We start from the raw sequence: 71,870 nt of genomic DNA, 5'->3' as shown, positions 1-71,870 counted from the left end.
CAGAGAATTACAGACATTATCTTTCTTTGCTTAGGCAGACAGCTCGAAAGTAACTTTTAAAAGGTCAAAGTCTGGCAATGAAACATGAAGAGAGAGAGAAAGCTAATCTTCAGCTAAACTCGAACTCAAAGTCAAAAGTGGACTAACATCACTGACACAGACTGTTAGACTGACAGAACCTCCAAAAGACATCTCTAAAATGGAGACTATAAAGGACAAAACTGACTAAACTAACAGAAAGACAACACAAAGACATCTTCGCACAACACCCCCCCCAAAGACAATACACTAAAATGGCAGGAGGAAACTTTTCAGTTATACACTTTCATATCTGTCTTAAGTCATCTAATCACACCCCAATTTAATCCTAATTGGTTTGGGTTAGACTCAAACACATTTGATTTGATGGCAAGCCGTCCATCTTCAATGTGCAACATTAGCTTTTCTGACCCAGCTGTTATCTGCATTGTGGACAATGGTGCCTTCATGTTGCTGTGGTATTCAGCCCTTGGCCTTGACAATTAGCACAAGCAGTGTCAAATTGTTTTGCAACTGTGCTGTTTTAATGTCACACTGTCTTTGAAAATATGCATTTGCCAGAACAACGGACCTCAGTAAAAGTGAATTATGCTGTATAAATGGGTATTTAAAACTGGGGCCTAATATTTATGCTTAAACAGCTATCTTTTACCTATACTAGTTGTATTCGAAATACCTGGCTTCTACAGTCGGCCCTTTGATAAATCGAAAAATTAAGTGAGATATATCAGGAAAGATTAAAATACATCATTAATGCGATAGGGTAGGTAAAAGCGAACTTCTGGGTGCGGCGATGACCAGCTGAGTCGCACGTTTCGGCAGCTCCCGGTGAAACGGACTTTTGGGCTCTTGATAGGAGCCCCAACGGCAATTTTGACGGCTAAAAACACTGTGCGGTAAACCAGAAGGGAATCCCCCCTGGATACGGATGAAAAAAGGAGGAGAAAGTGGCCGGATTGCAGTGGATCCTTTAGAACAGCGGCAAGGAAGGCAAGCAAAAACCAAGATGGCGTCGGAAGGTGGCAGTTTAACATGGGGCCCTGAACAACAAGATTCTTGAAATGCTGTGTGGAAGAGCTCAAAAAGGAAATGAAGAAAGAGCTGTTGGCCCCGATACTACAGGCGATCGAAGGGCTAAAGGAGGAACAAAAGACCCAGGAGCGGGAGCTTCGGGTCGTGAAGGCAAAGGCAGCCGAGAATGAGGATGACATACAGGGCCTGGTGGTGAAGACGGAGACGCATGAGGCACATCAGAAACGATGTGTGGAAAGGTTGGAGGCACTGGAGAACAACGCAAGGAGGAACAACCTGAGGATTCTTGGTCTTCCTGAAGGTGCGGAGGGAGCGGACGTCGGGGCATATGTGAGCACGATGCTGCACTCGTTAATGGGAGCGGAGGCCCTGGCGGGTCCGTTGGAGGTGGAGGGAGCATACCGAGTGATGGCGCGAGGACCGAGAGCAGGAGAAATTCCCAGAGCCATAGTGGTGAGATTCCTCCGTTTTAAGGATAGAGACATGGTCCTTAGATGGGCAAAGAAAACTCGGAGCAGTAAATGGGAGAACGCGGTGATCCGCGTTTATCAAGACTGGAGTGCGGAGGTGGCGAGAAGGAGGGCGAGCTTTAATCGGGCCAAGGCGGTGCTTCATAAAAAGAAGATAAAATTTGGAATGCTGCAACCGGCAAGACTGTGGGTCACATATCGAGGGAGGCACCACTACTTTGAGACGGCGGATGAAGCGTGGACTTTTATTGTGGAAGAAAAACTGGAATGAGCGGGTTATTAAAAAGAACGTTTGAATAAAGTGGTGGGGCGAATGTGGGGGGCGAAGAGGGGGGTTAAAAACTGGGGGAAAGAGGAGTTTTATGTACTAATCCTGCGATGTGGTAACTTTTCTCTCTTCCACAGGTGGTGATGGGGGGAGGAGGGGAGGTGGAGGAGATGGGGCGTTGGTCATTGGGGGCGGGGCCAAGGGAGAATCGCGGGCTTGGTTCCCGCGCTATGATAATCATGGCGGGAATAGAGAAGCAGGAAGGAGGGGGCGTCGCACGGTGCGAGCCGAGGTCACGGGGGGAAGCCGAGGTAGGCCAGAGTTTGCTGACTTCTGGGAGCAACATGGGGGGAGTAATTACGCTAGCGGGGGATCTAGCGGGGGGGGGGGTTGGTGGGAGGGGGGAATTACTGGGTTGCTGCTGCTGGGGAGAGGGGGGAGCTGGTATGGGAGGGGATGGGCGGGGGGGGGGCACCGCCTGGGGGAGATACAGCTGCGTGGGAACCGGGTGAGGAGCTGGAAAAAGGGGATGGCTAATCGACAAGGGGGGGGGGGGGGGTAGGAAGCCCCCCAACCCGGCTGATCACGTGGAACGTGAGAGGGCTGAACGGGCCGATAAAGAGGGCACGGGTACTCGCACACCTTAAGAAACTTAAGGCAGATGTGGTTATGTTACAGGAAACGCACCTGAAACTGATAGACCAGGTTAGGCTACGCAAAGGATGGGTGGGGCAGGTGTTCCATTCGGGGCTAGATGCGAAAAACAGGGGGGTGGCTATATTAGTGGGGAAGCGGGTAATGTTCGAGGCAAAGACTATAGTGGCGGATAACGGGGGCAGATACGTGATGGTGAGTGGCAAACTACAGGGGGAGACGGTGGTTTTGGTAAACGTATATGCCCCGAACTGGGATGATGCCAATTTTATGAGGCGGATGCTAGGACGCATTCCGGACCTAGAGATGGGAAAGCTGATAATGGGGGAGATTTTAATACGGTGTTGGAACCAGGGCTGGATAGGTCGAAGTCCAGGACTGGAAGGAGGCCAGCAGCAGCCAAGGTACTTAAAGATTTTATGGAGCAGATGGGAGGTGTAGACCCGTGGAGATTTAGCAGACCTAGGAGTAAGGAGTTCTCGTTTTTCTCCTATGTCCATAAAGTCTACTCGCGAATAGACTTTTTTGTGCTGGGAAGGGCGTTGATCCCGAAGGTGAGGGGAACGGAGTATACGGCTATAGCCATTTTGGATCACGCTCCACACTGGGTAGACTTGGAGATAGGGGAGGAAACAGGAGGGCGCCCACCCTGGAGAATGGACATGGGACTAATGGCAGATGAGGGGGGGTGTCTAAGGGTGAGGGGGTGCATTGAAAAGTACTTGGAACTCAATGATAATGGGGAGGTCCAGGTGGGAGTGGTCTGGGAGGCGTTGAAGGCGGTGGTTAGAGGGGAGCTGATATCAATAAGGGCACATAAAGGGAAGCAGGAGAGTAAGGAACGGGAGTGGTTGCTGCAAGAACTTTTGAGGGTGGACAGACAATATGCGGAAGCACCGGAGGAGGGACTGTACAGGGAAAGGCAAAGGCTACATGTAGAATTTGACTTGCTGACTACGGGCACTGCAGAGGCACAATGGAGGAAGGCACATGGTGTACAGTACGAATATGGGGAGAAGGCGAGCAGGTTGCTGGCGCACCAATTGAGGAAAAGGGGAGCAGCGAGGGAAATAGGGGGAGTGAGGGATGAGGAAGGAGAGATGGAGCGGAGAGAGTGAATGGAGTGTTCAAGACATTTTATAAAAAATTATATGAAGCTCAACCCCTGGATGGGAGGGAGAGAATGATGGGCTTCTTGGATCGGCTGGAATTTCCCAAGGTGGAAGAGCAGGAAAGGGTGGGACTGGGAGCACAGATCGAGGTAGAAGAAGTGGTGAAAGGAATTAGGAGCATGCAGGCGGGAAAGGCCCCGAGACCGGATTGATTCCCAGTCGAATTCTATAGAAAATATGTGGACTTTCTCGCCCCGGTATTGACGAGGACCTTTAATGAGGCAAAGGAAAGGGGACAACTGCCCCCGACTATGTCTGAAGCAACGATATCGCTTCTCTTAAAGAAGGAAAAGGACCTGCTACAATGCGGGTCCTATAGACCTATTTCCCTCCTAAATGTAGATGCCAAGATCCTGGCCAAGGTAATGGCAATGAGAATAGAGGAATGTGTCCCGGGGGTGGTCCACGAGGACCAAACTGGGTTTGTGAAGGGGAGACAGCTGAACACGAATATATGGAGGCTGTTAGGGGTAATGATGATGGCCCCGCCAGAGGGGGAAACGGAGATAGTAGTGGCGATGGATGCCGAGAAAGCATTTGATAGAGTGGAGTGGGATTATTTGTGGGAGGTGTTGAGGAGATTTGGTTTTGGAAAGGGGTATGTTAGATGGGTGCAGCTGTTGTATAGGGCCCCGATGGCGAGCGTGGTCACGAATGGACGGGGATCTGCATAGTTTCGGCTCCATAGAGGGACAAGGCAGGGATGCCCTCTGTCCCCATTATTGTTTGCACTGGCGATTGAGCCCCTGGCGATAGCGTTGAGGGGTTCCAAGAAGTGGAGGGGAGTACTTAGAAGAGGAGAAGAACACCGGGTATCTTTGTATGCGGACGATTTGCTACTATACGTGGCAGTCCCGGCGGAGGGGATGCCAGAAATAATGCGGATACTTGGGGAGTTTGGGGATTTTTCAGGGTATAAATTGAACATGGGGAAAAGTGAGTTGTTTGTGGTGCATCCAGGGGAGCAGAGTAGAGAAATAGAGGACCTACCGTTGAGGAAGGTAACAAGGGACTTTCGTTACCTGGGGATCCAGATAGCCAAGAATTGGGGCACATTGCATAGGTTAAATTTAACGCGGTTGGTGGAACAAATGGAGGAGGATTTCAAGAGATGGGATATGGTAGCATTGTCAATGGCAGGGAGGGTGCAGGCGGTTAAGATGGTGGTCCTCCCGAGATTCCTCTTTGTGTTTCAGTGCCTCCCAGTGGTGATCACGAAGGCTTTTTTAAAAAGGATTGAAAAGAGCATCATGGGTTTTGCGTGGGCTGGGAAGACCCCGAGAGTGAGGAAGGGATTCTTACAGCGTAGCAGGGATAGGGGGGGGCTGGCACTACCGAGCCTAAGTGAGTATTATTGGGCCGCTAATATTTCAATGGTGAGTAAGTGGATGGGAGAGGAGGATGGAGCGGCGTGGAAGAGATTAGAGAGGGCATCCTGTAGGGGGACTAGCCTACAGGCTATGGTGACAGCCCCATTGCCGTTCTCACCGAGGAACTACACCACAAGACCGGTGGTGGTGGCTACACTGAAGATTTGGGGACAGTGGAGACGGCATAGGGGAAAGACTGGAGCCTTGGGGGGGTCCCCGATAAGAAACAACCATAGGTTTGCCCCGGGGGGAATGGATGGGGGATATGGAATGTGGCAAAGAGCAGGAATAACGCAACTGAAAGATCTGTTTGTGGATGGGAAGTTCGCGAGTCTGGGAGCGCTGACCGAGAAATATGGGTTGCCCCAAGGGAATGCATTCAGGTATATGCAACTGAGGACTTTTGCGAGGTAACAGGTGAGGGAATTCCCGCAGCTCCCGACACAAGAGGTGCAGGACAGAGTGATCTCAAAGACATGGGTGGGGGATGGTAAGGTGTCAGATATATATAGGGAAATGAGGGACGAAGGGGAGACTATGGTAGATGAACTAAAAGGGAAATGGGAAGAAGAGCTGGGGGAGGAGATCGAGGAGGGGCTGTGGGCAGATGCCCTAAGCAGGGTAAACACGTCGTCCTCGTGTGCCAGGCTAAGCCTGATTCAGTTTAAGGTATTACACAGGGTGCATATGACTGGAGCACGGCTCAGTAAATTTTTTGGGGTGGAGGATAGGTGTGCGAGGTGCTCGAGAAGCCCAGCGAATCATACCCATATGTTTTGGTCATGCCCGGCACTACAGGGGTTTTGGATGGGGGTGACAAAGGTGCTTTCAAAAGTAGTGGGGGTCCGGGTCGAACCAAGCTGGGGGTTGGCTATATTTGGGGTTGCACAAGAGCCGGGAGTGCAGGAGGCGAGAGAGGCCGATGTTTTGGCCTTTGCGTCCCTAGTAGCCCGGCGCAGGATATTGTTAATGTGGAAAGAAGCCAAGCCCCCGGGGGTGGAGACCTGGATAAATGACATGGCAGGGTTTATAAAGCAAGAGCGGATTAAGTTTGTTCTAAGGGGGTCGGCTCAAGGGTTCACCAGGCGGTGGCAACCGTTCGTCGAATACCTCGCAGAAAGATAGATGGAATGGAAAAAAGGTGGCAGCAGCAGCAGCCCAGGATCGGGGGCGGGGTGGTGGGGGGGGGGGGGGGTGAGGTGGGGGGGAGGAGGAACCAGAAGGACTCTCAGGGTTGTTAATATATACTGTATAATATGTATAGGTCGTTGCTACAGATAATTATATATTGGACTGTTAAATTATATTTTTGGAGAGTGTTACTTGTGATAAGGCAGTTGCCAATTAGGGTTAGTTTTCATTTTTATTATTTATTCATTTTCTGTTTATAAAATAGGTCATTGTTATTTGTGTTGTTATAATATTGTGTAAAGGATGCACAATGTACTGTGTTGGTTGACCAAAAATTTTCAATAAAATATTTATTTAAAAAAAAGGATAGGTAAAAGCGCAAATAATCATTGCAGTTTTAAACAATAATTATTATAATTAATAAATTAATCAAATTTGGTCACATTGGTATGTTCTGTAAATGATGAATACAGCTACACAGGAGAATAGGATTATTCTTATTGTGGACATTCCAGTGTGTCCAAACCACCCACAAATCTTATCCCAGAGAGAGATAAATTGGGGTGGATCAAGTTTTTTGATTTCGTTTTGGATATGTAATGCCAAATCTTTAACTTCTTTAGAGTTATCGGGAATGAAAGTGCAACACTCTGCACCAATCAGGGCACAGGTGCCACCTTTTTCAGCTAGCACATCGTCAAGTACGATTCGATTTTGTAATACTACGGTTAACATTTTACAGATCTTAACATTGATATACTGATTGAAAATTGATATTATGATTACATAATTCAGCAATAAACAATTAATAATAACTTCTTGTATACAAATAAAATGATTATACAATAAAAGTTGAACATATGATCCAGTAATAAATGGTAAAATGATTATCAAAATTGATGTCACGTCTTTGATATCTTCTGGATTATACACAAAAGCTTGTTGAAAGGGTTAATTTTCTTGCAGAGACAAAAAGAGGCGTATAGCTTGGAATGATGCCATTCGCATCGTTAAACTTTTTTTTTTGTCACTCAAATGGACTGGGAGTAAAAGTTGGATTGCTGCAAATTCCCATTATCAAATTTCTTTGAACGACCTGTTCTTTTGGCTTTTAATCAAAGATTGTTGGGTTTTTTTTTTAAAACCAACTTCCACATTGTTTGAAGTTTTAATTTCCAGGCTAATTTTAAACATTTATTTTAAAATATCAAATACAATAACTTATTAAATATATAACTGAACCAATCTTGTGCTGTATCTTGATTTTCTGTAGATGAATTTGTCGATTCTGTTAAAGGAAACACAGCTAACAAGATATGTTAATTTCTTTAAATTAATAAAGCAATGTTCAGAATAATGACAGTTTTCTTAAGTTGACAGTTCTTGGCAACTTTTTAGCAATACATTGAGGTTTCTTTAGCTGCTTTGATGGCAGCCGTTCTGTTCTGAGTAAGTTCCCTTTTTCGTTTGGAAATTTTCTGTCCCAAGTAAACACCTTTCTGGGCAATTTGTGCTTTGTGAAAGCTAGCTTTGTGACTATTAGTACTGAGGTGGTTCAAGACCACCCGTAAGTCTTTGTCATGATCATCTTTATTGATGGAGGTTATCAGAACATCATCTTCATATTGGATAATGGTGGAAGGCTGAACAGGCAGTTGCCTGAGATGATTCTGTAAAGCCATGTGGTAAACAGTTGGGCTATTATGATACTGTTGTTGATTAACTGTAAAAGCAAACCATGGTTGTAGTTGCTTAGCCAGTGTTGCTGACCAGAAGCCAAACTGGGTGTGTCTTGTTGGTCCGTGTTACATGGTTGACCACGAGGTGGAGATGTATTGTAGTGAACATTGTCTACTTCATTATCATCTCTTGAATCCATCCGTTGTTTTTTGATAGCATTTTGCCATCCAGTGTCCTACTCTACCACAGAAAAGACATTGTGGTATTTTCTTACATGATTTTAATGGAGCAAGGGTACATGTTTGTTCTGGCGCTGGTGGTGAAATTGTAGTTACTGCTGATATTCCTGCAGGTGCTGCAACAGCCGCCACTGGAGCAGCAGGTAACATGCGTTGGATTTGAGCAATAGGCTGCATTTCAGCAGCTGCAGTGTTAAAAGTTGCCTGATTGTGCAAACCACGATCTATCTGAATGCATCGGTCAACTATGTCTCGGTATGTGCCAGCTGTGGCCCAAGCTGGTAAAACCAAATTCAAGGCAGCAGAAACATCAGGTTTAACACCGGCTATAAAAGCCGTTTTTAATGGACTTAAAGTGCTTGCATCCCATGTGTCATTTTCCTGGTCGAGTGTCATCCCTGAATATTCCATCCAAGTATGTAAAAATCTTTCCTCAAAATCCTGAATATCTTCATCATTTTTTTGAAAGCAAGCTGTGATCTTAGATCAATTGGCCCTCGGGGGGCGAAATTTTAATCGCCAATTCTTGATTGCTAGCCAACCAGCTTCTAAATTTTGCAAATCGTCTCCAAGGGCAACTTCTACTTCATTTCTAAAGGTTGAAATTATTCGAGTACCTAGCATGATAGTCAGAATTTGTGCTCCATCAAATGGGTGGAGACTGTAAATGGCTTTTAATCTGTGAATTCCATCCCATGTGGTCATCCCACCCTTTTTAGGGTGTGGAAGACCCTTGGACCATTTGTCAATTTTAGAAGGATCAATTTGTTCATGAACCCATTGGTGGTCAAATATGTTTCTAGTGATAGTTTCACCATCTTCTTCTATTTTTTTGCTTCCAACTCTAACCCGTTTGCGTTTTAAAGGGGCTAGTCGAATTGCTTTAGTATTTTGTATTGTAGGAACACTACCTTTGTCTGATTCATCCGACAGAGAAAATGATTTATGTTTAACAATTGATCTTGGCTGTACAATTGCCGATTGTGCCACTAGGTGGGGTGCTTGGGCTGCTTTCTGAGTTTGTTCAATCTTTTGTACAGAAAGCCCTAGTCTAGCCGTGGGTTCCGGCTGTCTTCTGGGCCTCCTCCGACTATCTCCGAAGCTTCCCGAAGGTTCCGGACCTCCTCCGATTATCTTCGAAGCTTTCCGTCGTCACCTGGGCCTCCGAATGTCGTCCTCAGTACTCCCCCGTCCTGGCTGGCTCGCCAAAATGAAGGAATCTTTAATTTATGGGATCTTAACCTGTCGAACTACGCCAAGTTTGGGGGAAATGTAGTAGATGAATCAAGTCCTGGCGCAATACGACAAGTTGTAAGATTTGTAATATTTCTGGACTTTGCCAAGTTGTTCGATTCCTTGTATTATTCGACTGTGTATAGTTAAAGGAATTTATATCATCTCTGCTATTCGGTTATCAGTAGCACTTTGCAAATACTGGAACTCAGCAGAAATTTGCAGTATAAACTTCTCAGGTGCCAAAAAGAATTGTTTTATTTGTAGTCGCTTGATTACAATTTGAAAGTAATTTAAAAGGCAATTCGTAGACAATTCGAAGCTTTCAGAGACTTACAGACATTATATTTCTTTGCTGAGGCAGACAGCTCGAAAGTAACTTTTAAAAGGTCAAAGTCTGGCAATGAAACATGAAGAGAGAGAAAAAGCTAATCTTCAGTTAAACTCAAAGTCAAAAGTGGACGAACATCACTGACACAGACTGTTAGACTGACAGAACCCCCAAAATAAATTCTTTTAGTTCTGAGACAAATCAGGATTTCACAAAAATCATCACTGTCAGTACAGACAGAAATTCAGAACGGACAATTCTAGTTTCTATGGACCATTTCTTCCTCGCTTGTTGCACCGAAGTTTTAAATCCTCATCCTGCATTTTTTGCTCCTTCCTGCGCTGAAATCATAGAGTTTTATAGCACAAAAAGACGCCCATTGTGACTGCGCTGACCATCAAACACCCATCTATTCTAATGCCAGTTTTAGGACTTGGTCCAAAGTCATGCATGCTATTCCATATCAAGACCACAAGGCATAGGAGCAGGATTAGGCTACTCGACCCATCAAGTCTGCTCTACCATTCAATCATGGCTGATATTTTTCTCACCCCCATTCTCCTGTCTTCTCCCCATAACCCAAGAGCCCCTTATTAATCAAGAACCGATCTATCTCTGTCTTAAAGACACTCAATGATTTGGCCTCCACGGCCTTCTGCGGCAAAGAGTTCCACAGTTTCACCACCTTCTGGCTGAAGACATTTCTCCTTATCTCTGTTTTAAAGGATTGTCCCTTTGGTCTGAGATTGTACCCTTTGGTTCTAGTTTTTCCTACAAGTAGAAACATCCTCTCCATGTCCACTCTATCAAGTGCTCAGCTAAACGATTCTTAAATATTGTGGGTGTTCCTGCCTCGAGCACCCTTTCAGGTAGTGAGTTCCAGATTCCCACCAGCCTGTGGGTGAAAAAACATTCCCTCAAATCCCCTAACCTAAATCTACATCCCCTGGCAATTGATCTCTCTACTATGGGGACAAGTACCTCCCTATCTATGTCCCTCATAATATTGTACACCTCGATTATGCCCATCTCAGCTTTCTCGCCTCTGGGGAAAATAACCCCAGTTTAGCCAGACTCTCTTCATAACTGAAACACTCCAGCTCAGGCCACATCCTGGTGAATTTTCTCTGTACCCTTTCTGGTACAATCACATTCTTCCTACAGTGTGGCGACCAGAACTGCACACAATATTCCAGCTGTGGCAGAACAAGTGTTTCAAATAGATCGATCAGAACCTCCCTGCTCTTACATTCTATGCTTCGTAAGAAGTCTTACAACACCAGGTTAAAGTCCCAACAGGTTTGTTAAAAACACTAGCTTTAGGAGCACTGCTCCTTCCTCAGGTGAATGAAGAGGTATGTTCCAGAAACATATATGTAGACAAATTCAAAGATGCAAGACAATGCTCAGAATGCGAGCATTTGCAGTTAAGTGTTTACAGATCCAGAGATAGGGGTAACCCCAGGTTAAAGAGGTGTGAATTGTCTCAAGCCAGGACAGTTGGTAGGATTTTGCAAGCCCAGGCCAGATGGTGGGGGGTGAATGTAATGCAACATGAATCCAGGTGCTCTGGTTTCCTCCCACAATCCAAAGATGTGCAGGTTAGATGGATTAGCCATACTAAATTGCCTTTAGTGTCCAAAAAGGATAGGTGGGCTTATGGGGATAGGGTGGAGGTGTGGGCTTATGTAGGGTACTCTTTCCGAGGGCCGGTGAAGACTCGATGGGCCGAATGGCCTCCTTCTGCATTGTAAATTCTATGTTTATGCTACAAAAATGATAAAAGGACAACAGTTAAGGCTGTCTAAATGGACGTAGCATTCAAACCAAAATGAATGAACTGATACTAAATCCTATTTGCAGTAATTGTGATCTGATAGCTCTTACAGAGACATGGCTACAGGATCACATAGCTTGGGACCTGAATATTGAAGGGTAGGTGAGATTTAGGAAGGATAAGAAGCTAAGAACAGATGGAAGGGTGGCTCTGTTTATTAATGATGCTATTAGCACATTAGAGAGGGATTACCTAAATTCAGAAACCCAGGATGTAGAAGCAGTTTGGGCCAAGGTGAGAAATTATAACGGTAGATGTTACTTGTGGGAGTGATGCTTCCAAATTGTAGCTACACAATAGGACAGGGTATAAAAGAAGAGATAATGTGAGCTTGTCAGAAAGGCACAGCAATAATCAAGGGAGATTTTAATCCAAATATAGATTGGAAAAATCAGATGGTAAAAGTAGCTTAGATGAGGCGATTATACAATGTTTTCTGGATAGTTTCCTAGAACAGAACGTTCTGGAACCAACCAGAGGACAGGCTATACTAGACCTGATATTGTGCAATGAGATAGGATTAATTGATACCCTCATGGTGAAGGCACCCGTGGTAGCAGCAATCATAATAGGATTGAATTTTACTTTAAAAAAAATAAATTTAGAGTATCCAATTCTTTTTTTTTCAATTAAGGAGCAATTTAGCGTATCGGATTCACCTCTCCTGCACATCTTTTTGGGTTGTGGGGGTGAGACCCACGCAGACACGGGGAGAAGTACAAACTCTGCATGAGACCCGGGTCCGGAATCAAACCCGGGTCCTCAGCGCCGTGAAACAGCAGTGCAGGGCAGCATGGTAGCACCCGGGTTGGGTCACTGTCTGTGTGGAGTCCCCGTGTCGGCATGCGTTTCCTCCAAGTGCTTCTATTTTCTCCTACAAGTCCCGAAAGACGTGCTTGTTAGGTGAATTAAACATTCTGAATTCTCCCTCTGTGTACCCGAACATGCGGCAGAATGTGGCGACGGGATTTTCACAGTAACTTCATTGCAGTGTTAATGTAAGCCTACTTGTGACAATAAAGATTATTATTATTAACCTCCATGCCACCCCATGATTGAATTTTACATTCAGTTTCAGGGAGGGAAGAGTTTGTCCAAGACGAGTATTTTGAACTTGATTAAGAGCAATTATGAGGGCATGAAGTTGGAGCTAGTGAGAGTGAACTGGCAAATGTGCTTAAGGGATGGATCAACAGATGTTCAGTGGCAGACATTCAAAGGGATATTTGAGAATATACCGAATAGCCACATTCGAATGAAAAAGAAAATTCCAAGGGGAGGGCCCATCATCTGTGGTTCACTAATGGAGTTAAAGACAATATTGAACTGAACGATAAAGCACATATTTGCACAAAGACAAGTGGCAGGTCAGAAGATTGGAAAGAGTATAAAGAACATCAAAAGTGATGAAACTATTTATAAGGAGGGAGAAACTAGAGTATGAGAGAAAGTTAGTCAGAAATATAAAGATGGACAATAGGAATTCTATAGGTATTTAAATAAGAAAATAATTAACAAAGTGAACATTGGTGCTATACAAAGTGCATCTGGGGAATGGAAAGTAGGGTGATGGCGGATGAATTAAACATGTATTTTACATCTACCTTCACAATTGAGGAACAAGTAATATCGCAGAAATAGCTGCAAATCATGAAATGGAAGGGTGGGGGGAACTCGGGAAGATTACAATAACCAAGGAAGTGGTATTGGGCAAATTATTGGGTCTGTGGGCTTAAAAGTCTCCATGTCCAAATAGACTTCACCCTAAAGACTTGAAAGAAGTCATTAATCAGATAGTTATTGCACTGGTTTTAATTTTCCAATGTTCCTGAGATTGGAGGAAGGTCCCATTAGATTGCAAGATAGCAAATGTAACTCATTTATTCAAAAAGGGAGACAGAAGCAAGGAACTATAGGCCAGTTAGCTAAACATCTGTCAGAGTGAAAATTTTCGAAGCCATTACTATATATGTTACAGCAGGAGACTTGGAAAAATTCAAGGCAATCAGGCACAGTCAACATGGTTTTGTGAAAGGTTAATCATGTTTAACCAATTTATTGGAGTTCTTTGCAGGAGTTATATGTACTGTGGATAAAGGGGAACCGGTGGATGCATTGTATTTAGATTTACAGTAGTCATTTGATAAGGTGCCACATCAAAGGTTATTGTCTGAAATAAAAGCTCATGGTGTAGGGCGTAACATATTGGTATATATTGCAGATTGGCTAGCTATCAGGAAACAGAGTTGGCACGAATGGGTCTTTTTCTAGTTGACAGGTTGTGACAAGTGGTGTGTGACAGGGATCAGTGCTGGGGTCTCAACTTATTATAATTTAGATAAAGACTTGAAGAGACTGAAGGTATGGTTGTTAAATTTGCTGATGACAGAAAGATAGTGAGGAAAGTAAATTGTGAAGAGGACATAAGGAGGCTACAAAGGGACATAGATAGGTGAAGCCAGTGGGCAAAGCTCAGGCAAATGGAATATAATTTGAGAAAAAGTGAAATTGATCAGCTTGGCAGGAAGAATTTGAAAAAAGCTTTTATCTACATGATGAGAGGTTGAAAAGCTCTGGGGTGCATAAGGATTTGGGTGTCCTCGTGTGTGAATCACAAACGGCTGGTATAGAAGTACAGCAAGTGAATAGGAAAGCAAATTAAATTTTATCATTTATTGTGAGGGGAATTGATTACAAAAGTAGGGAGATTATGCTTCAGTTGTACAACATATTGGTGAGGTCACATCTGGAGTACTATGTACAGTATTGGTCTACTTATTTAAGGAAATATGTAAATGCGTCAGAAGCAGTTCAGAGAAAGTTTACTGGACTAATACCAGGAAAGGGTGGCTCATCTTATGAGGAAAGGTTGAGGAAGTTATCTACCAGAGTTATGAAGAGTAAGAGGCAACTTGATTGAAACCTTTAAGATCCCGAAGGCTGTTGACAGTGTGGATGTGGAAAGGATGTTTCCTCCTGTCAGAGAATCTAGAACTCAGGGTCAGGGTTTGAAAATAAGGAGTCGCTTATTTATTACAGAGATTAGGAAAATTTGTTTCTCTCAAAGACGGTCGTGAATCTTTGGAACTCATCCTCAAAAGGCAGCGGAAACAATAGTCTCCGAATATTTTTTAAGGCAGAGCTAGAGAGATTCTTAATCAACACGGGGGTGAAAGGCTATTTGGGGGGGAGACAGGAATGTGGGGTTGAGGTTAAATCTCTGAGTGGCACGGTAGCACAGTGATTAGCACTGTTGCTTCACAGCGCAGGGTCCCAGGTTCGATTCCGGCTTGGGTCACTATTTGTGTGGAGTCTGCAAATTCTCAGTGTCTGCGTGGGTTCCCTCCGGGTGCTCCAGTTTCCTCCCACAAGACCTGAAAGACGTGCTCCCTCAGTGTACCCGAACAGGCTCCAGAATGTGGCGACTAGGGGATTTTCACAGTAACTTCATTGCAGAGTTAATGTAAGCTTACTTGTGAGAATAAAGATTATTATTATTAAAGGAAGAGGATCTCAGCGGAGCCTGTTAACTGCTGCTATGATTATACAACAGATCTCCAAATAAAGAAAGGTACGATAGCCGATTGGTTACGTTATTGGATTAGTAATGCGGAATCTAAACAAAATGCTCTGGAGATGTGAGTTCCAATCCCACAACAGCAGTTGGAGAATGTGTATTTAGTTTGAATCATAACTCTGACAAGATGAACCCACGTGGGGACTTTACTGTCACTGAAGAGAGATGAGAAAGCAGTGATTCTCTCAGTGGGAGCCTGAAGGACTGTGTCCAGGCTGAAGTTCTGTTCCTGCCACATGATTCTACCTCAGATTGTCCTTTGAGCTTCAGACAGGTGATTCTAAACACTCAGGAGGGAAAGACAAAAATCTACAAAAATGTGTTGGAAGCAAATTTGACATTTATCGAAAACATTAAACACCAGCTCAGTTATTGGGCTATGAAAATCAGGAAAACAAACTTCAATTATCCGAACAAACATGTTTCAATTTGGATGTGATTAACAACAGTGAAACAAACCCCTGCTCTCACTCGTGAACTCGCTGGTGTGTCACAAAGTTGGATGAACGAGTGAATCCCTTCCCACACACAGAGCAGATGAATGGTGTCTCCCCAGTGTGAATTCGCTGGTGTCTCAGTAGGTTGAATGAATGAGTAAATCCCTTCCCGCACACAGAGCAGATGAACGGCCTCTCCCCACTGTGAACTCTTTGGTGCTCCACCAGACTGGATGACGTAGTGAATCTCTTCCCACACATGGAGCAACTGAACGGTTTTTCACCAGTGTGAGCTCTCTGATGTATCCGCAGGGTGGATGACTGACTGAATCCCTTCCCACACATGGAGCAGGTGAATGGCCTCTCTCCCGTGTGGCTGCGCTGGTGTGTCAGCACCTCACCTCTGCTTTTAAAACTCTTCTCACAGTCAGAACATTTAAAAGGTCTCTTATCAGTATGAACACGTTGGTGTGTCAGGAGGTTGGATAATTGTGCAAATTCCTTCCCACACACCAAGCAGGGGAATGGCTTCTACCCGGTGTGAACTCGCATGTGGATAGGGAGCTTGGATAACTCTGCAAATCCCTTCCCACACACAGAGCAGGTGAATGACCTCTCTCCAGTGTGACTGCATCGATGAATTTCCAGCTGGTACGGGTAACTGAATCCCTTCCCACAGTCCCCACATTTCCACGGTTTCTCCATGGTGTCGGTGTTGTTGTGTCTCTCTAGGTTGGATGATCAGTTGAAGCTTCGTCCACACACAGAACACGTGTACATTTCTCCCTGCTGTGAATGGTGTGATGTTTTGTCAAGCAGTGTAACTGGTTGAAGCTCTTTCCACAGTCAGTTCAGTTCACTGGAACACTCTCACTTGGCTGTGTGGGTATCTCGGTGCTTTTCCAGTCACTGATTTTTGAAATCTTTCCCACAGACAGAACAGACAAACATTTCTCCTTCCACATTCAGGTCCTGATGAAGAGAGTCACTCTGAATGTTCCTGATAATTCATTTCAGATCGCTGCCAGTAAATTCTCGTCTTCTAATACCCTGTAAAAGTTTAGAGGAATTACAGAGAATACACAGAACAGAAACAGGCCACTTGTCCCAACTGGCTTCTGCGGGTGTTGCTACTCCACACGTTTCTCCTCCCATCCCATCTACTCAGCTCAGTCTTTCAGTCTCTCTTTCTATTCCTTTCTCTCTCATGCATTCATCTAGTTTCATTTTGAAAGGATCTCAGCTTTTTGCCACAACCACATCCTGTGGTAGTGAGTTCCACATTCTAATCGCTCGGAGTAAACACGTTTCTCCTTATTTCCCATGGGATTTATCTGTAACTTTCATGCATTTCTGGTCCCTAGTTTTGGATTGTCTCACAAATGGAAACAATCTCTCTACATCTACAAGGTACCACATGGCAAACTGGGCAGAAAACTAAAAGATCATGAGATCCAAGAGAAAGTTATGAGTTGGATTTAAAATTGCCTCAATGGCAGGAAGTGCTAATTGACGATTGTTGGGTGTTTTTTTGTGACTGGAAGATGGTGACTCTGTGGTAATATCACAGGACAAGTAATTCAGAAACCTTGGCTATCATTCTGTGGACATGGATCAAATTCCACCATGGCAGCTGGAAGAAACAAATTCAATGAATAAATCTGGAATTAAAAGCTAGTCCCTGTGTGAACATTAAATTATTGTTGATTGTTGTAAAAACCACCCCGTGGTTGCCTCTGGGAAGGAAATCTGCCATCATTACCTGGTCTGGCCAACCCATTGCAATGTGTTTAACTCTGAACTGCCCTCTGAAATTGCCCAGCAAGCCACTCAGTTTAAGGGCAATTAGGAATGGGCAACCAAGCTGGTTTGCCCGTGACACTCACACCCCATAAAGAATAGAGAAAATCAAAGGGCTGTTTCCAGTGCCGGTTTCAAAGGATTCGGTACTGGATCCTTCACTCCTGGTTTATATCATTGATTGGAAAGTAAATGTAGGAACATCAATAAGAAGTTAACCTATGACACAAAAAATGATTAGACACTTGATAGTGAGGAAAAATCTGGAGGGAAAACAAGGCAAAGGATTACATGATAAAGGGCAGGGCAGGACTAGTTCGGTCAGAGCCAGGGTCCTGTGCACAGGACAAGAAGGATGTCCTTGTCTATCCAGCCTCTCCTTATAACTCAAACCATCAAGTCCTGGTAGCATCCTCGTAAATCTCTTCTGCACTCTTTCTGGTTTAATAATATCCTTTCTATAATATGGTGACCAGAACTGTACACAGTACTCCGTGTGTGGCCTTACTAATGTCTTGTCCAACTTCAGCAAGACATCACAACTCCTGTATTCAATGTTCTGACCAATGAAACCAAGTATGCTAAATGCCTTCTTCACCACCTGTGACTCCACTTTCAAGGAGCTATGAACCTGTACTCCTAGATCTTTTTGTTCTATAACTCTCCCCAACTCCCGACCATTAATTGAGTAGGTCTTGCCCCGAATTGATCTAACAAAATGCATCACCTCCTACTTATCTAAATTAAACTCCATCTGCCATTCATTGGCCCACTGACCCAATTGATTCAGGTCCCGTTGCAATCCTAGATAACCTTCACTGTCCACTGGATAACCTTCACTGTCCACTGGATAACCTTCACTGTCCACTGTGCCATCAATCATGGTGTCATCTGCAAACTTACTGACCTGCCTCCTACATTCTCATCCAAATAATTAATATAAATAACAGTGGACCCAGCACTGATCCCTGAGGCACACCGCTGGTCACAGGCCTCCAGTTTGAAAGACAACCCTCTACAACCACTCTTTGTCTTCTGTCGCCAAGCCAATTTTGTATCCAATTGGCTACCTTGCCCTGGATCCCGTGAGATTTAACCTTGTGCAACAACCTACCATGCGGTACCTTATCAAAGGCCTCGCTAAAGTCCTTGTCGACAGTGTCAACTGCACTGCCCTCATCTACCTTCTTGGTTCCCCCTTCAAAAAACCCAATCAAATTTGTGATTCATGATTTTCCACTTGCAAAGCAACGTTGGCTGTCCATAATCAGTCCTCGTCTTTCTAAATGCCTGTTGATCCTCTCTCAGAATGCCTTCTAACAACTTATCCACCACAGACGTGAGGCTCACCGGTCTGTAATTCCCAGGCTTTTCCCTCTGGCCTTTCTTAAACAAAGGCACAACATTTGGTACCTTCCAATCTTCAGGCACCTCACCTGTGGCTATCGACGATTCAATATCTCTACTAGGGAACCCGCAATTTCCATCCTAGCCTCCCACAATTTCCTGGGATACATTTCACCAGTTTCCGGGGATTTATCTACCTGGATGCGCTTTAAGCTTGATCTAACCCCATTCCCCCACTCCATGTTGTGGGTAATCTGCGATCCCAAAACCAAATTTTAACAGTCCCAGCTCCCAATACCTTCCATTCTGTCTCTCCTAGCCGTGGCATCCAGGGATAGTTTTGCTAACCTGCCTGTGTATCTGCTCTGGCAGTGTTTGATGACCGAGGGTAACTGGAGCTTTACTCTGTATCAAACCCCATGTTGTACCTGTCCGAGAGTGTTTGATGGGGTCAGTGTATATGGGGATTTCTTCTGTATCTAACCACGTGCTGTAATTGTCCTGGGAGTTTTTGATGGGGACAGTGTGTAAGGGGATTTCCTCTGTGTCTAACCTTGTGCTATACCTATTGTGGGAGTGTTTGATGGGGACAGCATCGAGGGAGATTTACTCTGTATCTAACACCATTTTGTATCAGCCTTGGGAGTGTTTCATGGGGCAATGTAGAGGGAGCTGTGCTGTAACTGATTGGAGAATGGTTCAAGCTGGCACTTGGTACTCAGATTTTCCAGTACAGATGCCCTTCACTTTAAAAATAACATTTCATTCAGAGATCAGAGAAACCATCACAGCGCCCCCCCCCCCCCCCCCTCCTGGCACAGTTCCAGAGGGACAGTGAGAGTGCTGAACACTGTTGCACCATTTCTTTATATTTCATCCAAGTATTTTTCTGTTTCATAGAATCCCTACAGTGCAGAAGGAGGCCATTCGGCCCATCGAGTCTGCACTAACCCTTCAAACCGGCACCCCACTCAGGACCACTCCTCCACCCTATCCCCGTAACCCCACCTAACCTTTGGACACTCAGGGGAAATCTTTTAGAATGGCCAATCCACCTAACCTGTGCATCTTTGGACTGTGGGAGGAAACTGGAGCACCCAGAAGGAACTCACGAAGACGTTGGGAGGAAGTGCAAACTCTACACAGTCACCCAAGGCCGGAATCGAACCCTCCTCCTTTTGATCTCCTGTCAGCCTCTGTTCGAATGAAAAGAGCCCCAGTTTCTCTGATCTCTCCTGGTAACTGAAGCCTCTCGTCCCTGGGATCATTTCAGTGAATCTCTTCTGAACCCTCTCCATGGCCTTGACATCCTTCCTGGTGTAAGATCCCCAAAACTTGATCTAATATTCTAAACTGCAGCCTAACCAATGATATGTACAGATTTAAATGACCTCTGTCGTTTTGTATTCCACACCCAGAATTATAAAACTTTGGATCCCATGTGTTTTTTAAACACTTTATCAACTTGTCCTCCCACATTTAAACATGTGTATCTGAACTCCTTTTAGGGTTTTGGAGATATTAACATAACATGGCTGAAATACATTGACATCCAATGTCTGATATAATGCGTGTTATGGGACAGAGAAGTTTAGTCTGAGTTAGAAACTCAAGCAGGCGCTTCACTGCAGACAGGTCACCAGAGTGAATCATGGAACAGATTTTAAAAATTTGAAAATAAATTTAGAGTACCCAATTATTTTTTTTCAATTAAGGGCCAATTTAGCATGGCCAATCCACCTACCCTGCACATCTTTGGGTTTTGGGGATGAGACCCACGCAAACACAGGGAGAATATGTAAAGTTCACACAGACAGTGACCCAGGGCCAGGATCGGACCTGGGACCTCAATGCTGTAAGCAGCAGTGCTAACCACTGTGACATCGTGCTGCCCTTGCAACGGATTGAATTCTAATTTATGATGTTTATAGCTACAGTAGTGGAACTATCAGAAATAACAGAATTAACAGGCAGGGTAGTTTAGGGAGAATGAGGAAATTACTGAAGGAACGTAACTGCTGGGAACCGGAGAATGTGTCCTTGTAAACCACAGATTAGAGAAATTCCTGCTGTCTTTTCCTCACTTGCTGCATGAACTGTGTTCCGTACAGGGCACCAAACCTCAGGAAAGATACATTGCACTTGGTAACAGTCCAGTACAGATTGACCCTGATGAAGTGAGGCTAGTGAACTGAGTGAATCCCTTCCCACACACGGAGAACATTAACGGTCGCTCCTCAGTGTGAACAGGTCGATGAATCTCCAGGTCTGATTACATCTATTCCACAAACCCCAGATTTCCAAAGCTTCTCCCAGCGAGACTACATATTGTTCGAAAGGTTAGGTCATCGACTAAAACATAATCTACATTCAGAACACGTGAACTGTTTCTCCCCACATTGAACAGGGCTCTTTGCTTCCATGTTTAAAGGCTGACGGTGTTCATGGCCATGGAGGGATTTGACAACATGAATGCAAATTTTATAAAGGAGGCATTGCTCAATCAGAGCCAATGTAGGTCAGTGAGCACAGGGGTGAAGGTGAACAGGACTTTGTGTGACAAAGTACACGGTCAGCAGAGTTTTGGATGATCTCCCATTTCCATGTGGGGTGAATGGGATGCTGGACAGGAATGTATTGGAATCAAGTCTAAAGGTAACAGGGGCATGGAGGAGGTTTCAGCAGCAGCTGGGGTGGGAATGGACACAGGTGACATTATGGAGACTGAAATATCTGGTATTAGTGATGGTGTGGATATGGGGTCAGAAACTCATCTTGGGGTCAAATCTGACACGGAGATTGTGCAGAGTGTGGTTCAGCCTCAGACAGTTCCCAGGGAGAGGGATGGACTCGGGAGTTAGGGAACGGAATTTCTAATGGTGCCTGAAGACAATGGCTTTGGTCTTCCCAATTTTTAATTGGGGGAAATTTCAGCTCATCCAGTACCGGATGTGGGACAAGCAGTTTGATAATTTAGTAACAGTGGAGGAATGGGGAGGGATGGGGGTGAGGTAGAGCTGGGTGTTGTCAGTGGACATGTGAAAACTAACACTTTTGGATGATGTCACCTAGTGGCAGCATTTAAATGGTCTCTCGTCAGTGTGAACTCTTTGATGGGACATTTGAACCCGAGAACCTTTAAAGCACTTCCCGCATTTTCTGCATTTAAAAGGTCTCTCATCATTGTGAATCTGCTGGTGTGTCAGCAGTTGGGATGAATGAGTGAATCCCTTCCTACACTCAGGGCAGGTGAAAGGCCTTTCCCCAGTGTGAACTCGCTGGTGCATCAACAGGCTGTATGACTGAGTGAATCCACGCCCACACTCTGGGCAGGTGACAGGCTTCTCCCCAGTGTGAATGTGTCGATGGGTTGCCAGGTCAGATGGGTAATTGAACGCTTTGCCACAGCCCCCAAATTTCCATGGTTTTTCCCTGCTGTGACTGCGCTTGTGTTTTGACAACTCACAGAAGACGTGTATGATTTCTCCCCACTGTGAACTGTGCTTTTTCCTTCCATGTTCAAAATCTGATAATTTCAGGTTACGATCAGTTCCACGACTGTCAGATTTTGATGTGGTGCTTGGTTGGAGTTTCCCAATTGCACATCCTTCCCTGCTAATACCCTGTGAAACTGATTTAAAACTGAAAATAGGGAGTGAGAGAGAACCCACAAAAACACAAAGGCAGGTTGTGAAATTGAGCTGAATGAATCTGGTAACTTGTGGGGCCGGCACTGGGAAAAAGTGACCATGAAAACTGTTGAAAGTTAACTAGTTTGTTATTGTCCTTCAGCGAAGGGAACCTGCTGCCCGGCCTGAGCCCACACAAGATTCAGGCCTCTGCAAGAACACAAGAAATAGGAGTAGAAGTAGACCATTCGGCCCGTCGAACCTGCTCTGCCATTGAAGACGATTGTGGCTGATCTCAGTCTTCAATTCCACTTTCCCGTTAGCTCTCTATGTCCTTTGACTTCCTGAGAGACCAAACATCTCACCATCTCAGCCTTAAATATATTCATCGATGGTCACAGTAACTTCATTGCAATGTTAATGTAAGCCTACTTGTGACAATAATGATTATTAACATCCACAACCCTCTGGACTTGAATTTTATGTGAGAAACAGAGTGAGAGAGAAAGAGAGTGAGTAGTGGGGGAGAGAGAGAGAATCAAAAAGATTGATGGAAAGGGAGAGAGTGAGAACGGAGTGAGGGTAACAGGAAGCAATGGACCAACAACTGAATCACAATTTGACAGAATCTCCTGAACCCTTAACCTCCACCACCTGGATGGAGCAGGACAGCAGATGTATGTTAACATCACCACCTGCAAGTTCCTTTCCAAGACACACACTGTCCAAACTCGTCCAACATCCAGTGCTGGATGAGCAGAACTTTCCTCCATTTAAATATTGAGAACACTGAATCCATTCCCTTCCTGTCCCCTCTACAAACTCCACTCCCTTGTCACCAATTCCATCCCTGTCCAATGTCTGAGGCTGAAGCTGACTGTTCACAACCCTGGTGAAATATTTCACCCCCAGATGAGCTCTTGACCACATATCCACACTGTCACCAAGATTGCCGATTTCCACCTCAGGAACACAGCTCGACTCCACCTTAGTCTCTGTTCATCTGCTGCAGAAACCATCATCCATTCTTCTGTTACCTCTCAAACAAATTATTCCAACGCACTCGCAGCCGGACTCCAACATTAAACAACCCCCTCCATCCCATCCCAAACTCTGCTACCCATGTGCTTACTCACACCAGCCCCGATCACTGATCTACAAACGCTTCCTTTTAAAAGGCACAAAAAGTTTAAATTTCTCACTGTTTTACTCCAAGGTAGTGATCATCCTGATCACTGTAATCTCCTCCACACACACCCCTTTGAGATCTCTGCACTCATTTAATTCCAGCCACTTGAGCATTCCTGATTTTAATCTCTCCACCATTACTTAGTTGCCAGGGTCTCTGGAATTTCCTCCTTAAAACTCTCCGATTCACTTTCCTCCGTTAAGATTGTCCTTAAAATCTAATATCTCCTCTTGTGGCTCAGTGTCAATTGTTACTTTGTAACGTTTCTCTGAGTTTTATTCTGTTCAAGTCACCATATAAATTCGAATTATTGTCACTGCCCTGGACATATATTCTGCCCCATAAATAGGAATCTGTAACTCAGAGTGAAGCAGTTTGCTGGACATTCTGTCATGAAGGAAAGTTTCAAAAATGTTGCCCCCAACAATGATGGCGACTGAGCCTGCGCTCTGCTGCTCGTGCCCCGATAAAGATGGTGGGTGTGCGTGCGCACTGCCGCTAGTGAACCAAATAAGGATCCCGATGGCGCATGCGCGCCGCTGCCAGTACCAAATAAAGATGGCGGCCGCAGAATCTTGTCTGTGAGGAAGCTGCAGCTCCCGCTCAGATCCCCAGGTACCGGCAGGTTATTTTTCCGGATTTTTGGTCTATATAACATGTACTCGAATTTTCCTACCGACCCTCCTGATTCATCTCTCCCTCCGTCCCGCCATCCCCGGATTGTGGATCCGAGAAAGAACCTTTTGCTGTCACCATTTTTTTTTTAATTAAATATTTTATTGAAAATTTTTGGTCAACCAACACAGTACATTGTGCATCCTTTACACAATATTATAACAACACAAATAACAATGACCTATTTTATAAACAAAAAATGAATAAATAATAAATAACAAAAATGAAAACTAACCCTAATTGGCAACGGCCTTGTCACAAGTAACACTCTCCAAAAATATAATTTAACAGTCCAATATATAATTATCTGTAGCAACGACCTATACATACTATACAGTATATATTAACAACCCTGAGAGTCCTTCTGGTTCCTCCTCCCCCCCCCCCCCCAACCCTCCCCAACCCTCCCCAATCCTGGGCTGCTGCTGCTGCCTTCTTTTTTCCATTCCGTCTATCTTTCTGCGAGGTATTCGACGAACGGTTGCCACCGCCTGGTGAACCCTTGAGCCGACCCCCTTAGGACGAACTTAATCCGCTCTAGCTTTATAAACCCTGCCATGTCATTTATCCAGGTCTCCACCCCCGGGGGCTTGGCTTCTTTCCACATTAGCAATATCCTGCGCCGGGCTACTAGGGACGCAAAGGCCAAAACATCGGCCTCTCTCGCCTCCTGCGCTCCCGGCTCTTGTGCAACCCCAAATATAGCCAACCCCCAGCTTGGTTCGACCCGGACTCCTACTACTTTTGAAAGCACCTTTGTCACCCCCATCCAAAACCCCTGTAGTGCCGGGCATGACCAAAACATATGGGTATGATTCGCTGGGCTTCTCGAGCACCTCGCACACCTATCCTCCACCCCAAAAAATTTACTGAGCCGTGCTCCAGTCATATGCGCCCTGTGTAATACCTTAAACTGAATCAGGCTTAGCCTGGCACACGAGGACGACGAGTTTACCCTGCTTAGGGCATCTGCCCACAGCCCCTCCTCGATCTCCTCCCCCAGCTCTTCTTCCCATTTCCCTTTTAGTTCATCTACCATAGTCTCCCCTTCGTCCCTCATTTCCCTATATATATCTGACACCTTACCATCCCCCACCCATGTCTTTGAGATCACTCTGTCCTGCACCTCTTGTGTCGGGAGCTGCGGGAATTCCCTCACCTGTTGCCTCGCAAAAGCCCTCAGTTGCATATACCTGAATGCATTCCCTTGGGGCAACCCATATTTCTCGGTCAGCGCTCCCAGACTCGCGAACTTCCCATCCACAAACAGATCTTTCAGTTGCGTTATTCCTGCTCTTTGCCACATTCCATATCCCCCATCCATTCCCCCCGGGGCAAACCTATGATTGTTTCTTATCGGGGACCCCCCCAAGGCTCCAGTCTTTCCCCTATGCCGTCTCCACTGTCCCCAAATCTTCAGTGTAGCCACCACCACCGGGCTTGTGGTGTAGTTCCTCGGTGAGAACGGCAATGGGGCTGTCACCATAGCCTGTAGGCTAGTCCCCCTACAGGACGCCCTCTCTAATCTCTTCCACGCCGCTCCCTCCTCCTCTCCCATCCACTTACTCACCATTGAAATATTAGCGGCCCAATAATACTCACTTAGGCTCGGTAGTGCCAGCCCCCCCTATCCCTGCTACGCTGTAAGAATCCCTTCCTCACTCTCGGGGTCTTCCCGGCCCACACAAAACCCATGATGCTCTTTTCAATCCTTTTAAAAAAAGCCTTCGTGATCACCACTGGGACGCACTGAAACACAAAGAGGAATCTCGGGAGGACCACCATCTTAACCGCCTGCACCCTCCCTGCCAGTGACAGGGATACCATATCCCATCTCTTGAAATCCTCCTCCATCTGTTCCACCAACCGCATTAAATTTAACCTATGCAATGTGCCCCAATTCTTAGCTATCTGGATCCCCAGGTAACAAAAGTCCCTTGTTACCTTCCTCAACGGTAGGTCCTCTATTTCTCTACTCTGCTCCCCTGGATGCACCACAAACAACTCACTTTTCCCCATGTTCAATTTATACCCTGAAAAATCCCCAAACTCCCCAAGTATCCGCATTATTTCTGGCATCCCCTCCGCCGGGTCTGCCACGTATAGTAGCAAATCGTCCGCATACAAAGATACCCGGTGTTCTTCTCCTCCCCTAAGTACTCCCCTCCACTTCTTGGAACCCCTCAACGCTATCGCCAGGGGCTCAATCGCCAGTGCAAACAATAATGGGGACAGAGGGCATCCCTGCCTTGTCCCTCTATGGAGCCGAAACTATGCAGATCCCCGTCCATTCGTGACCACACTCGCCACTGGGGCCCTATACAACAGCTACACCCATCTAACATACCCCTCTCCAAAACCAAATCTCCTCAACACCTCCCACAAATAATCCCACTCCACTCTATCAAATGCTTTCTCGGTATCCATCGCCACTACTATCTCCGTTTCTCCCTCTGGTGGGGCCATCATCATGACCCCTAACAACCTCCGTATATTCGTGTTCAGCTGTCTCCCCTTCACAAACCCAGTTTGGACCACCCCCGGGACACATTCCTCTATTCTCATTGCCATTACCTTGGCCAGGATCTTGGCATCTACATTTAGGAAGGAAATAGGTCTATAGGACCCGCATTGTAGCGGGTCCTTTTCCTTCTTTAAGAGAAGCGATATCGTTGCTTTAGACATCGTCGGGGGCAGTTGTCCCCTTTCCTTTGCCTCATTAAAGGTCCTCGTCAGTACCGGGGCGAGCAAGTCCACATATTTTCTATAGAATTCGACTGGGAATCCATCCGGTCCTGGGGCCTTTCCCGCCTGCATGCTCCTAATTCCTTTCACCACTTCTTCTACCTCGATCTGTGCTCCCAGTCCCACCCTTTCCTGCTCTTCCACCTTGGGAAATTCCAGCCGATCCAAGAAGCCCATCATTCTCTCCCTCCCATCCGGGGGTTGAGCTTCATATAATTTTTTATAAAATGTCTTGAACACTCCATTCACTCTCTCCGCTCCCCGCTCCATCTCTCCTTCCTCATCCCTCACTCCCCCTATTTCCCTCGCTGCTCCCCTTTTCCTCAATTGGTGTGCCAGCAACCTGCTCGCCTTCTCCCCATATTCGTACTGTACACCCTGTGCCTTCCTCCATTGTGCCTCTGCAGTGCCCGTAGTCAGCAAGTCAAATTCTACATGTAGCCTTTGCCTTTCCCTGTACAGTCCCTCCTCCGGTGCTTCCGCATATTGTCTGTCCACCCTCAAAAGTTCTTGCAGCAACCGCTCCCGTTCCTTACTCTCCTGCTTCCCTTTATGTGCCCTTATTGATATCAGCTCCCCTCTAACCACCGCCTTCAACGCCTCCCAGACTACTCCCACCTGGACCTCCCCATTATCATTGAGTTCCAAGTACTTTTCAATGCACCCCCTCACCCTTAGACACACACCCTCATCTGCCATTAGTCCCATGTCCATTCTCCAGGGTGGGCGCCCTCCTGTTTCCTCCCCTATCTCCAAGTTCACCCAGTGTGGAGCGTGATCCGAAATGGCTATAGCCGTATACTCCGTTCCCCTCACCTTCGGGATCAATGCCCTACCCAGCACAAAAAAGTCCATTCGCGAGTAGACTTTATGGACATAGGAGAAAAACGAGAACTCCTTACTCCTAGGTCTGCTAAATCTCCACGGGTCTACACCTCCCATCTGCTCCATAAAATCTTTAAGTACCTTGGCTGCTGCCGGCCTCCTTCCAGTCCTGGACTTCGACCTATCCAGCCCTGGTTCCAACACCGTATTAAAATCTCCCCCCATTATCAGCTTTCCCATCTCTAGGTCCGGAATGCGTCCTAGCATCCGCCTCATAAAATTGGCATCATCCCAGTTCGGGGCATATACGTTTACCAAAACCACCGTCTCCCCCTGTAGTTTGCCACTCACCATCACGTATCTGCCCCCGTTATCCGCCACTATAGTCTTTGCCTCGAACATTACCCGCTCCCCCACTAATATAGCCACCCCCCTGTTTTTCGCAACTAGCCCCGAATGGAACACCTGCCCCACCCATCCTTTGCGTAGCCTAACCTGGTCTATCAGTTTCAGGTGCGTTTCCTGTAACATAACCACATCTGCCTTAAGTTTCTTAAGGTGTGCGAGTACCCGTGCCCTCTTTATCGGCCCGTTCAGCCCTCTCACGTTCCACGTGATCAGCCGAGTTGGGGGGCTTCCTACCCCCCCCCCCGCCCCCCCCCCCCCCCCCCTTGTCGATTAGCCATCACCTTTTTCCAGCTCCTCACCTGGTTCCCACGCAGCTGTATCTCCCCCAGGCGGTGCCCCCCCGCCCATCCTCCCCCATACCAGCTCCCCCCTCTCCCCAGCAGCAGCAACCCAGTAATTCCCCCCTCCCACCCCCCCCCCCGCTAGATCCCCCGCTAGCGTAATTACTCCCCCCATGTTGCTCCCAGAAGTCAGCAAACTCTGGCCGACCTCGGCTTCCCCCCGTGACCTCGGCTCGCACCGTGCGACGCCTCCTCCTTCCTGCTTCTCTATTCCCGCCATGATTATCATAGCGCGGGAACCAAGCCCGCGCTTCTCCCTTGGCCCCGCCCCCAATGGCCAACGCCCATCTCCTCCACCTCCCCTCCTCCCCCATCACCACCTGTGGAAGAGAGAAAAGTTACCACATCGCAGGATTAGTACATAAAACTCCTCTTTCCCCCCTTTTTAACCCCCCTCTTTGCCCCCCACATTCGCCCCACCACTTTGTTCAAACGTTCTTTTTAATAACCCACTCATTCCAGTTTTTCTTCCACAATAAAAGTCCACGCTTCATCCGCTGTCTCAAAGTAGTGGTGCCTCCCTCGATATGTGACCCACAGTCTTGCCGGTTGCAGCATTCCATATTTTATCTTCTTTTTATGAAGCACCGCCTTGGCCCGATTAAAGCTCGCCCTCCTTCTCGCCACCTCCGCACTCCAGTCTTGATAAACGCGGATCACTGCGTTCTCCCATTTACTGCTCCGAGTTTTCTTCGCCCATCTAAGGACCATTTCTCTATCCTTAAAACGGAGGAATCTCACCACTCTGGCTCTGGGAATTTCTCCTGCTCTTGGTCCTCGCGCCATCACTCGGTATGCTCCCTCTACCTCCAACGGACCCGCCGGGGCCTCCGCTCCCATTAACGAGTGCAGCATCGTGCTCACATATGCCCCGACGTCCGCTCCCTCCGCACCTTCAGGAAGACCAAGAATCCTCAGGTTGTTCCTCCTTGCGTTGTTTTCCAGTGCCTTCAACCTTTCCACACATCGTTTCTGATGTGCCTCCTGCGTCTCCGTCTTCACCACCAGGCCCTGTATGTCGTCCTCATTCTCGGCTGCCTTTGCCTTCACGAAGCTCCCGCTCCTGGGTCTTTTGTTCCTCCTTTAGCCCTTCGATCGCCTGTAGTATCGGGGCCAACAGCTCTTTCTTTATTTCCTTTTTGATCTCTTCCACACAGCATTTCAAGAATCTTGTTGTTCAGGGCCCCATGTTAAACTGCCACCTTCCGACGCCATCTTGATTTTTGCTTGCCTTCCTTGCTGCTGTTCTAAAGGATCCACTGCAATCCGGCCACTTTCTCCTCCTTTTTCCATCCGTATCCAGGGGGGATTCCCTTCTGGTTTACCACACAGTGTTTTTAGCCGTCAAAATTGCCGTTGGGGCTCCTATCAAGAGCCCAAAAGTCCGTTTCACCGGGAGCTGCCGAAACGTGCGACTCAGCTGGTCATCGCCGCACCCGGAAGTCCTTTGCTGTCACCATTAATCACATTGCGCATGCTTCACTCAGCCCAGTCCCGCCTCATCATTCACGCTGATTGGTTGGAGGACCAGTCGGTCCTCCGGACATGCCCACCCTTCGCCTATTGGTTCGGTGGTGCCGTCAATCACCCCGCGCATTGCGAGGTGTCAGGTGAGAGGTCAGAGTCGGGAGGCGGGGTTTACAAACCGCAGTCCGGCCCCAGAGCCGAATGTGTAACAATGAACATTCTCCACTCTCACTGTCCGCCGCTTCCGGCTTCTCTCCACAAACAACCTCACAGAGACCAGGGGGGAGACACTGACCCAGTGACTGCATTAGAGGAAAAGACTAATGGCACCCCTCCTGTTCAAAAAGGCAGAAAGTAGGAAACTAGTTAGTTTAATGCCTGTTGTTGGGAAACTGCTGGAATCCATTATTGAGGAAATAGTAACTGGACATTTGGAAAGTCAAACCGCAATCCATCAGTCAGTGTGGTTTGGTGAAGTGTTTGACTCACTCGTTGGAGTTCTTGGAAGATGTAACAGGCCAGGTGGATAATGGGGGTCCTGTGGATGTATTTGGACTTCCAGAATACAGTTGATAAGGTGTCACACAAAAGGTAATAAACAAGGTAAGATCCCACGAGGTTTAGAGGTTATATATTAGCTTGGATTGAGGATTCGCTAACCAACAGACAGCAGAGAGTGGGGTTAGATTATATTAGATTTATTGACACATATCTTGAGGAAACACATTTTTACCCAGAGGGCAGTGAGAGTCTGGAATGCACTGCTGAGGAGGGTGGTAGAGACGACTTGCCTCACATCCTCTTAAAAGTACCTGGATGAAGACTGGCACATCATAACATTCAGGGCTATAGGCCAAGTGCTGGCAAATGGGATTAGGTAGGTGGGTCAGGTTTTGATGTGTTGATGCAAACTCGATGGGCCAAAGTGCCTCTTCTGCACTCTTGCTGATAATACAATGTTTGGTGGCATCGTCGACAGCCTTGATGACAGCATAAAACTGTAAGAAGATAATGATAATATTAATAATAATAATTGCTTATTGTCTCAAGTAGGCTTCAATGAAGTTACTCTGAAAAGCCCCCAGTCACCACATTCCGGTGGCTGTTTGGGGAGCCCGCTGCAGGAATTGAACCTCGCTGCTGGCATTGTTCTGCATTACAAGCCAGCTATTTAGCCCACTGTGCTAAACCATCCCCTATTGACAGACAAGGTGAATGGCCAAGATTGTGGCAATGTAAACAAGTGTGAGGTTATCTAGTTTGAACCAATAACAGTTAGAGCTGAGTACTTTCTAAATGGAAAGAGGTTAAATACAGTGGGTGTCCAAAGAGACTTGGGGTTCATGGATAGAATCTACAGCACGGAAACAGGCCCTTTGGCCCAAACTGGCCCATGCCAACCAAAAGCCCATCTAAGCCAACTCAGTTTGCATGCTTTTGGCCCATATACCTCTGAACCTTCCCTATCCATGTATCTGTCCAAATGCCTTTTCAATGTTGTCAATGTCCCTGCCTCAACCACTTCCTATGGCAGCACATTCCACATCCGTACCATCCTCTGTGTAAAACCGTTGCTCCTTAGGTTCCCATTAATTCTTTCCCCTCTGAACTTAAACTAAAGTCTTTTAGTTTTCGATTCCCCAACCCTGATAAAAAGACTGAGAGCATTCACCCTATCCATGCCTCTCATGATCTCATACACCTCTAGAAGATCACCCCTCAGTGTCCTACGCTCCAAAGAAAAAGGTCCTGGCCTGTCCAATCTCTCCTGATAACTCAGTCTCGAGTCCTGGCACCATCCTTGTGAGCTGGTTTAGCATACTGGGCTAAATTGCTGGCTTTTAAAGCAGACCAAGGCAGGCCAGCAGCACGGTTCAATTCCCGTACCAGCCTCCCCGAAAAGGCGCCGGAATGTGGCGACTAGGGGCTTTTCACAGTAACTTCATTGAAGCCTACTCGTGACAATAAGCAATTTTCATTTTTTTTCAAATCTCGTCTGCGCTTTCTCCAGTTTAATAACAACTTTTGACTCTCCTATAGCAAAGCAGCCAAAACTGAACACAATACTCCAGGTGCGACCTCACCAACGGCCTGGACAACTGCAACATAACTTCCCAACTTCTATACTCAATGTCCTGACTGATGAAGGCCAAACGTCGTCTTCACTGCCCTATCTATCTGTGACTCCACCTTTAGAGATCCGTGCACCTGAAGTCCAAGGTTCCTCTATTCCACGATATTCCCTCAGGCCCTACCATTCACTGTGACTTTCCGAAATGCAACTCCTCACACTTACTGTATTGAACTCCATTTGCCATTTCTCGGCCCACTTCCCCAGCTGATCAAGATCCAGCTGCAATTTTTGATAACCTTCCTCACTATCTACAATACCAGTAGTCATCTGCAAACTTACTGATCATGCCTTGTACATTCTCATCCAAATCGTTGATATAGATAACATTCAGCAATCTCCTAGTTACTAATCTCCTAGTTAGTCCCCAGCTTAGTTAATTACTCTAATGTCACGTTTCAGTTTTTGCCCCCAGTCCAGATACCCAACAGGTAAGTTATTTATACTTACTGATGGCAGCACGGTGGCGCAGTGAGTAGCACTGCAGTCTCACGGTGCTGAAGTCCCAGATTCGATCCCGGCTCTGGCTCACTGTCTGTGTGGAGTTTGCACATTCTCCCCATGTTTGTGTCGGTTTTGCCCCCACAACCCAAAAAGATGTGCAGGGTAGGTGGATTGGCCACACTAAATTGCCATTTGATTGGAAAAATGAATTGGGTACTTTAATTTTTTTTTTAAATAAAAAAAATTTATACTTACTGTTCCGAAGGATCCTCCTTGGATTCGCCCCAACTCCGCTCCCTGCCGTCTAGGCCGTGAATCCCCGCGGTAAGTTATTGAAAATGAAATGAAATGAAAATCGCGTATTGTCACAAGTAGGCTTCAAATGAAGTTACTGTGAAAAGCCCCTAGTCACCACATTCCGGCACCTGTTCGGGGAGACTGGTACGGGAATTGAACCGTGCTGCTGGCCTGCCTTGGTCTGCTTTCAAAGCCAGCGATTTAGCCCAGTGTGCTAAACCAGCTTGCTGTTCCGAAGCTAATCCTCCTCGGATTCGCACCAACTCCGCTCCCTGCCAGCTAGGCCGTGAATTCCCGAGGGAAGTTATTTATATTCACTGTTCCGAAACTCCTCTCCGAGTTCACACCAACTCCGCTCCCTGCGTTGGCGAGGTTCATACCTGGGTGTCTGGAAAATCATTAGGATAGTAACTGTCCTGTAAGGTAATGAATCCTTTTGCTTCCCCATTGGCCGAGGAAGGCAGTGTGTCACAAGGATGGATGTGTTGACAGATTAATGGCTGGAGGATGGGGGGGCAGGTCATGTGATCAAACCTCCAGGAATACGTTTAATCAAAGTTGGCGAGGAGAGAATGTTGTGAATATTTATCTGAAACTGACAGTGAGGTTTCTGTAAATTTACAGGACAATGGAAGTGGAGGTTTAACAAACGGGAAACACAAACCAAATGTCACATCGTGGTCTGACAGAGTCACTCGGTTCATTAGAAACTGAATATCACGATCAGTGAACGGAAACAGTTTCTTTATCCACCCGATGGAAACCTGGCATAATCTTGTGTACCTGAATCAAATCTCCCCTCAACCTCCTTTGCTGGAACCATTCTGGTAAATCTCCTCTGCACCTTCTCCAAGAACCTTCACATTCTTCCTGAAGAGTGGTGACCAGAGCTTTATAAAGATCCAAAGAATAGAGTTGCAACCGTCAGTGCAGAAGGGGGCCATTTGGCCCATCAAGTCTGCACTGATTCTCTGAAAGGCACCCTGCCTAGGCCCACACCCTGACCCTGTCCCTGTAACCCCATAGCCCCACCTAACCTGCACATCCCTGGACACTAAGGGGCAATTTATCAAGGCCAATCCACCTAACTTTCCCTTCTTTGGACTGTTGGAGGAAACCCGAGCACCGGGTGGAAACCCACGCAGACACGGGGAGAAAGTGCAAACTCCACACACACAGTCACCAAGGCCGGAATTGAATCCAGGTCCCTGGCGCTGTGAGGCAGCAGTGCTGATCACTGTGCCACCAGAAGCATTGTTTTGGTATCAATATTATTGTTTCTGATGCTCAAGATCGAGTTTGCTTTGCCATCTATTCTCTTTAATCTGTCTTGTAGATGTACAAAATCCCTCTTCACCTCTTTCTCTCTCCTCCCAAAGAGGCCAGTTGGGTTTTTACAACAATCCAGCAGTTTTCATGTCACTTTTTCCCAGTGCCGGCCCCACAAATGACCAGATTCATTCAGCTCAATTTCACAACCTGCCTTTGTGTTTTTGTGGGTTCTCTCTCACTCCATATTTTCTGTTTTCAATCAGTTTCACAGGGTGTTCGAAGGGGAGGCTTCAAAGTCCGGAAACTCAAACCAAGCATCACATCAGGATCTGACAGAGTCCTCAATTTATCATATCCTGAATATCAGCGGATTTTGAACATGGAAGGAAAAAGCATCGTTCATAGTGGGGAAAAACCGTACACTTATTGTTTGTGTGGACGAGGATTTGCTCTATCAGACCTCACAAGCCACAAATGCAGTCACACTGAGGAGAAAGCGTGGAAATGTGCGGATTGTGGGAAAGGATTCACGTCCCCATCCCACCTGGAAACTCACCGACGCAGTCACACTGGGGAGAGACCATTCACCTGCTCCAAGTGTGGGAAGGGATTCGCTCAGTCATCCACTCTGTCCACACACCAGCGAGTTCACACTGGGGATAGACCGTTCACCTGCTCCAAGTGTGGGAAGGGATTCACTAAGTCATCCGCCCTGCTGAGTCATCAGCGAATTCATACTGGGGAGAGACCATTCGCCTGCTCCAAGTGTGGGAAGGGATTCAGTGATTCATCAGCCCTACGGAAACACCAGCGAATTCACACTGGGGAGAGACCATTCACCTGCTCCAAGTGTGGCGAGGGATTCACTGAGTCATCCGCTCTGTCCAGACACCAGCGAATTCACACTGGGGAGAAGCCGTTCACCTGCTCAGAGTGTGGGAAGGGATTTACTATTTCAGCCCACTTGCTGAGTCACCAGCGAGTTCACACTGATGAGAGACCGTTTAGGTGTCTAGACTGTGGGAAATGCTATAAAAGTTCTGGGGATCTGATGAGCCATCAACGTGTTCACACTGACGAGAAACCGTTTAGATGCTCTCACTGCGGGACTGGGTTCAGACGATCATCTGACCTCACTGAACATCAGCGAATTCACACAGGGGAGAGGCCATTCATCTGCTCCAAGTGTGGGAAGGGATTCACTCAGTCATCTAACCTGTCCACACACCAGCGAGTTCACACTGGGGAGAAACCATTCACCTGCTCCAAGTGTGGGAAGGGATTCACTCAGCCATTCGCTCTGTCCACACACCAGCGAGTTCACACTGGGGAGAGACCATTCACCTGCTCAGAGTGTGGGAAAGGATTCAGTGATTCATCCAACCTGCGGAGACACAAACGAGGCCACAAGTAACCACAGTGATTGGGTTTTGCTGTTCCTCACATTCAGGACTGAACCATGTTCATTTGGGTCTCTTTCTGCTGATAACAATTCCAGCCCATTTACAGGGACTAATATTCTGGCTAAAAGTCTAATAAATTGACTTCCGGTGGCGTTCGCGAGCAGAGTGGCCGCGATGAGGAGAAGCTCCTGCTGGTCCACGATATTGCGGTCTTTTTCGGGGGGTCCGCCGCTGTTTTTAAAATAATTAAACTTCTCCGGGGTCGGCCCTGCCTCCCTCGCCCGTCAAAGCTCCGTTTCAGGGAGCCGGAGGGTTAGAAGGGTGAGGGGGGAGGGCGGGGGGGGGGGGGGGGGGGGGGGGGGAGAGACTGGCCCCGGTGGGTTCGGTGGAGCGGCTCCACGTGGAGGAGGAGCGGGACAACCTGAAAGCCGGACCTGAAAATTTGAAAGGAGCAGCGGGGGCGGAGCCAAACAGGCCGAGGCGGCAGGCCCAAAGCCAGGGCGTGATGTAGGTGAGATGTCCCACATCGGATGTCCCGCCTAGAATGTGGTAAGAAGACTGAAACCCAGTCCCAGGGAAATTCTGGAGGAATACAAAAAAGAAGAGAAAGATGTTTTAAAGAAATTTGGTGGGAAAAAAAAAAATTCTCCCCTTTTTTTGGAAGGAAGAACTTTTTTTGTTTTTTCTATTTAAAAAAAAAAAGGATTGAAGAAGGAAAGAAGGTGGGAAAAAAAAAAGAAAAATAATAAGCCGTTAAAGGATGTGAAAAGCAGCGTTGAGAAAGGTTGGAAACACGGGCTCGCCGTTGAATGAGAAGACGAGCAAAAGTGCTGACAAAATGGCGGATGCCGGACCGCATGGTGGGTCAGCGCCTCAGCAGTTTGTGAGGCACATGGAGGCGTTGAGGAAGGAGACGGCGGATGCATTGAAGTAATTGGTGGAGGAGGCAATCGCCCCGGTGAGGATAGCTGTGGCAAAGACATTGGCCGAGGTGAGAGAGCAGGGCGAGAAGGTGAAGGAAGTGGAGGAGGCCGTGTCGCAGCACAGCGACCAGCTCACCTCGATGGGGGACGAGCTGCGGAGGGTGGTGGAGGCCAACAGAGGACTCCGAGCAAAGCTCGAGGACTTGGAGAACCGCTCGAGACGGCACAATCTGAGAATTGTGGGCTTTCCTGAAGGGACAGAGGGTGCAAGGCCAGCAGAGTACTTCACTAAGAAGCTGGCGGAGTTGATGGGGGCGGGTGAGAACCCCTCCCGGTACGAGCTGGACCGAGCTCATCGGTCATTAAGGCCGAAGCCCAAAGTGAATGAGCCGCCAAGAGCAGTAATTATCTGCTTCCATAAGTACTGCATGAAGGAGAAGGTGTTAAGCTGGGCGAAGGAGAAGCGCAAGGTGCAGTGAGATCCTGCTGGAGTTCGGATCTACCAGGAATTGACGGTGGAGTTGGAAAAAGGACGAGCGACGTTTGGGCGAGTAAAGGCGGCACTACAAAAAGGGGGTTCGATTGGGTATGGTCCACCCGGCGAAGCTGAGGGTGACATATGATGCCAAAGACGTTTATTTCAAGACAGCGGAGGCGGCTGATGTGTTCGTGAGGGCAGAAGGCTTGGGACAGACGTGAGGAGCGGAGCTGGAAAAGGGACTAGGCTGTGATTGGGAGCTCGAAAATGTATAAATGTTATAACTTTCTTTTTACTGACGTGTATTGTAATTTAATTCTCTTCATATTGTTCCAGAGTTCAGGTTATTGGTTGAGTTGATTGGCATTCTGTGTTGCGACGGTTATATCTTATTTTAGTGAATTGTATGGGTTTGATTGTTGTTTTTTCTTTCTCTGGGACTGGGTGGGAGGGGACGGTATATCTTGGCGAAGGGAGCCACCTGCGCTAGCTAACTAAAGTCGGATAGTGAACGGATGTGAGGTGCGAGGAGGACTGCATACATCGGAGCCTGGTTAGCAGGTTTCGATGGGCCTACGAGGCGAGCAAGGGGGGTGAAGGGATTGATGCTGGGAGATGTTTTTTCGAGAGGAAATGTAGGGGGGGGGGAAGGGGTTTGATGTTAATAATGGATAGGGGCAGGTCAGGCTCATGGGGCAGGGACCGGGTGGTATGATGATGGTGGATAAGAAGGGTGGCGGGTGAGAGACCCCCAGTTAGGATAGTCACGTGGAACATGAGGGGGTTAGGAGATCCAGTCAAGGGTGCTTGTGCATCTTAAAAGTTTGAAAACCGATGGGGCAATGCTGCACGAGACTCACTTGAGGGTGAAGGATCAGGTGAGACTGAAAAAGGGCTGGGTGAGTCAGGTGTTTCACTCTGGATTTGACGGAAGGACTCGAGGGGTAGCGGTAATGGTCAGCAAAAGAGTAGGATTCGCAAAGAAGATGTTTGGGGCCATCCCCGACTTGGACACACACAGACTGATAGTGGGGGGGGACTGGAACTTGGTGCAGGAGCCAAGGTGGGCAGGTGATGGCCGCGCTCACTGGTACCATCAGGGTGGGCGAACGTGTTGGCTGGGCTAATGGTGGGAATGGGAGGGGTGGACCCTTGGAGGTTCCTGCACCCAAGGGAACGGGAGTACTCGTTTTTCTCAGCAGTCCATAAGGTATACTCGCGGATCGACTTTTTTGTGGTGGGGAAGGCTTTGCTGGCTGGGGTTAAGGGGTCGGAATACTCGGCAATTGCAGTGACAGATCATTCTCCTCATTGGGTGGATATGGTACTGGAGAAGGGGGTAGCGCAGAGGCCGGGGTGGAAATTAGATGTGGGAATTTTAGGGGACCAAGTGTTCTGTGACAAAATTGAAAAAAGATAATTAAGGAATATGTAGGTTTCAACTGTACGGGTGAGGTGTCGAAGGCAGTCGTCTGGGAGGCTCTAAAGGCGGTGGTGAGAGGGGAGGTGATTTTGTTTAAGGCCAGTGTGGACAAAGAGGAGAGGTTGGAGCGGCAGAGGGTAATAGATGAGATGTTGGAGGTAGATAGGAGGTATGCAGAAGATGGGGACCCAGTAAAGCTGGAAAAGAGGAAGGAACTCCAGGCAAGCTTTGACCGACTATCCACCAGGAAGGCGGTGCACCAACTGAGATGAGCACGGGGTGCAATTTACGAACATGGAGATAAGGATATGTTAGCAGGTCAGCTCCGGAGGGAGGCAGCGGCAAGGGAAATTATTCAGGTGAGGGATAGGGCAGGGAAGTTGATGGTGGCTTTGGATCTGATTAACAATGTTTTTGAGGAATTTTATGAGAGCCAACTGGGAGAGACCGTGAGATGCAGGAATTTCTAGATGGGTTGGAGTACCCGAGGTTAGGGGAGGGGGACAGGACTACATTAGAAGGAACGATAGTGGAGCAGGAGATAAAGGAAGGTGGCAGGGCCGGATGGGTTTCCGGTGGAATATTATAAAAACTTCACTGATAAGCTGGCACCCCTGATTGTGGGGATGTTTGAAGAGGCGACGGGGAAGGGGGTGTTGCCACAAACTTTGGGGCAGGCGTCGATTTCCCTGTTGCTAAAAATAGAAAAGCATCCAATGGAGTGTGGGTTGTATAGACCCATATCGCTTCTGAATGTGGACGCAAAAGTATTGGCGAAGGGACTGGCCGGTAGGCTGGAGGGGTGCCTCCCGAAGGTGATAGGTGAAGATCAGACGGGGTTCGTGAGAGGGAGGCAGCTCTTTTCAAACGTTAGAAGGGTATTGAATGTCGTTATGGTACCGGCAGAGGGGAAGGAAACAGAGGTGGTTGTGGCATTGGACGCTGAGAAGGCGTTTGACCGGGTAGAATGGGGGTACTTGATGGCAGTTCTGGAGCGGTTTGGGATTGGACCAAGATTTGTGAACTGGGTAAAGCTACTATATAAGGAGCTGGGGCCAGTGTCCGCACAACCAACATCAGCTCGAGAGACTTTTCTCTCCACTGTGGGACGAGGCAGGGATGTCCTATGTCCCCCCTGCTGTTTGCACTCGCGATTGAGCCGTTGGCCATCGCATTAAGAGGTTTGAGGGTATAGAAAGGAATAGTGCGGGGGGGGGGGGGGGGATAGAGCATAGGGTGTCCTTATATGCCGATGGCTTGCTGTTATACATGTCGGAACCGAGTGTGTCGATCGGGAGAATATTGGAGCTGCTTCGAGTGTTTGGGTCTTTCTCGGGGTACAAACTAAATCTGGACAAGAGTGAGTATTTTGTGGTGTCTTGGCGGTGGGTGGGGGCCGGTGTGTCGGGGCTGCCATTCCGTAGGGCAGGGACTCACTTTAGGTACCTGGGAGTGCAGGTTGCCCGGGAGTGGGAGGGCTCCGCAGGTACAACATTTCTAGTTTGGTGGGGAGAGTGAAAGCTGATCTGGGAAGTTGGGATGGTCTCACTCTGTCACTGGCGGGTCGGGTACAGGAGGTTAAAATGAACGTGTTCCTGCGATTTCTGTTTATTTTTCAATGCCTGCCGATTTTCCTGTCAAAGGCTTTTTTCAGAGAGATTGAGGGAAGGATTACGTCGTTCATATGGGGAGGGAAGGTGGCCAGAGTTAGAAAGGTGCTGCTACAGAGGGGAAGGCAGGCAGGGGGTTTGGGTCTTCCGAACCTGATGTATTACTACTGGGCGGTGAATGTGGAGAGGGTGCGGAGCTGGGTCAGAGGGTTTGATTCCCAGTGGGTCAGAATGGAGGAAAGTTTGTGCAGGGGGTCGGGATTGAAAGCACTGGCAACAGCGCCACTCCCGATGGCCCCGGGGAAATACTCAGGGAGTCCGGTAATAATAGCTTCATTGAGAATTTGGAGACAGTTTCGCCAACACTTCGGGTTGGGGGCAGGGTCAAGGGAGATGCTGATTTGGGGGAACCTGAGATTTGAGCCAGGGAAGTGGGATGGAAATTTTCGGAAATGGGAGGAGAAGGGGATTAAGACACTAAAAGATTTGTTTCTTCGGGGTCGGTTTGCAGGATTGAAGGAGCTGGAAGCGAAGCATGGGTTGGAGCAGGGGGAAATGTTTCGATACATGCAGGTTCGAGATTTTGCCAGAAAGGAGATACAGAGTTTCCCGATGGAGCCGGCCTCCACATTGCTGGAGGAGGTGCTGACGACAGGGGGACTGGAGAAGGGGGTAGTGTCGGCAGTTTACGGAGCTATTTTGGAAGAGGAGAAGGCAGCACTGGAAGGGATCAAAGCAAAGTGGGAGGAAGAGTTGGGAGAGGATATGGAGGAGGGGTTCTGGTGTGAGGTGCCCCGGAGAGTGAATTTCGTGTGCGAGGTTGGGACTGATACAGCTGAAGGTGGTATACAGAGCACACCTCACTAGGGTGAGGATGAGCCGATTCTTTGAAGGAGTGGAAGATATGTGGGAATGTTACGGGAGGGGAGGGGGGGGGGGGTGGGGCTAAACACGTTCATATGTTTTGGTCCTGTCCAAAGATAGAGGATTACTGGAAGGAGGTTTTTAGGATAATTTCTAAAGTGGTGCACGTGAAACTGGACCCGGGTCCCCGGGAGGCCATATTCGGGGTGACGGACCAGCCAGGGTTGGAAACGGGTGCGGAGGCAGATGCTGTAGCCTTCACCTCGTTGATCGCCTGAAGATGGATCCTGATAGGTTGGAGAGCAACCTCTCCACCCTGTGTCCTGGCGTGGCAGGGTACCTGTTGGAATTCTTGACTCTTGAGAAGGTTAAGTTTGAACTGAGGGGAAGGATGGAGGGGTTCTACAATTCATGGGCATTATTCATTCTGCACTTTCAAGAACTGGATAACATCGAACATTAGTTGGGGCGGGTTGGGGGAGGGGGCTGTGTGGGATAATGGCGACTATGGGTGATCCCTAATTCCTTTTTGTCGTTTGTTTGTGTGAACATGCGGGGTTTGGTGGGAGGATGGGATTGTTGTTAATGCTATGGGGATTGACATATTTGTTACTGATTATTGTTTATTGTTGGTGGGTGTAAATTTGGGAGAAAATGTGAAAAAGGAGAATTAAAAAAATATTAAAACAACAACAGTGCCAGTTACTGTGAAAAGCCCCTAGGTGCCACATTCCGGTGCCTGTTTGGACACACAGAGGGAAAATTCAGAATGTCCATATTACCTAACAGCACGTTTCAGGACTTGTGGGAGGAAACCGGAGGAAATTCACGCAGACACGGGGAGAACGTGCAGACTCCACACTGACAGTGACCCAAGCTGGGAATCAAACCTGGGACCCTGGAGCTGTGAAGCAACAGTGCTATACACTGTGCTACCGTGCCGCCCATCCCACCCAGCTACAATGCCCTGTTTTATCCAGACCCTAGATTCAAGATGTCACGCTCAGCATAAGGATACTAGATATTATAGACTGTAAGATCCACAAACTCTGCCAAAATGATTGCAACTTAACAGGTTATTATGGACATTAAACTGTGGGTAATATTCAATTCTGTGACCAATATTTAGTTAAACACGGATCTGAATAAGGAAACGTTGCAGCCACCTGTGAAGTTTAAATGCTCGTTGTGTCAGGATGAACCAGCATTTGAGGAATATGAAATCCCTGGAGTGTTGGTCTTCAAGTGTCATATTGAACACTGGAGAATGAGCTCAGATTGGGGCAGAGATGAGCGTGAGTGAGCATCGTAAACTGCTATTGTATCGGGTGTTCTGGGTCTGAGTTTTAACCCTGCAGTTAATTGTCAGGGATGCAGTATAATAAACCCTGAACAAAGCAAATGTGTGTGTGAGAAGCATCTGAAGCACCAGGAACCAGCTGAACGAGCAGAGCTGAATGTCTCCCAGTGCAGCCACAGTACTGAACTTATTCCAGCTTCCAAGGCCACCTGAGAACCAACCTCCTGGCTATTCATCTACAAGAAGCTTCAGAGCCTCATGAGAATGATCTGTTTCTAAAAACCCTTCACTCCAACTAAAGGACCAGCTCAACAAGAAGACAACAGGCCTGCAGCGATATAAAGATTGCAGTCTGCATTCCATTTTCATCATTACAGCTTCAACTTGATCTGTACCTAATTTCTGTGTATGTGTCAGTGAGTATGAAAGAGACGAGAGACTGAGATGGTCAAACATCCAGGGAAATAGTGTGATAATAAATAACCTCCTTTCCTTTAAAAATCACCAGTAAGCCTGCTGCTGAAATGTATTTTAAATAAAGAAAGATCACCCAGAGGGTAAGAAAATATCACACAAACATCCTGATAATGGACTGGAAAGGACCACGAAATGTAACCAAACGTTGTATACCCCCCTTCAGGTAGCTAAACAGAGGCTGCAGCCTCTCAGACTGAATGTCTACTTAATCCATAGACACCTCCAGGCCACAAACATCAGCTGCAGCCTGGGAGTGGGTGAAACATTTAAAAAACCTGTTGCCCGGGTTTGTTCTGCCGGGCACTAGGACCCGGCTGGGAACAGAAACCTTCAGGTCCCGCCCACCAGCTGTTGCGGCACCAAGACGCCAGCGCATGCGCTCTGCTTCCCCAAGATGACCGGCGGTGATGTGACCTGAGGATCACCGCACCTCAGGCAAGGGGGCAGGTTGGGAAGGCGGTGCCTTCAGGAATAACTGGGAAGGTGATGTTTGGTCAGTTGCTGCAGTCTGTGTAGTGAAGGTGCTGTCACAGTGGTGTGAGGTGAGGAAGTACAGGATTATCACCCAGCAATGATCAATTAAGGGGAATGTAAATCCAGCTCCGGCTGCTTTCAGATTGGAAAGGGAGCTAAGGTGTGTCCTCAGCTGGTGAATGTTGGGACTTTGGCAGTTTCTCTATAAATTCATTCCCTCCCTCCCTCTACCACCTCTATCTTTAGATGTGGAGATGCCGGCGTTGGACTGGGGTGAGCACAGTACGAAGTCTTACAACACCAGGTTAAAGTCCAACAGGTTTGTTTCGATGTCACTAGCTTTCGGAGCGCTGCTCCTTCCTCGGGTGAATGAAGAGGTCTGTTCCAGAAACACATATATAGACAAATTCAAAGATGCCAAACAATGCTTGGAATGCGAGCATTAGCAGGTGATTAAATCTTAACAGATCCAGAGATGGGGTAACCCCAGGTTAAAGAGGTGTGAATTGTACCAAGCCAGGACAGTTGGTAGGATTTTGCAGGCCAGATGGTGGGGGATGAATGTAATGCGACATGAATCCCAGGTCCCGGTTGAGGCCGCACTCGTGTGCGGAACTTGGCTATAAGTTTCTGTCTCTCTATCTTTAGAGTCAGAGAGTTTTACAGCATGGAAAGGAGCCCTTCGGCCCATTCATAATAATCTTTATTATTGTCACAAGTAGGCTTACATTAACACTGCAATGAAGTTATTGTGAAAATCCCCTAGCCGCCACATTCCGGCGCCTGTTCGGGTACACTGAATGTCTATTCCTCCCACAAACGCGTCTTTTGGGACTTGTGGGAGGAAACCGGTGCACCCGGAGGAAACCCACATAGTCACAGGGAGACTGTGCAGACTCTGCGCAGACAGTGACTCAAACTGGGAATTGAACCTGGGTCCCTGACGCTGTGGAGCAACAGTGCTAGCCACTGTGCTACCGTGGCGCCCAGCATGGCAGCCAGTCCTCGAAGAACCTAACGGGAATCTTACCCTCCACACCTTCTGACAGGCCGACAACTCGTATGTTCTTTCTCCGACCCTCGGTTCTCCAAGTCCTCCAGGACCTCCGAAAGTCACTCGGTTGGTTTTCAAAGGATTGAATTTCGACAGAGGCATCTTGCTGAACGTTCAGGATTCTCTCCTCCGGTTCATCGAGTCTCTTTTTAACTTTTTAAAAAATAAATTGAGAGTACCCAATTCATTTTTTCCAATTAAGGGGCAATTTAGCGTGGCCAATCCACCTAACCTGCACATCTTTGGGTTGTGGGTGCGAAAGCCACGCAAAGACGGGGAGAACGTGCAAACTCACCACGGACAGTGACCCAGAGCTGGGATTGAACCTGGGACCTCGGCGCCGTGAGGCAGCAGTGCTATCCACTGCGCCACTGTGCTGCCCAGATCATCGAGCCTCTTCATGGTGTTTTGCAGCTGGTCCTCATGAGCTCACAGATATTGAGTCAGCACACTCCACCTCAGGTCAGTAACACGGATAATGCCGGCAGTCATCATTTTCGCCGCCTCCCAGAGCCCCAGAGAGCACGGGGGTCAAGAGACCTACTGAGGGTCAGGCCGCCATGTTGAAGAGGTGGCTCCACCCCCACTGAATCCACCTGCGCTGTTTTGTCAACAGATTTCTTCACTTTATTTGTCACAATCCTACTAAACTAAACCCTGACGTCTTCCAGGGACATGATAACAATATTAATTTAAAGATCAGATTATAGGTGAGTGGCACCAAAACCTGCGGAAAAGCATCTACTCCCGCACCACATGCCCGACGCCCCGGCACAGACAGATTTCTGATCGATGAGCGTGCCGAGGGTTATGGGGAACTGGCAGGTAAATGAAGAGAAAGCTGAGATGAGGAGGGATTTATTTTCTTGAGGATGTGGTGAAGCTTTGAAATTCTGTACCCCAGAGCATTTACAGTGCAGAAGGAGTCCATTTGGCCCGTCGAATCTGCACCGCCCTTGGAAAGAGCACCCTATTTATGCCCAAGCCTCCACCCGATCCCCGTAACCCAGTAACACCACCTAACCTTTTTGGACACTAAGGGCAATTTAGCTTGGCCAATCCACCTAACCTGCACGTCTTTGGGCTGTGGGAGGAAAGCGGAGCACCCGGAGGAAACCCGCGCAGACACGGGGAGAACGTGCAGACTCCGCACAGACAGTGACCCAAGCCGGGTCTCGAACCTGGGAACCTGGTTCTGTGAAGCAATAGTGCTAACCATTGTGAAATGGGGGATAATGTGGGAAAACGGTGTTGTGGTAGATCAGCCAATAAACCCTTTGAATGGTTCAGGCTCGATGGGCCGAATGGCATACTGCAGCTCATATTTGTTGTGATCTCCTGTACAGGAAGCTGTGAGCTTGGATCTGTCAATCAGCCTGAATCAGCACCTTCAGGAGAATAGGGAGGGTGAATATTAGATACAGCAGAGTGAGAATGGAGGGAGATTGTGTGGGATGGAGATTTTCAGCTTTCAGGGAATAAGAGAGGAAAAAATGTGACATAGAAACTAGAATTGTCTGTTCTGAGTTTCTATCCTGTACTGACAGTGGTGAATTTTGTCAATTGTTTTTACAGGATATTAGATGAGGAGGAATTACGGACAGAAATCTCAAACATTACATCTCGATCTGACAGTCACTCGATTCCCTGGAACCTGAATATCATCAGCCTTTGAATCAAGAAGGAGAAATGTTTGCCCGAACTGTCAGCTAAAGATTTCAAACATCAGTGTAACTGGAAAAGCACCGAGACCCTAACAACACACACCCGAGTGAGAGTGTTCCAGTGAACTGACTGTGGAAAGAGCTTTAACCAGTTACACAGCCTGAAAAACATAACAACATTCAGAGTGGGGAGAGATCGTACACGTGTTGTGTCTCTGGACGAGGCTTCAACTGATTGACCCGCCTGGAGAGACACAAAGAGACCCAAAATATGGAGAAACCGTGGAAATGTGGGGACTGTTGGAAGGGATTCAGAGTCAAATCAGAGGTGGAAACTCATCAACGTAGTCACACTGGAGAGAGGCCGTTCACCTGCTCTCTGTGCGGGAAGGGATTCAGTGATTCATCCAACCTGCGGATACACCAGCGAGTTCACACTGGGGAGAGGCCATTCACCTGCTCTCAGTGTGGAAAAGGATTTACTCAAGTATCCAACCTGCAGTCACACCAGCGAGTTCATACTGGGATGAAGCCATTCACCTGCTCTCAGTGTGGGAAGGAATTTGCACATTTATCCGCCCTGCGGCCACACCAGCGAGTTCACACTGGTGAGAAGCCGTTAACCTGCTCTAAATGTGGGAAGGGATTTATTGATTCATCCACCCTGCGGAACCATCAGCGAGTTCACACTGGGGAGAGGCCATTCACTTGCTCTCAGTGTGGGAAGGGATTCACTCGGTTATCTCCCCTGAAGACACACCAGTGAGTTCACACTGGGGAGAGGCCATTCACCTGCCCTCAGTGTGGGAAGGGATTTACTCAATTATTCAACCTGCAGACACACCAGCGACTTCACAGTGGGGAGGGGCCATTCACCTGCTTTTAGTGAGGGATACTCAGTTATCTCACCCGCGGAGACCCAGGGAGTTCACACTCAGAGCAGCCTTCTCGAAGGTCAACCCACGGAAAGCCACTGGCCCGGATGGGGTACCCGGACGGGCACTCTGGTCTTGCGCAGATCAGCTGGCGGGGGTATTCGCAGACATCTTCAACCTCTCTTTACAACAATCTGAGGTCCATATCTGCTTCAAGAAGATGACCATCCCTGTACCAAAAAAACGCCAAGCAGCATGCCTAAATGACTATCGTCCAGTGGCTCTGACATCCGTCACTATGAAGTGGTTCGAAAGGTTTGTCATGGCGCGAATCAACTCCAGCCTCACGGATTGCCTTGATCCACTACAGTTCGCCTACCTCTACAACAGGTCCACAGCAGATACCATCTCCATGGCCCTGCACTCTACCCTGGAACACCTAGATAGCAAAGACACCTATGTCAGACTCCTATTTATCGACTACAGTTCAGCCTTCAACACCATCATTCCTACGAAACACATCTCCAAACTCCGTGGCCTTGGTCTCAGCTCCTCCCTCTGCGACTGGATCCTGAACTTTCGAACCCACAGGCCTCAATCTGTAAGGATAGGCAACAACACCTCCTCCACGATCATCCTCAATACTGGTGCCCCACAAGGCTGTGTCCTCAGCCCCCTACTATACTCCTTATATATCTATAACTGTGTGGCCAAATTCCCCTCCAACTCGATTTTCAAATTTGCTGATGACACCACCGTAATGTGTCGGATTTCAAACAATGACGAGACAGAGTACAGGAATGAGATAGAGAATCTGGTGAACTGGTGCGACGACAATAATCTCTCCCTCAATGTCAACAAAATGAAGGAGATTGTCATCGACTTCAGGAAGCGTAGTGGAGAACATGCCCCTGTCTACATCAATAGGAACGAAGTAGAAAGGGTCGAGAGCTTCAAGCTTTTAGGTGTACAGATCACCAACAGCCTGTCCTGGTCCCCATGCCGACACTCTAGTTAAGAAAACCCACCAACGACTCTACTTTCTCAGAAGACAAAGGAAATTTGGCATGTCAGCTACGACTCTCACCAACTTCTACAGATTCACCATAGAAAGCATTCCTTCTGTTTGTATCACAGCCTGGTATGGAACCTGCTCTGCCCCAGACTGCAGGAAACTACAAAAGGTTGTGAATGTAGCCCAGTCCATCACGCAAACCAGCCTCCCATCCATTGACTCTATTTATAATTCCCGCTGCCTCGGAAAGGCAGCCAGCATAATTAAGGACCCCACGCACCCCGGACATACTCTCTTCCACCTTCTTCCGTCAGGAAAAAGAGACCAAAGTTTGAGGTCACGTACCAACCGACTCAAGAGCAGCTTCTTCCCTACTGCCATCAGACTTTTGAATGGATCTACGTTGAATTAAGTTGATCTTTTCTCTACACCTTGCTATAACTGTAACATTATATTCTGCAGTCTCTCCTTCCTTCCCTATGTACGGTATGCATTGTTTGTACAGCATGCAAGAAGCAATATGTTTCACTGTATACTAATAAATGTGACAATAATAAATCAAAAACTGGGGAGAGGCCATTCACCTGCCCTCTGTGCGGGAAAGGATTTACTCGAGTATTCAACCTGCAGTCACGCCAGCGAGTTCACACTGGGGGAGGCCATTCACCTGCTCTCGGTGGGGGAAGGGTTTCACTCGGTTATCTCACCTGCAGTCACACCAGCGAGTTCACGCTGGGGAGACGCCGTCCACCTCTCAATGTGAGACGGGATTGCATGTTTCATCGCACCTGCTGTGACGCCAACAATTTCACAATTGATTACAGGGGTTGGATTCTGCTGTTATTGTTTCTGCTCTACACCCAGGACTGCATTTTGTTCATTCTGACAGGTGGTCAGTGGGGATGGTCGGAGGGTTTCTTTCTGCTGGACTGGCCGGTCTCACCACTTTGCCTCCAATGGGCTGATACTCTTTGAGCCTTGTTGCTAATACCTGGCTCCAAATTTCACAAGGATCACAGAGTGAAAGGGTGTTTGGAAGCTTGAAGATATTTAGTTTCCATTTCTGTTTCAACCCCCCCCCAAAGCCATGTTGCCATGGAGATGGGTCCTGGTGGTTACATGATTCTTTTGTTTAATTCATCTGGGTGTTCCTCACAGAAAAAAATCTATCAGGGTGTAGAAGCCAGGTATTTTGAATACAACTAGTATAGGTAAAAGATAGCTGTTTAAGCATAAATGTTGAGCCCCAGTTTTAAATACCCATTTATACAGCATAATTCACTTTTACTGAGGTCCGTTGTTCTGGCAAATGCATATTTTCAAAGACAGTGTGACATTAAAACAGCACAGTTGCAAAACAATTTGACACTGCTTGTGCTAATTGTCAAGGACAGGGACTGAATACACAGCAACATGAAGGCACCATTGTTCACAATGCAGATAACAGCTGGGTCAGAAAAGCTGATGTTGCACATTGAAGATGGACGGCTTGCCATCAAATCAAATGTGTTTGAGTCTAACCCAAACCAAATAGGATTATATTGGGGTGTAATTAGATGACTTAAGACAAATATGAAAGTGTATAACTGAAAAGTTTCCCCCGCCATTTTAGTGTATTGTCTTTGGGGGGGTGTGTTGAGGAGATGTCTTTGTGTTGTCTTCCTGTTAGTTTAGTCAGTTTTGTCCTTTATAGTCTCCATTTTTAGTTTATTGTCTTTGGGGGTTCTGTCAGTCTACCAGTCTGTGTCAGTGATGTTAGTCCACTTTTGACTTTGAGTTTGAGTTTAGCTGAAGATTAGCTTTCTCTCTCTCTTCATGTTTCATTGCCAGACTTTGACCTTTTAAAAGTTACTTTCGAGCTGTCTGCCTAAGCAAACAAAGATAATGTCTGTAATTCTCTGAAAGCTTCGAATTGTCTACGAATTGCCTTTTAAATGACTTTCAAATTGTAATCAAGCGACTACAAATAAAACAATTCCTTTTGGCACCTGAGAAGTTTATACTGCAAATTTCTGCTGAGTTCCAGTATTCGCAAAGTGCTACTGATAACCGAATAGCAGAGATGATATAAATTCCTTCAACTATACACAGTCGAATAATACAAGGAATCGAACAACTTGACACGGTCCAGAAATATTACAAATCTTACAACTTGTCGTATTGCGCCAGGACTTGATTAATCAACTAAGCTTGCCCCAAACTTGGCGTAGTTCGACAGGTTAAGATCCCCATAAATTAAAGATTCCTATCCAGGGTATGAGGGGCAAGTTGTCTGAGTGGACTGGGAAACTGATTGGTACAGGGAATACCTAATATTTAAGGAATTATTACATATTTATCAGGACGGCGGTTAGCTCAGTTGGGCTGGACGGCCTGGCCTTCTTTTAACTGCTGATTGGCTTTAACTAATTTATAATTTATCAATTCGACCCAAGTGTCTGTCCATCAATTTAAGAGATATAGGTATTTGAATAAGTTAGTGGAATTTTCCCATTCCATCGCTTGCCAATTTTCCAAATTATCGGCACCTGCATCTCAACATTAATTAGAAAAAACACAGCCTTCAGGACATTATGACCTTAGACTGTCTATTACCATGGAAACAGGACTGCCCGTGCTGGAAAAGCAGCAGCATACAATGGGGTCTTTTAGCTAGTTGGCGTCACTGACCTTGCTTGTGTCAAGCAATTTGCAAATGTTAAAATCTAGGTTTAATGAAAGAAAACTAAAGTGTATGTTCTGGATTAACCCTTAATAGGTTTCCATTTATTGTTGCACTCAAACAATGCTTAATATGCTTAATAAGTTCTCATTTAACCCTTTTACCTTTATCATCTATCGGTAACTAGAAAAGCCAATTTCTATCTGTCCCCCCTTTTGATTCTTCAAAAGATTAATAAGATGAAACAAAATAATGAATAGAAATTAAGGAAGTAATGTGACAGGATAGAAGTAAGCACGGGGAGGAACTCATTCACATTGTCTTTAATGGTTCACTTGTTTGAGAACAGCCTTCAACACTGGAGCAGGCAAAGCTTTGCAAGCATTACAAGCATTCTGGAAGTATTTTATTCAAAAAGGTGATTATATAGTACAATAACAATTCAGTAATCATGGAAGTTGATTATATGATTGCAGTAATAATTGGGTAATAATGTAATAATAACAGTTCAATAGGAGGAGCCTTATTCAATGTCATGGGCTGGTGGTGCAGTTGGACACTATGAACCACTGATTGGTGGGGCATTATGGGGAGCCATACATTGGGCAATGCATCTGATCAGCAAGACCACTATGTAAATGACAAGCCCAAAAATAAAAAATAAGAGAAATCCCTGAATGATGGAAATTCCTGTGCTACCCACCCATCCAGAGAGCCATCCCCTAAGAGTGGTGTCAGAGGGTTGGTAAAGTTTTCTAACTTTTCTTTGAATATGTGCTGACAAACTTTCGATTTCTTCCGAATTATCTGGTATGTAGGTGCAACACTCTGCACCACTCAGGGCACAGGTGCCACCTTTTTCGGCTCACAAATAGTCAAGTGCCACCCGATTCTGTAAAGCCACAGTTCGAATGGCTAGCATGTCGGCTGAAATGCTACTCAGGGCTCGGGCAGTGTAATTGGCTTTTTTCCCTAAGGCTGCGGCCAATTTAATATATTCTCTGGTCAATACGATGATGCCATAGGCAGGGATGAGAGCAGAAAAGAATTTCTCAGCCCCTGTGATCTCGCGTTTAGACCTCGTGATGATAGTGGTAGGTTGATATTTCTCAAACTGTAGGATGAGAGGTCCATGTTTCGAGTCTGCGTTTATAGCATCAGCTAGGGAAAGGGAATGATGGTGAAGGGGACAATGAATCTTGAATAGCACGCTCCTCTCCAGCTCAAAGAACAAAGAAATGTACAGCACAGGAACAGGCCCTTCGGCCCTCCAAGCCCGTGCCGACCATGCTGCCCGACTAAACTACAATCTTCTACACTTCCTGGGTCCGTATCCTTCTATTCCCATCCTATTCATATATTTGTCAAGATGCCCCTTAAATGTCCCTATCGTCCCTGCTTCCACTACCTCCTCCGGTAGCGAGTTCCAGGCACCCACCACCCTCTGCGTAAAAAACTTGCCTCGTACATCTACTCTAAACCTTGCCGCTCTCACCTTAAACCTATGCCCCCTAGTAATTGACCCCTCTACCCTGGGGAAAAGCCTCTGACTATCCACTCTGTCTATGCCCCTCATAATTTTGTACACCTCTATCAGGTCTCCCCTCAACCTCCTTCATTCCAGTGAGAACAAACCGAGTTTATTCAATCGCTCCTCATAGCTAATGCCCTCCATACCAGGCAACATTCTGGTAAATCTCTTCTGCACCCTCTCTAAAGCCTCCACATCCTTCTGGTAGTGTGGCGACCAGAATTGAACACTATACTCCAAGTGTGGCCTAACTAAGGTTCTATACAGCTGCAACATGACTTGCCAATTCTTATACTCAATGCCCCGGCCAATGAAGGCAAGGATGCCATATGCCTTCTTGACTACCTTCTCCATCTGTGTCGCCCCTTTCAATGACCTGTGGACCTGTACTCCTAGATCTCTTTGACTTCCAATACTCTTGAGGGTTCTACCATTCACTGTATATTCCCTACCTGCATTAGACCTTCCAAAATGCATTACCTCACGTTTGTCCGGATTAAACTCCATCTGCCATCTCTCCGCCCAAGTCTCCAGACAATCTAAATCCTGCTGTATCCTCCGACAGTCCTCATCGCTATCCGCAATTCCACCAACCTTTGTGTCGTCTGCAAACTTACTAATCAGACCAGTTACATTTTCCTCCAAATCATTTATATATACTACAAAGAGCAAAGGTCCCAGCACTGATCCCTGTGGAACACCACTGGTCACAGACCTCCAATTAGAAAAGCATCCCTCCATTGCTACTCTCTGCCTTCTATGGCCTAGCCAGTTCTGTATCCACCTTGCCAGCTCACCCCTGATCCCGTGTGACTTCACCTTTTGTACTAGTCTACCATGAGGGACCTTGTCAAAGGCCTTACTGAAGTCCATATAGACAACATCTACTGCCCTACCTGCATCAATCATCTTAGTGACCTCCTCGAAAAACCCTATCAAGTTAGTGAGACACGACCTCCCCTTCACAAAACCGTGCTGCCTCTCACTAATACATCCATTTGCTTCCAAATGGGAGTACAAAGAACAAACAAAGAACAAAGAAATGTACAGCACAGGAACAGGCCCTTCGGCCCTCCAAGCCCGCGCCGACCATACTGCCCGACTAAACTACAATCTTCTACACTTCCTGGGTCCGTATCCTTCTATTCCCATCCTATTCATATATTTGTCAAGATGCCCCTTAAATGTCCCTATCGTCCCTGCTTCCACTACCTCCTCCGGTAGCGAGTTCCAGGCACCCACTACCCTCTGCGTAAAAAACTTGCCTCGTACATCTACTCTAAACCTTGCCCCTCTCACCTTAAACCTATGCCCCCTAGTAATTGACCCCTCTACCCTGGGGAAAAGCCTCTGACTATCCACTCTGTCTATGCCCCTCATAATTTTGTAGACCTCTATCAGGTCGCCCCTCAACCTCCTTCGTTCCAGAGAGAACAAACCGAGTTTATTCAATCGCTCCTCATAGCTTATGCCCTCCATACCAGGCAACATTCTGGTAAATCTCTTCTGCACCCTCTCTAAAGCCTCCACATCCTTCTGGTAGTGTGGCGACCAGAATTGAACACTATACTCCAAGTGTGGCCTAACTAAGGTTCTATACAGCTGCAACATGACTTGCCAATTCTTATACTCAATGCCCCGTCCAATGAAGGCAAGCATGCCGTATGCCTTCTTGACTACCTTCTCCACCTGTGTTGCCCCTTTCAATGACCTGTGGACCTGTACTCCTAGATCTCTTTGACTTTCAATACTCTTGAGGGTTCTACCATTCACTGTATATTCCCTACCTGCATTAGCCCTTCCAAAATGCATTACCTCACATTTGTCCGGATTAAACTCCATCTGCCATCTCTCCGCCCAAGTCTCCAGACAACCTAAATCCTGCTGTATCCTCAGACAGTCCTCATCGCTATCCGCAATTCCACCAACCTTTGTGTCGTCTGCAAACTTACTAATCAGACCAGTTACATTTTCCTCCAAATCATTTATATATACTACAAACAGCAAAGGTCCCAGCACTGATCCCTGTGGAACACCACTGGTCACAGCCCTCCAATTAGAAAAGCATCCCTCCATTGCTACCCTCTGCCTTCTATGGCCTAGCCAGTTCTGAATCCACCTTGCCAGCTCACCCCTGATCCCGTGTGACTTCACCTTTTGTACTAGTCTACCATGAGGGACCTTGTCAAAGGCCTTACTGAAGTCCATGTAGACAACATCCACTGCCCTACCTGCATCAATCATCTTAGTGACCTCCTCGAAAAACTCTATCAAGTTAGTGAGACACGACCTCCCCTTCACAAAACCGTGCTGCCTCTCACTAATACGTCCATTTGCTTCCAAATGGGAGTAGATCCTGTCTCGAAGAATTCTCTCCAGTAATTTCCCTACCACTGAAGTAAGGCTCACCGGCCTGTAGTTCCCGGGATTATCCTTGCTACCCTTCTTAAACAGAGGAACAACATTGGCTATTCTCCAGTCCTCCGGGACATCCCCTGAAGACAGCGAGGATCCAAAGATTTCTGTCAAGGCCTCAGCAATTTCCTCTCCAGCCTCCTTCAGTATTCTGGGGTAGATCCCATCAGGCCCTGGGGACTTATCTACCTTAATATTTTTTAAGACACCCAACACCTCGTCTTTTTGGATCACAATGTGACCCAGGCTATCTACACCCCCTTCTCCAGACTCAACATCTACCAATTCCTTCTCTTTGGTGAATACTGATGCAAAGTATTCATTTAGTACCTCGCCCATTTCCTCTGGCTCCACACATAGATTCCCTTGCCTATCTTTCAGTGGGCCAACCCTTTCCCTGGCTACCCTCTTGCTTTTTATGTAAGTGTAAAAAGCCTTGGGATTTTCCTTAACCCTATTTGCCAATGACTTTTCATGACCCCTTCTAGCCCTCCTGACTCCTTGCTTAAGTTCCTTCCTACTTTCCTTATATGCCACACAGGCTTCGTCTGTTCCCAGCCTTTTAGCCCTGACAAATGCCTCCTTTTTCTTTTTGACGAGGCCTACAATATCACTCGTCATCCAAGGTTCCCGAAAATTGCCGTATTTATCTTTCTTCCTCACAGGAACATGCCTGTCCTGTATTCCCTTCAACTGACACTTGAAAGCCTCCCACATGTCAGATGTTGATTTGCCCTCAAACATCCGCCCCCAATCTATGTTCTTCAGTTCCCGCCTAATATTGTCATAATTAGCCTTCCCCCAATTTAGCACATTCATCCTCGGACCACTCTTATCCTTGTCCACCAGTACTTGAAAACTTACTGAATTGTGGTCACTGTTACCGAAATGCTCCCCTACTGAAACATCTACCACCTGGCCGGGCTCATTCCCCAATACCAGGTCCAGTACCGCCCCTTCCCTAGTTGGACTGTTTACATATTGTTTTAAGAAGCCCTCCTGGATGCTCCTTACAAACTCTGCCCCGTCTAAGCCCCTGGCACTAAGTGAGTCCCAGTCAATATTGGGGAAGTTGAAGTCTCCCATCACCACAACCCTGTTGTTTTTACTCTTTTCCAAAATCTGTCTACCTATCTGCTCCTCTATCTCCCGCTGGCTGTTGGGAGGCCTGTAGTATACCCCCAACATTGTGACTGCACCCTTCTTATTCCTGATCTCTACCCATATAGCCTCACTGCCCTCTGAGGTGTCCTCTCGCAGTATAGCTGTGATATTCTCCCGAACAAGTAGCGCAACTCCGCCTCCCCTTTTACATCCCCCTCTATCCCGCCTGAAACATCTAAATCCTGGAACGTTTAGCTGCCAATCCTGCCCTTCCCTCAACCAGGTCTCTGTAATGGCAATAACATCATAGTTCCAAGTAGTAATCCAAGCTCTAAGTTCATCTGCCTTACCCGTAATGCTCCTTGCATTAAAACATATGCACTTCAGGCCACCAGACCCGCTGTGTTCAGCAACTTTTCCCCCTGTCTCGAAGAATTCTCTTCAGTAATTTCCCTACCACTGAAGTAAGGCTCACCGGCCTGTAGTTCCCGGGATTATCCTTGCTACCCTTCTTAAACAGAGGAACAACATTGGCTATTCTCCAGTCCTCCGGGTCATCCCCTGAAGACAGCGAGGATCCAAAGATTTCTGTCAAGCCCTCAGCAATTTCCTCTCCAGCCTCCTTCAGTATTCTGGGGTAGATCCCATCAGGCCCTGGGGACTTATCTACCTTAATATTTTTTAAGACACCCAACACCTCGTCTTTTTGGATCACAATGTGACCCAGGCTATCTACACCCCCTTCTCCAGACTCAACATCTACCAATTCTTTCTCTTTGGTGAATACTGATGCAAAGTATTCATTTAGTACCTCGCCCATTTCCTCTGGCTCCACACATAGATTCCCTTGCCTATCCTTCAGTGGGCCAACCCTTTCCCTGGCTACCCTCTTGCTTTTTATGTACGTGTAAAAAGCCTTGGGATTTTCCTTAACCCTATTTGCCAATGACTTTTCGTGACCCCTTCTAGCCCTCCTGACTCCTTGCTTAAGTTCCTTCCTACTTTCCTTATATTCCACGCAGGCTTCGTCTGTTCCCAGCCTTTTAGCCCTGACAAATGCCTCCTTTTTCTTTTTGACGAGGCCTACAATATCACTCGTCATCCAAGGTTCCCGAAAATTGCCGTATTTATCTTTCTTCCTCACAGGAACATGCCGGTCCTGTATTCCTTTCAACTGCCACTTGAAAGCCTCCCACATGTCAGATGTTGATTTGCCCTCAAACATCCGCCCCCAATCTATGTTCTTCAGTTCCCGCCTAATATTGTTATAATTAGCCTTCCCCCAATTTAGCACATTCATCCTCGGACCACTGTTATCCTTGTCCACCAGTACTTTAAAACTTACTGAATTGTGGTCACTGTTACCGAAATGCTCACCTACTGAAACATCTACCACCTGGCCGGGCTCATTCCCCAATACCAGGTCCAGTACCACCCCTTCCCTAGTTGGACTGTCCACATATTGTTTTAAGAAGCCCTCCTGGATGCTCCTTACAAACTCCGCCCCGTCTAAGCCCCTGGCACTAAGTGAGTCCCAGTCAATATTGGGGAAGTTGAAGTCTCCCATCACCACAACCCTGTTGTTTTTACTCTTTTCCAACATCTGTCTACCTATCTGCTCCTCTATCTCCCGCTGGCTGTTGGGAGGCCTGTAGTATACTCCCAACATTGTGACTGCACCCTTCTTATTCCTGATCTCTACCCATATAGCCTCACTGCCCTCTGATGTGTCCTCTCGCAGTACAGCTGTGATATTCTCCCGAACAAGTAGCGCAACTCCGCCTCCCCTTTTACATCCCCTCTATCCCACCTGAAACATCTAAATCCTGGAACGTTTAGCTGCCAATCCTGCCCTTCCCTCAACCAGGTCTCTGTAATGGCAACAACATCATAGTTCCAAGTACTAATCCAAGCTCTAAGTTCATCTGCCTTACCCGTAATGCTCCTTGCATTAAAACATATGCACTTCAGGCCACCAGACCCGCTGTGTTCAGCAACTTCTCCCCGTCTGCTCTGCCTCAGAGCCACACTAGTTCTCCCTCAATGCTCTCACCTTCTGACCTATTGCTCCCGTGCCCACCCCCCTGCCATACTAGTTTGAACCCTCCCGTGTGACACTAGCAAACCTCGCGGCCAGGATATTTATGCCTCTCCGGTTTAGATGCAACCCGTCCTTCTTATACAGGTCACACCTGCCCTGGAAGAGCTCCCAGTGGTCCAGATAATGGAAACCCTCCCTCCTACACCAGCTGTTTAGCCACGTGTTTATCTGCTCTATCTTCCTATTTCTAGCCTCACTGGCACAGGGAGTAATCCCGAGATTACAACCCTCGAGGTCCTGTCTTTTAACTTTCTGCCTAGCTTCCTGAACTCCTGCTGCAGGACCTCATGCCCCTTCCTGCCTATGTCGTTAGTACCAATATGTACAACGACCTCTGCCTGTTTGCCCTCCCCCTTCAGGATTCCCTCTACCCGTTCGGAGACATCCTGGACCCTGGCACCAGGGAGGCAACATATCATCCTGGAGTCTCTTTCACGTCCACAGAAGTGCCTATCTGTGCCCCTGACTATAGAGTCCCCTATTACTATTACTCTTCTGCGCTTTGACCCTCCCTTCTGAACATCAGAGCCAGCCGTGGTGCCACTGCTCTGGCTGCTGCTGTTTTCCCCTGATAGGCTATCCCCCCCGACAGTATCCAAAGGGGTATATCTGTTCGAGAGGGGGACAACCACAGGGGATTCCTGCACTGACTGCCTGCCCTTTCTGGTGGTAACCCATTTCTCTGCCTGCACCTTGGGTGTGACCACATTTACATAACTGCGATCTATGACGCATTCCGCCACCTGCATGCTCCTAAGTGCATCCAATTGCTGCTCCAACCGAACCATGCGGTCTGTGAGGAGCTCCAGTTGGGTGCACTTTCTGCAGATGAAGCCATCCAGGACGCTGGAAGCCTCCCGGACCTGCCACATCTCACAGTCAGAGCGCAGCACCCCTCTAACTGACATTGCGTCAATTAATTAAAATTAAAATTAGTCTTTTTTTTTTTAAATATATTTTTTTTAATTTCAAAGTTTAAAATCTCGAGTGGTGTCCCGCAGGGTTCAGTGTTGGGGCCACAGCTGTTCTCTTTATATATTAACGATCTAGATGACGGAACTGGGGGCATTCTGGCTAAGTTTGCCGATGATACAAAGATAGGTGGAGGGGCAGGTAGTATGGAGGAGGTGGGGAGGCTGCAGAAAGATTTAGACAGTTTAGGAGGGTGGTCCAAGAAATGGCTGATGAAATTCAACGTGGGCAAGTGCGAGGTCTTGCACTTTGGAAAAAAGAATAGAGGCATGGACTATTTTCTAAACGGTGACAAAATTCATAATGCTGAAGTGCAAAGGGACTTGGGAGTCCTAGTCCAGGATTCTCTAAAGGTAAACTTGCAGGTTGAGTCCGTAATTAAGAAAGCAAATGCAATGTTGTCATTCATCTCAAGAGGCTTGGAATATAAAAGCAGGGATGTACTTCTGAAGCTTTATAAAGCATTAGTTAGGCCCCATTTAGAATACTGTGAGCAATTTTGGGCCCCACACCTCAGGAAGGACATACTGGCACTGGAGCGGGTCCAGCGGAGATTCACACGGATGATCCCAGGAATGGTAGGCCTAACATACGATGAACGTCTGAGGATCCTGGGATTATATTCATTGGAGTTTAGGAGGTTGAGGGGAGATCTAATAGAAACTTACAAGATAATGAATGGCTTAGATAGGGTGGATGTAGGGAAGTTGTTTCCATTAGCAGGGGAGACTAGGACCCGGGGGAACAGCCTTAGAATAAAAGGGAGTCACTTTAGAACAGAGATGAGGAGATATTTCTTCAGCCAGAGAGTGGTGAATCTGTGGAATTCATTGCCACAGAGGGCGGTGGAGGCCGGGACGTTGAGTTTCTTTCAGACAGAAGTTGATAAATTCTTGATTTCTCGAGGAATTAAGGGCTATGGAGAGAGAGCGGGTAAATGGCGTTGAAATCAGCCATGATTGAATGGCGGAGTGGACTCGATGGGCCGAATGGCCTTACATCCGCTCCTATGTCTTATGGTCTTAAAGTTACTGTCAACGATCTGTTTCCTAGCACTAGATTTCTAATAGAAATGCGATAGCTAACTATTACTGGGAGCCAAGGGTATGCAGTATTACCGCAGGTGTAATAGGTGCCATTATAGGTAGAATTCTGGGCAACCACTTGTGGGGACCAATGTTCTGTAAAATTTGTCCCATCGGTGTGATTAGGTAGCCCTTTAAAGTCGATGGGATTCCCTTCATGTCCATTGACCACTACCTTTCTTGTGTCATGAGTGCACTGTGTACTGGCACTCACATCCAATAATATTCACATTTACTCTATCCCACATTCCATGCTCTATGATTATAGCCAATTAAACATATGGTCCCAGTACGATTATGACCAGTTGGGAAGGTTACTTGGGGGGGGGGGATTCTGTTTCCGATCACAGACATGTTGATACCATCCCTTGAAAGTGTTTAATGGGCGGCCTGCAGATCGCCATCTCTTAACCTCATCGTTTATCATTTCTTTGGTTCTGGTGTCTCCGCATTGGGGAAGGGTATAGTCATGATTTTGGAAAATGTACTATTCCGCTATTTGGGATAAAGTAAAAGGAACAGGCTGCAGTGGGATACCTGCTTGGGAATTGGTAGGGATAGAAGAACACATCCAGCACTCAGAGACGTGAAAGTCTCTGGCATAGGTATAGGACATGTAAAGGAACGTGTTAACATTGAACTCCTGGGTAAGGCCTGCTAGGCCAAACATGTAACTGAAAATCAATATTATGGCAAACATTTTTACAGATTTTGATTTTGGTATGCGCGCTTCACACGTGACGTGTCAATCCTTGATTTGTTGCCTTGGGAGTTTCACGGCTGACTGGGTGAAGGATTTCTACCATTCGGTTACCAGCAGCACTTTGCGATTACTGGAACTCAGTAGAAATTTAAGTTAAAACTTCTCAGGTGCCAATAAGAATTGTTTTATTTATCTTTATATGCGGATGATCTGCTACTATATGTGGCGGATCCAGCGGAGGGGATGCCAGAAATAATGCGGATACTTGGGGAGTTTGGGGATTTTTCAGGGTATAAATTGAACATGGGGAAGAGTGAGCTGTTTGTGGTGCATCCAGGGGAGCAGAGTAGAGAAATAGAAGACCTACCGTTGAGGAAGGTAACAAGAGACTTTCGTTACCTGGGGATCCAGATAGCTAAGAATTGGGGCACATTGCACAGGCTAAATTTGACGCGGTTGGTGGAACAGATGGAGGAAGATTTCAAGAGATGGGATATGGTAGCACTGTCAATGGCAGGGAGGGTGCAGGCGGTTAAGATGGTGGTCCTCCCGAGATTCCTCTTTGTGTTTCAGTGCCTCCCGGTGGTGATCACGAAGGCTTTTTTCAAAAGGATAGAAAAGAGTATCATGGGTTTTGTTTGGGCCGGGAAGACTCCGAGAGTGAGGAAGGGATTCTTACAGCGTAGTAGGGATAGGGGGGGGCTGGCACTACCGAGCCTAAGTGAGTATTATTGGGCCGCTAATATTTCAATGGTGAGTAAGTGGATGGGAGAGGAGGAAGGAGCGGCGTGGAAGAGATTAGAGAGGGCGTCCTGTAGGGGGACCAGCCTGCAGGCTATGGTGACAGCCCCATTGCCGTTCTCACCGAGGAACTATACCATGAGTCCGGTGGTGGTAGCTACACTGAAGATTTGGGGACAGTGGAGACGACATAGGGGAAAGACCGGAGCATTGGGGGGGTCCCCGATAAGAAACAACCATAGGTTTGCCCCGGGGGGAATGGATGGGGGATATGGAATGTGGCAAAGAGCAGGAATAACGCAATTGAAAGATCTATTTGTGGATGGGAAGTTCGCGAGTCTGGGAGCGCTGACCGAGAAATATGGGTTGCCCCAAGGGAATGCATTCAGGTACATGCAATTGAGGGCTTTTGCGAGGCAACAGGTGAGGGAATTCCCGCAGCTCCCGACACAAGAGGTGCAGGACAGAGTCATCTCAAAGAAATGGGTGGGGGATGGTAAGGTGTCGGATATATATAGGGAAATGAGGGACGAAGGGGAGACTATGGTGGACGAACTAAAAGGGAAATGGGAAGAAGAGCTAGGGGAGGAGATCGAGGAGGGGCTGTGGGCAGATGCCCTAAACAGGGTAAACTCGTCGTCCTCGTGCGCCAGGCTAAGCCTGATTCAGTTTAAGGTATTACACAGGGCACATATGACTGGAACACGGCTCAGTAAATTTTTTGGGGTGGAGGATAGGTGTGCGAGGTGCTCGAGAAGCCCAGCGAATCATACCCATATGTTTTGGTCATGCCCGGCACTACAGGGGTTTTGGATGGGGGTGACAAAGGTGCTTTCGAAAGTAGTAGGAGTCCGGGTCGAACCAAGCTAGGGGTTGGCTATATTTGGGGTTGCACAAGAGCCGGGAGTGCAGGAGGCGAGAGAGGCCGATGTTTTGGCCTTTGCGTCCCTCGTAGCCCGGCGCAGGATATTGCTAATGTGGAAAGAAGCCAAGCCCCCGGGGGTGGAGACCTGGATACATGATATGGCGGGGTTCATAAAGTTAGAGCGGATTAAGTTCATCCTAAGGGGGTCGGCTCAAGGGTTCACCAGGCGGTGGCAACCGTTCGTCGAATATCTTGCGGAAAGATAGATGGGGGGAAAAGAAGGCAGCAGCAGCAGCCCAGGACTTGGGGGGGGGGGGGGGGGGCCTGAGACAAGGCAGTTGCCAATTAGGGCTAGTTTTTATTTTTGTTATTTATTATTTATTTATTTGTTGTTGTTTCTTTTTCTTGTTTAAATAAAAAAGGTCATTATTATCTGTATTGTTATAATGTTGTGTAAACGATGCACAATGTACTGTGTTGGTTGATTTATTAAAAAAAAAAATTGTTTTATTTGTCTTCTATTGATTACAATTTGAAAGTCATTTAAAAGGCAATTCGTAGACAATTTGAAGCTTTTGACAATCACTTTTCTATAGCTTTTGGTCTTCCTCAGATGTATTAGCTGTTCTGCTCGGTTGCTATGCTCTATCTTTCCCATGTACCGAGCTATGAGAGCTGGTTCTGAGCTGACTCTGCCTCCTCGTTAAATTCTGGTCTTCCTTAGATGTATTAGCTGTTTTAGCTCGGCTGCTTTGCTCTGTCCCTTTCTCATGACCGAGCGATGAGAACTGACTCTTGTTCCTTCTCTGCTCCTTTCTCAGGGTTTATATATCTTTCTAAGAGTTATTAAGTTTTTATGACTTTATTGTAAAGTAACTTTTATTTCACTTGGATTGTAAAAGGTACCCTTAATCTAAATTTTTCTAACACAACTAAGTATTCATTTTCAGCATGACCTCATCTCATAGATCTCTAATTAAATTGTGTCCCTAGGTCATAATTTTGACTTTAATTTGGGTCTAATTTGTGTTCTCATAGACATGTTGTCTCCAGCTTTCTATATTCACCTAGTGTCAGCAGAATTTCACACCTAGAATTGTCACCTTAAATCAACTGAACCTCATCCATTCTTTTCCAGCTGCTTACTGAGCTTCAATGAAGGTGTGAAATATTGCTTTTAGCTTTATACTAAAGATTCAATTGGTGGTGAGTTTAAAAGATTTGCCTCACATTTAAACATTTGTCACCTAATTCAGATGAACCTCATCCATTCTTTTCCATCTGCTTACCTAACTTCAAAAGGTGTGAAACATTGCTTTTAGCTGTATACTAAAATTCACTGATTGTGTCTTGAAAGACCTACTTATTTTGTTTGCTCAGCCTGCTTGACCAAGGCTATCTGCATCTTACAATCCTCTCCTGGCAGCTGGTGTTAACACTTCGTGGGATTTTTCCCTACATTCTCATGTTTCTTAAATCAGGTATTACCAGACTTCCATGTTTCAAATGACATATCTTTCCATATTTTCAATTACAAGGCGCAAAGGGCCAAATGGCCTCCTCCTGCTCCTATTTTCTATGTTATCCCATCCCACACTAAGAGCAGGTGAATGGCTTCTCCCCAGTGTGAACTCGCTGATGTCTCTGCAGACTGGATAACTGTGTGAATCCCTTCCCACACTGAGAGCAGGTGAATGGCCTCTCCCCAGTGTGAACTCGTCGATGTTTCTGCAGGCTGGATAACCGTGTGAATCCCTTCCCACACACAGAGCAGGTGAACGGCTTCTCCCCAGTGTGAACTCGCTGATGTTTCTGCAAATTGGATGAGTGTGCGAATCTCTTCCCACAGAGGGAGCAGGTGAATGGCCTCTCCCCAGTGTGAATTCTCTGATGTTCCCGCAGGTTGGATGAATCACTGAATCCCTTCCCACACACAGAACAAGTGAACGGCCTCTCCCCAGTGTGAACCCGCTGGTGTCTCTGCAGGGCGGCTGAATCATTGAATCCCTTCCCACACTCGGAGCAAGGGAACGGCCTCTCTTCAGTGTGAACTCGCTGGTGTGACTTGAGGGTGGATAACCGAGTGAATCCCTTCCCACACACAAAGCAGGTGAACGGCCTCTCCCCAGTGTGATTGCGGTGATGAATCTCCAGGTCAGATGGGAATCTGTATCCCTTCCCACAGTCCCCACATTTCCACGGTTTCTCCATGTTTTGGGTCTCCTCGTGTCTCTCCAGATTGGACAATCAGTGGAAGCCTTGTCTACACACAGAACATGTGCACTGTCTCTCCTGACTGGGAATGGTGTGATGGTTTTTCAGGCTGTGTAATAGTTGAAGCTCTTTCCACAGTCAGTTCACTGGAACACTCTCACTCGGGTGTGTCTTGTGTGGGTCTCGGTGCTTTTTGTGCTTAAAATCTTTTGAAGCTGACAGATCGGACAAATATTTCTCCTTCTCGCCGATGATATGCAGAGCCCGATGATATTCAGATCAGAAGGAATCGATTGAGTTTGTCACATCAAGACGTTACCTTTGAGATTTCTGTCTATAATTCCTCCTCTTCTAATGTCCTTTAAAAACAATTTGCAAAAGTCATCATTGTTAGTACAGGATAGAAATTCAGAACAGACAATTCTAGTTTCTATGAAATATTATTTCCTCTATTGTTCTCCAAAAGCTGTAAATCTCCATCCCACATTCTCCCTCCAATCTCACTCTGCTGAATCTAATATTCACCCTCCCAATTCTCCTGAAGGTGCTGATTCATGTTGATTGACAGATCCCAGCTCAGCTCCCTGACCACGACACAGAGATTATAATAGCAGCAAGACTAGGCCATTCGGCCCACTGAGTCACCTCAACCAGTCAATGAGATCCTTGGCCGATCGACCTCAGCACCATTTTCCCCACACGGTCCCCATATCCCTCGATATCTTCAATATCTAGAAACCTGTCAATATTTGTCTTGAACATACCTGATGACTGAGGCTCCACTTTCCTCTGGGGTAGAGAATTCCAAAGCTTCACCACATCCTCGAGGGAAGAGATCCCCCCTCATCTCAGCTTTCTTTCTATTTTCCTACCTGTTCCCCATAACCCTTAACTCCATTGTCAATAAAATATTGGTCGAATTCAATGACCCCCAGATACAACTGGTCCCTGTGGAAGAGAAATCCAAAGACTAACAACCCTCTGAGGGAAGAGATGACTGGAAATCTATAACGTAGCTACAGTCTTATGTTACAAGATGAGAAATAATAATAAATTTACTTTATTACAGAACGGTAAATAATATATCTAATCTGTACCATGTAACAACACTAGACATATCTCTGTCCATTATTAATTTACTGTCCCCTGAAATGTCAGCCATCTCCTTGGGAACCCAGCCCTTTAATTGTGAACATTAGGGAAGAGACCATCCTTTTCACCAGACAAATAAATATGTCAAGCTGAGGGAGAGACCTGGACCACAAGGGAGAACAATAAATCAGAGGTCTCTCCGATGGCAAGGAAGGAAACCCTGGCAGGTGGGCAGGGAGGATTCACAAACACACGCTGGAGGCCCGAAAACCCCAATAAGACCCATTGATTTTATTGTCAGTCTGCAGACAGGAGCTGGAGAACTGAACCCAGGCAGAGGAGAGGAAGGGAGAAAACTGGGAGTGGAGCAAAGAAATGGTGCAGAAGGGCAGCACGGTGGCGCAGTAGTTAGCACTACTACCTCATGGCGCCGAGGTCCCAGGTTCGATCCCGGCTCTGGGTCACTGTCCGTGTGCAGTTTGCAGATTCTCCCCGTGTTTGCGTGGGTTTCTCCCCACAACCCAAAGATGTGCAGAGTAGGTGGATTGGCCACGCTAAACTGCCCCTTAATTGGAAAAAATGAATTGGGTACTTTAAATGTAAAAAAAAAAGAAACGGTACAGATGGTGAGATGGGTTTGGATTTCAGCCCAGTGAGGAGGGAGACTGTGTGGGACGGGGATTTACAGCTTTGGGAGAACAAGAGAGGGAAAAATCTTCCGGAGAAACTTTTGTAAATTCCTTTTATAGGGGGTTAGAAGGGGAGGATTTACAGATGGAAACTCAAATCAAACTTCACAACAAGAGTCATCCATTCATCAGGACCCGAATATCATTGGCCTGTGAATGCGGAAGAAGAAATATTTGTCTGGTTGACTGTAGGAAAAGATTTTTCAAGATCAGTGTGACTGTAAAAAACCCCGATACACACACACACTCGACCTGAGTGAGAGTGTTCCAGTGAACTGACTGTGGAAAGAGCTTTAACCAGTTACACAGCCTGAAAAACACCACACCATTCAGAGCGGGGAGAGACCCTACTCATGCTTCTGTGGAGACAAGGGCGCCACGATAGCACAGTGGGTAACATTGTTGATTCTCAGCGCCAGGGTCCCGGGTTCGTTTCCCGGTTTGGGTCATTGTCTGTGCAGAGTCTGCACGTTCTCCCCGTGTCTGTGTGGCTTTTCTCCAGGTGTTCCTGTTTCCTCCCACAAGTCCCAAAAATCGTGCTTGTTTGGTGATTTGGACATTCTGAATTCTCCCTCTGAGTACCCGAACAGGCGCCTGAGTGTGGCAACTAAGGGATTTTCTCAGTAACCATTGCAGTGTTAATGTAAGCCTTTTTGTGACACTAATAAAGTTTATTATTTATTATTCAACTGATCGTCAAACATAGAGCGGGACAAGGACAGCAGCAGCTTGCTGAAACAGTGGAATAAGGAGCTGGTTTAGCACAGGGCTAAATAGCTGGCTTTTAAAGCAGACCATGGCAGCCTAGCAGCACGGGGTCAATTCCCGTACCAGCCTCCCCGAAGAGGCGCCGTAATGGGGCGACTAGGGGCTTTCACAGTAACTTCATTTGAAGCCTACTTGTGACAATAAGCGATTTTCATTTCATTTTTCATGTGAGGACCGTGGGAAGGGATTCAAGTCCCCATGTGAGCTGGGGACTCATCACCGCAGTCACACCGGCGACAGACCATTCTCCTGTTCTAAGTGTGGGAAGGGATTCACTCAGTTATCCGAGTGAGGATTTACCAGGATGTGGGAGCCGAGCTGGTGAGGAAGCGAGCGGCCTTTAATAAGGTTCCGGCTGCTCTGTGTAAGAAAGGAGTTTGATTCGGGGTGGTATACCCGGCAAAGCTGCGGGTTACAAATGAGTACAAAGAATTCCATTTCGCGACACTGGAGGAGGCGAATGCCTTTATTGTAAAGCATGGACTGGGTCCAGTTATCTGTACTGGACAAGATCTACGTTCCCTGTGGGGTGGGGTGGGTGTTGTGATATCCTGTCTATAGTTTTTGACATTTTCTGATGGAATCTGTTTTTCTGTGTGCAGATGAAGAGAGATTTTCTTTACAAAGCACAACGTAGATCGATGGGGAGACGGCCCCCGTTGGAAATTGAGTCTAGTAAGGGACTGCATTCTGAAGTATGTTTTATCCTCGAAGTGGGCAATATTGTTGTTTTTATTTTCTTATTGTCCGGAGAGGAGCTGACCCGCCAGCAGTCAGCTGGTGAGTGAGATTGGGGGGGGGGGAGAACCAGTTTTGGCTGGTTCAACAAGCTCAGCGTCAGGGTCGGAGCCGGGGCAGGGGAGGGGGGGGGGGGGGGGGGATTCAATTTGTGTGTCTGGGGGGGCGTTGGTGAAAAATGGGGGAGGGGGGTTATTTGCTGCTGATGACTATAAAACTGTTTTTGTTTCACTCTGAAGATGTGTGTGTGCGGCGGTCATCATGGGTGGACCATTGGTCTGTACTTTTTGAAGATTTTCTGGATAGTCCCACGTGGTGGAAATGGCTGATTCCGTGATGGGGGCTGGTGCAGAGACCCTTGATTCAGCTGGTCACCTGGAACGTAAGGGGATTGGGTGGATCAGTGAAGGTCAAGGGTTTTCACTCACCTAAAGAATCAAAATGCTGGTGTGGTGTTCTTGCAGGGGACTCACTTGTAGGTCAGACCAGACTGCGGAGGGGTGAGCCAAGTGTTTCACTCGGACTATGACGGAAGGGCTCAATGTGCTGCAAATCTAATCAATAAACAGGTCCCTCTTCCGGTCACTAGGATCATTGCGGACACAAATGGGAGATACGTGGTGGTCAGTGGGTCATTGGCGGGTAGATTTGTGGTGCTGGTGAATGGCTAAGCCCCTAACTGGGACGATGTGGCATTTGTAAAAAAAAATTGTTGGGATCCATCCCAGACCTGGATACACATCAATCAATGCTTGGCGGAGACTTCACTTGTGTACTGGATCTGGAAATGGACTGGTCCAAGCCCATTCAACCGCTATAAATACACAATAACCGAGTGGAATCTGGACGGACCATCTGGCATGACCCAGGCACCGGAAACGACAATTGCGAACCCGGAAAAAAGATAAATAAAACTGTTCCCATCAGTAGGTTGTAAAAGAATTATGGGACACAGATTTAAGATTGTGAGCAAGATCTAGAGGGAGGATATGAGAAAGAAATTTTACACAGTGAGTGATAATGATATGGAACTCAATGCTTACACACAAAGGTCGATAATCTCCAGATCCTGATAACTCGAATGGTGCTGTCAGAATTTGATGTGAGGATTGGTTGTAAATTTCCTGTCTGCGAATCCCTTTTTAAGTCTCTGTGAAGGAAGTTTACAAAGGCATCACTGTCAGTCCAGAAATAAAATTCGGGAAAGATAAACATTTCTCCCGGTTTGAATTTGCTGTGTGTAAATCCTCCCCTACTAATCCCCTGTAAAAGGAGTTTCCAAAATTAACCATTGTCCGTCCAGGATAGAAATTCACAACATTCTCCCTTCCTGCTCCCTGGTCCAGGATGACCGCTCATGCCCCCCGCTGCACACTGACCCTCTTGTCATCAGCAGTCCCCTGATTTGAGGGTGATGTTGACTCAGGGTTGTGAATTTCTACCCTGGGTCTTCATGTGACTGAACAGAGCCGCAGAGCTTTGGACACATGGGGCAGGATGTCCAATGAGACAGTGAAATCCGGAGAGCAGGATTGGCTTCCTTTTCTTTCCATCTCTGCCACCGCTTTCCATCATCAATAAGACATTGGGACTCAAAGACTAATCCAGTTTGGTGGACAAGTTGTCTCCATTCTGAACAATGGGGAACAAGTTCCTCCCACTCATTGAAACATCGCCCTGGCAATGATGACAAACGCGCATGCGCCCTGATGCCCATCCAATAAAGATGGCGGCCGTTAACCCGAGCCGAACATGAGGAGCTGCAGCTCCGCTCGGCCCAAACTGGGTCCCGTAACTTTTCCGAGGTTTGCGGCTGACAAGAGTTTTACGCAATGTTTCCGCCCACCCCCGCGATCACTCGCTCCATATTGTTTATCGCCTCTTGCCAATTTCGGATCTGAAGAAGACACCCTGCTGCTTCGCCATTACCCACACTGCGCATGCTTCAATCACAGCGGACCCCGCCTATCATTCACTCCGATTGGTTGGAGGACCAGCTGCCCTCACTTTGTCCTCCAGACCCGCCCCTCCTCTTCCTATTGGTCGGGAGTTGCCGCCAATCACCCAGGCATTGTGACGGTTCCAGATGGTGAGAGTGGCCACAGGCTCAGGCTGACTCGCTGATTGTCCAATAATAACAGTGAGAGTCTCAGTGGGACAATCAGACAATAATAGTGGAGATGGGGCCCAGAGGAGAGACAGCAAAGGATTCACTCACTTTGAGAGGAACAAACACAGTGTCTGTTCCAATAATAAGTCAGGCTGCAGTGTGTGAGTGAACATATCATTGGATCCAATGTAGAATCATAGAATCTCCTCAGTGCAGAAGGAGGCCATTCGGCCCATCGAGTCCGTAGCAACCCTCTGAAAGAGCACCCTACCTTGGCAAATTCCCCACCCTTTCCCCGTAACACCTCCCAGGGACAATTTAGCACAGCCAATCCACCTCATCTGCACATTCTTGGACTGTGGGAGGAAACCAGAGCTCCTGGAAAAGAAGTCCACGCAGACGCAGGAAAACTCCACAGAGACAGTGACCCAAGGTCGGAATTAATCATAGAATCTACAGTGCAGAAGGAGACCATTCGGCCCATCGAATCTGCACTGGCATTACCTGATCTGGCCAACTCACTGAAATGTGGTTAATTCTGAATTGCCTAGCAAGCCACTCAGTTTAAGGACAATTAGGAATGGGCAACCCAGCTGGTTTGCCCGTGACACTCACACCCCATAAAGAATAGAGAAAATCAAAGGGCTGTTTCCAGTGCCGGTTTCCAAGGAATCAGTACTGGGCCCTTCACTCCTGGTTTACATCATTGATTTCAAAGTAAATGTAGGAACATGAGGAAGAAGTTTACCTGTGACACAAAAGTGAGGGGCTCGTTGGTCGAGGGGTATAATTCTCGCTTTGGGTGTCGCGGTGTCGAAATTTGCGAGAGGTCCCGGGTTCAAATCCCGGACCAGCCCTTTGATGAGGTTTTCTGATAAGGGCAGCACGGTAGCCTTGTGGATAGCACAATTGCTTCACAGCTCCAGGGTCTCAGGTTCGATTCCGGCTTGGGTCACTGTCTGTGCGGAGTCTGCACACCCGTGTGTGCGTGGGTTTCCTCCGGGTGCTCCGGTTTCCTCCCACAGTCCAAAGATGTGCAGGTTAGGTGGATTGGGCATGATAAATTGCCCTTAGTGTCCAAAATTGCCCTTAGTGTTGGGTGGGGTTGCTTGGTTGTGGGGATAGGGTAGAGGTGTTGACCTTGGGTACGGTGCTCTTTTCAAGAGCCGGTGCAGACTCGATGGGCCAAATGGCCTCCTTCTGCACTGTAAATTCTATAATAAAAATGATTGAACACTTGAGGAATGAGAAAGAAAGCTAGCGGGAAAACAAGGCAAAGGATTACATGATAAATGGCAGGACAGGACTAGTTAGGCCAGAGCTAGATTCCTGTACACAGGAAGATTGCACCAGAGAGAGCACAGGGGAGATTTAAGAACATCAGCCAGAAATTGACAATGTTTGCTCTGAGGAAAGTTTGGATAAACTGGGGCTGTTTTCTTTGGAACAGAAAAGACTGAGGGGAGACCAAAATGAAATATTGAAAATCAGCCTGGCTAGCTCAGTCGGTAGAGCATGGGACTCTTAATCCCAGGGCCGTGGGTTCAAGACCCACGTTGGGCGCTTCAGCTTCTTTAATCTGAGAACATTGAGCTGAACTGTTTTTTTGGTGGCACGGTTCCACACTGGTTAGCACTGTTGCTTCACAGCGCCAGGGTCCCGGGGTTCAATTCCCACTTGGGACACTGTCTGCACAGAGTCTACACATTCTCCCAGTGTCTGTATGGGTTTCCTCCCACAAGTCCCGAAAGACATGCTTGTTAGGTGATTGGGACATTCTGAATTCTCCCCCTGTGCACCTGAATAGGTGCCGGTGTTGGGTTACTAGGGGATTTTCACAGTAACTTCATTGCAGTGTTAATGTAAGCCTACTTGTGACAATAGTAAAGATTATTCTAAATGTATAAAATTCTGGGGAATTATGGTGACACAGTGGTTGTGTGCCTGCGTGCTGGGGACCTGGATTCGATCCTGGCCCCAGGTCACAGTCTGTAAGGAGTTTGCACATTCTCCCATTGTCTGTGTGGGTTTCACCCCCACAACCCAAATATGTGCAGGGTAGGTGGCTTGGCCAAATTAAATTGCCCCTCAATTGGAAAAAAAATTTAATTTATATATTTTTTAAATTCTGAGGGATCTAAATAGATTGGATAGGAAGGTCCTATTCCCTTTGGTTGAGGGATACACGTGAAAGGGGGCTGAGATTTAGGGAAGGACTAGGAGATTTCGAGGGTGGTGAGGATCTGTGACATGCTGCCTTAAATGATGGCAGAAACCCCCAAAACATTTAAAAAGTATTTAGATAGAGATTTGATTTGATGTAACTTAAAAATCTATAGAGCACAATCTGAAATTGACATTAGGCTGAATACCTACTTTGTAGCCACGCTGAGCTGAAAGAAATGCAACAGGAACAACAAACTTTGATAAAATCTGCGATAGTAACTCTCACTACAAACAAGTAAGAAGTCTTACAACAC

At 47.0% G+C, this 71,870-nt stretch overlaps 1 protein-coding gene, 3 long non-coding RNA genes and 1 other non-coding gene across 6 annotated transcripts; 2 read left to right on the top strand and 3 right to left on the bottom strand.

Annotated features, from left to right (window-relative positions):
* Positions 1-15,353: 15,353 nt before the first annotated feature.
* Positions 15,354-24,207, bottom strand: LOC140419623 (uncharacterized). Of its 2 annotated transcripts, none has more exons than XR_011945910.1 (2): positions 24,112-24,207; positions 15,354-16,520 (listed from the first exon to the last, which is right to left on the bottom strand). It is a non-coding gene; the product is annotated as an uncharacterized lncRNA (long non-coding RNA). The 2 variants fall into 2 exon arrangements; XR_011945909.1 differs by having other exon boundaries at positions 24,116-24,207.
* On the top strand, positions 23,993-35,749 carry LOC140419620 (uncharacterized). The gene is made up of 2 exons (XM_072503545.1): positions 23,993-24,050; positions 34,304-35,749. Exon 2 carries the CDS (start codon positions 34,420-34,422, stop codon positions 35,452-35,454), a length of 1,035 nt encoding a protein of 344 aa, XP_072359646.1. The 5' UTR covers positions 23,993-24,050; positions 34,304-34,419; the 3' UTR covers positions 35,455-35,749.
* On the bottom strand, positions 30,579-44,222 carry LOC140419622 (uncharacterized). The gene is made up of 3 exons (XR_011945908.1): positions 44,023-44,222; positions 35,301-35,424; positions 30,579-30,894 (listed from the first exon to the last, which is right to left on the bottom strand). It is a non-coding gene; the product is annotated as an uncharacterized lncRNA (long non-coding RNA).
* Positions 44,223-62,264: 18,042 nt separating this feature from the next.
* Positions 62,265-69,222, bottom strand: LOC140419621 (uncharacterized). Its single transcript, XR_011945907.1, has 3 exons — positions 69,127-69,222; positions 68,324-68,430; positions 62,265-64,352 (listed from the first exon to the last, which is right to left on the bottom strand). It is a non-coding gene; the product is annotated as an uncharacterized lncRNA (long non-coding RNA).
* A 1,658-nt stretch (positions 69,223-70,880) lies between these two features.
* trnak-cuu (transfer RNA lysine (anticodon CUU)) lies at positions 70,881-70,953 on the top strand. Its single transcript has one exon. It is a non-coding gene; the product is annotated as a tRNA-Lys (tRNA).
* The last annotated feature ends 917 nt before the right edge of the window (positions 70,954-71,870 follow it).

The sequence above is a fragment of the Scyliorhinus torazame genome, chromosome 5, assembly GCF_047496885.1.
Source record: "Scyliorhinus torazame isolate Kashiwa2021f chromosome 5, sScyTor2.1, whole genome shotgun sequence".
NCBI classification, from domain to species: domain Eukaryota; kingdom Metazoa; phylum Chordata; class Chondrichthyes; order Carcharhiniformes; family Scyliorhinidae; genus Scyliorhinus; species Scyliorhinus torazame.
This window is presented reverse-complemented; position numbering and strand designations above follow the sequence as displayed.

What these genes read in the sequence shown, in the direction of transcription:
- LOC140419620 (XM_072503545.1), top strand. Translation starts at nt 34,420, where the DNA reads ATGGAAGGAAAAAGCATCGTTCATAGTGGGGAAAAACCGTACACTTAT.